Source organism: Grampus griseus, assembly GCF_964374135.1.
Source record: "Grampus griseus genome assembly, chromosome: 1".
In the NCBI taxonomy this organism is placed as follows: domain Eukaryota; kingdom Metazoa; phylum Chordata; class Mammalia; order Artiodactyla; family Delphinidae; genus Grampus; species Grampus griseus.
Window position 1 is genome coordinate 70,136,071 of NC_139017.1, and position 67,459 is coordinate 70,203,529.

A 67,459-nucleotide genomic window follows, 5' to 3' on the forward strand; every position below is an offset into this window, starting at 1 on the left:
CTTTGATCACTGGGCAGGAAACTTTGATTAGTAGTTAAGGATGGGTACTTCCACTTCCTTTTTTCTAATTTACTAATGCATCCTGCTCTTTGAAAAAGCTGTTTCTCAGATGTCTTCCTTGGCGCTACTGTGACAGTGTACAACTAACTGTAAGATCAAGGCCAAACCTGGTATTCCTGAGAAAACCTCTCTTTTGGTCTCAGCCCTGGGCAGGCCAAGTCTTCATGCTGCTGTGGGTATCACTGCTGGTCCTGGGTAAGTAGAACAGCTCAACGTGGGCCCTGGGTGGGGTTGGGACAGCACCTCTCTACCATGGACCTGGCCTTTTCTTGGGGCTCAGCCCCTGCTCAGAGATTCTTTTCTGCCTGGGGAGATTATATTCTCTGGCTTCACTGTATAGCTCAGCGATTTCTCCCTTGAGGCTGAAAGAGTGGTCAGAGCTTCAACTTTACAAAGAAGGAAACCACAGTGACCACAACACTTAAGGGTTTATTCATTTTTTTCTACAACAAATATTACTTGATAAAGTCCAGAAAATGTATTATGTTTGCTTGTTCATATTGTCTCATTCAGAGAAGACCCTAGTTTTCTCTCTGCAGAGGAAGAGTGTTTATCCCTTGTATGACAATGCCAGAACATGGTGCTGGACATGGGAAGGAAAGTTTTCTAATACAAAAGATGTCTCCTTCTTTTGCACACAAATGCAAACCACAGCTGTGATTGTCAGATAAAGAACACAGGGAGGGGGAGACAAAGACCGAGACTCACAGGGAGAAGTGGGCAAGGCAAGGGAAAAACCTAAGATTCATGACATTCTTTCTTTTTCCCTCCAGGTTTATTGAAGTATAGTTGACAAATAAAAATTGTATATATTTAAGATGTACGAGATGTTTTGATATACATATATTACACAGTAATAACAACAATCAGCTAGTTAACATTTCTCTCACTTCACATAATTACCGTGTGTGTGTGTGTGTGTGTGTGTGTGTGTGTGTGTGTGGTAAGAACACTCAGAATGAACTCTCAGCAAATTTCAACAAAACATTATTAGTCACCATACTCTACATTAGATATCCAGTACTCCTTCGTCTTACAACTGAAAGTTCATTTCCTCTGACCAACATCTCCCCAGTTCCCCTACATCCTACTCACTGCCTGGCAAACACCATTTTATTCTCTGCTTTTGTGAGTTCAACTTTTTCAGATTCTACATGTAAGTGAGATCATGCAGTATTAGTCTTTCTCTGGCTTATTTCATTTAGCATAATGTCCTGTAGGTTTATCTATGTTTTCACAATGGCAGGATTTTTTTCTTTTTCTTAAAGCTGAATAATATTCCGTTGCATATATATATATATATATATATATATATATATATATATATATATATATATATATATATATATATATATATATATATATATATGCAACGGAATATTATTATACACCACATTTTCTTAATCCATTAATCAGTTGACAGTCACTTAGATTGTTTCAATATTTTAGCTACTGTGAATAATGCTGCAATGAATATGGGAATGCAGGAATCTCATCAAGATACTGATTTTATTGCCTTCAGATACATACCCAGAAGTGGGATTGCTAGATCATATGATAGTTTTACTTTTATTTTTTTTAGGAACTTCCATACTGTTTCTGTATAATGACTGTGTGAATTTATATTCTTACCAACAGTGTACAAGGTTTCTTCGTCAACACTTGTTATCTTTTTGTCTATTTGGTCTATCTTTTGTCTATTTTGCCATTCTAACTGGTGTGAGGTGTTATCTCCTGGTTTTGATTTGCACTTCTCTGATGATTATTAATGTTGAGCATCTTTTTATATACTTTTGGACACTTTTATGTCTTCTATTAAGAATATCTATTTATGTCCTTAACTGTATTTTAATCAGGTTATTTGTATTTTGCTGTTGATTTGTTAGAGTTCCTTAGACATTTTATATATTAACCCCTTATTGGATATATGGTTTGCATATATTTTCTCCCATTTCATAGGTTACTCTTTATATTGTTGTTTCCTTTGTTGTGCAAAAGCTTTTACTTTTGATGCAATCCCATTTGTTTTAGTTATTACTTTTGTTGCCTATGCTTTTGGGGTTATATCCAAAACTCATGTCCCAGATCAATACCAAGAAGCTTTCTCCCTATGTTCTCTTTTAGTAGTTTTACAGTTTCAGGTCATATATTTAAGTCATTAATCTACTTTGAATTGATTTTTGTACATGGTGATATATAAGGATCCAATTTTTTTTTTCATGTGGATATTCAGTGTTTGTAGAATGATTTACAGGAAGAACCATTCTTTCCCCCTTGTGTGTTTTTGGCACCCCTTTTGAAGATCAGTTGGCTATAAAAGTGTGGACTTATTTCTGGGCTCTCTGTTCTTGATCCATTGATCTATGTATTTATTTTTATGTTAGCTTTGATTACCATAGCTTTGTAATAAAATTTGAAGTCAGGGAGTATAATGTCTCCAGTTTTGTTCTTCTGGTTCAAGATAGTTTTAGCTTTTGGGGGTCTTTGTGTACCTATTTCAGTTTTTTTCTTTGTGATTACTATGGGACCTTATAAAATATAACAGACAATTTAAGTTAAGAAATGTATTTCAATCACATATTAAAACTCTACACTTTTAGTTCTCCCCCCCATTTTGTTATGGATATCACAATTTACATATTTTATATTGTATATACATTAACAAATTGTTTTAGCTATAGTTATTTTTAATACTTTTGTCTTTTTAAACTCTTTTCACTGGAATTAAATGTGATTTATATACCATTATATAGGATGCTATGGTCTGAATGTTTGTTTCCCCTCAAACTTCATATGTTAAAATTTTGACACCGAAGGTGATAGTATTAGGAGATGGTGGGACGTTTGGGAGATAATTATGTCATGAGGGCAGAACCATCATGAAAGAGATTAGTGCCCTTGTAAAAGAGGCCAAAAAGAACCCTCTTATGCTTTCTTCCATATGCGATTATAGTGAAAATATAGCTGTCTATGATGAAGTGCACTGTACTGGAGATGAGTCTGCCAGTGCTTTGATATCGGACTTTCCAGGCTCCAGAGCTTTGAGAAATAAATTACTGCTGTTTATAAGCTACCCAGTATGGCATTTTTTTCATAGCAGACTGAATAGAATAAGACCCAGTATTCAGAGTAGTCTGAATATAACTATACTGATCTTCCTCAATTCATGATGAGGTTATGTCTTGATAGACTCACTATAAGTAGAAAATACCATAAGTCTAAAATGCATTTAATACACCCAGCCTACTGAATATCATAGCCTAACCTAAACTGCTTTAAGCATGCTCAGAACACTTACATTAGCCTACAGTTGGGCAAAATCATCTAACACAAATCCTATTTTATAGTAAAGTATTGAATAGTTCATGTAATTTATTGAATATTGTACTGAAAGTGAAAAACAGAATGACTGTATAGATACAGAATTGTTGTAAGTTTACCCTTTTGACTGTGTGGCTGACTGGGAGCTCTGGCACACTACTGCTGCCCAGCATCACAAGAGAGTATCATACCACATATTGCTGGCCCAGGAAAAGATCAAAATTCAAAGTTCAAAGTATGGTTTCTACCAAATGTGTATTGCTTTTGCACCATCACAAAGCTGAAAAATCATAAGTCAAACCATATATATACTCACCTTTAACAGTGAATTTTATAATTTCATGTGTTTTCATGTTGCTAGTTAGTGTTCTTTAATTTCAACTTGACGAACTTCCTTTAGCTTTTCTTTACAACAGATTTTATGGTAGTTAACTTTCCCAGCTTTTGTTTATCTTGGAAAGTCTTTATCTCGCCTTCATTTTCAAAGGACAGATTTGCCATGTATCGTACTTTGGGTTGGCAGGGATTTTTTCTTTCAGTATTTTAATTATCCCACTCTCTCATGATCTGCAATTTTTCTACTGATAAATCCACTGTACGTTTATTAGGGTTCCCTTGTGTGTGATGAGTTGCTGTTCTTCTGCTGATTTCAAAACTTTCTCTTTGTCTTTGACTTTTGAGAGTTTGATTATAATATGTCTTGGACTTTTGATGTCTAGCTTATTTGGGATCCTTTGGGAATCATGGATCTAGATGTTCAATTCCCTCCCTAGATTTGGGAAGTTTTTAATTATTTCTTTAAACAGTCTTTCACTCTTATTCTCTGCTCCTTCTGGGACTTCAATAATGCATATATTGATTGGTTTAATGTTATCCCATAAACCACCTAGGTCATCTTCACTCTTTTTTGGTCTTCTTTCTTTTTGTTCCTCTAACTGGGTAATATGAAATGGCTTGTCTTTGAATTTACTGATTCTTTCTCCTGCATGATCACTTCTGCTATTGAAGGTGTCTATTGAATTTTTCAGCTTAGTCATTGTATTCTTTAGCTCCAAGATTTTTGTTTTGGTTCTTTTTTATGTTTTCTATTTCTTTGTTAAACTTCTCATTTTGTTTATCTATTGTTTGTGGATTAATTTACTTGTCTGCTTTTTCTTATAGTTCATCGAGCTTCTGTAAGACTATTATTTTGAAATGTTAGTCAAGCAGTTCATGGATCGTTAGGGGAGTTACTGGAGCTTTATTAGTTTCCTTTGATGTTGTCATATTTGCCTGAAAAATATGATCTGTGTAGCTCTGCATTGGTGTCTGTGAATTTAGAAAAGCAGACATTCTTTCTGGTATTTACTTGTTTGAACTGTTAAATACTCTTGCTTCTTCCATGAACTTATAGGATTGCCTCCAGGATCATGGTTGAGCTTGGTTGGAGCTGGATCTCATGGTTATTGCTGGGTCTGCATTTGGGTCTGAAGTTGGCAAGCCTATTACCAAGGGCATGGATGGGTGTGATTTCTGCTAGATCCCTGAGCATTCTCTCATTGGGTTGTTTGGCTGGTCCCTGGGAAGTCAGGACTTCCCTGAACTTCAGTAGAGTGGTACTGGAGTTTGGTCACAGGATGGCTTTAAGACCACAGTCAAGTTCAAGACATGAAGTTCTGTTGTCAGGGATGCCTACAGGTGTGGCTTTCACTGGGTCCCTGGGTAGAACCCTGGACAGGCAAAACTGCTTTGGACTACAGTAGAGTGTGACTGGATCTCAGTCACAGAACTGCTTCAGAAATAGAACTCAGGTCTGAGGCTGGTGGGCTTGCAACCAAGGGCATGGATGAGCATGAATTCCTCGGCAGAAAAGGCTGGTGGCAAGACAATGGACAAGTGGAGCTAGAGTTGAGTTTACAGGAGAATAAGGCAGCTTTCATTCTGTAGCTGGGATCATAGTCAGTGAGTCTTCTACCAGCGCATGTGCTTGTCTTCTCAAAGTGGCCCTCCTTGGTCTTGGGCTCCAATGGGGGTTCACAATCTCTAGATCTCAAAGCTCTCAGTTTTTGTTTGTAGATGGCTGCCAAAACTTTGTTTCTGTAGAGGGTGGAGACAAAGACTAGAGACCTCCTCTTCTACCATCTTGTTCATGTCACTCCCAACATGTGACATTCTCTTTGTGCCTGTGGGTGTGTATAAGTCTATCAATTCACACATATCAACTGGTTCTTTTTTTACCAAAGTTGAAAATATTAGAATAAAACATATTTGTTCAACAAATTATTTAGTAACATTAATACACAGCACTATGCTAGGTGCTGAGAATGATGGGAAGACACGGGAGGCAGCATTTCTGTGCTTAGGAAGCTCATGATATAGAAGGACCTTCAACAAGGCCAATGTACAAGAAATATCTATGTAACAAGATCTCAGTTAAACAATTGTCCAAGCAAAGTTACCAATGATCGTAAAAGTGGTTAAAAACTATATGCCAAGTAGCTGGTAATGACTTCATGAAACAGATAGACGGTAGGAGATGGAAGGGGCAGGGAAGAGGTGCAGCACAATGTGAGAAAAAAAGACCCCATAGTTGGAAGCTGCATGGAATACTCCAGAAATAGGAAGCACATCCTTGTGTGGCACCAAAACAAAGGAGCAGGATAGGGTAATGGCCAGGAACATGTGTTTTGGGGTCAAACAGGATGGGTTCAAATAAATGGATTAAAAACTCAATTCTGCCGTTAACAGCTACTTAAACAGTTTCTGGTCTGTAAAATGGGGATAATCATAGAACTTTCCTCATAGGGATAGTTAAGAAGATTACATGAAATAATGTATGTGAGTATCTACCACAGAGAATACACTCAGAAAAATATTAGCTACTTACAAAACAATACAAATCCATGGTGCCAAGATATTTAGAAAATGGCAAATAATCCATTGCTCTGATTATAACACTTAGGTTTGGATTATTTCTCATCATCCCCATGTGGACAGAGATAATATCCCTTTTGCTCACTGCTGGATTTCCATTGTCTTGTCCAGTTCCTAGATACAGTTGGCATTCCACAAATTTCTGTTGAATGAATGAATCAAATCTGTCCCTCATCTGGAATGTGTAATCAGTTTACAAACTAGTCAATTTTGCCTCCTCTGCCTCTCCAATACCCCTTTCTCAAACCCGTATTCTCCCAAGTAGAGATACTTACTAACTTAGTACTTTAATTAATTCATTACTCAATAAGTGTTTATGAAATGTCTCTTATAAGCCAGGCACTGTTATAAATTCTGCGTGATATTTGGTGAACATGAGAAGTCCCTGCTTTCACATAGCTTCTATTCTAGAGAAGGGAAAGTAAACAAAGTAAACAAGCAAATAAGATAATTTCAGATAAACATTCTGAAGAAAATTAAATATCATCATCTCTTGCTCTGCCTTCCCTCCAGTCCTTCTGCTTTACATCTGCCAGAGTGCTCCAATAAGTTACAACTTTTAATCTTGTCACTTTCCTACTTGAAACGTTTCCATGGCTCTCTGTTACTTTTATGATGAAACCATAGCTACATACCATCCATAACTTAGGCCCTGCCTATCTGTCTAATTTGATTTCCCCTAAACTCTCTACCTTCCAGGACCACTCCTGCATTCAACTTCTAAACACCAGTGATATTTCTTCACATCTGTGCCCTTTCTGTCTTAATTATACCCCCCATCAGCTCTTGCCACACACAAACACCTTTGCCCGGCTGACTCCTATATTCTCATTCAGTCTTCTCAAGCATCACTTCCTTCAGGTATCTTTCATGGTCCACCCACCCTCTTTGCCACACACTGACTCACATACACAGACCCTGCATACTGGGATGGGTGACCCTTCTGCCTTCAAGATGCCCATGTGTATTTCTGTTACTGCACTTATACCCTGTATTATAATTATATTATTTTGCTTAGGGTTTCTGTTTATCCCACCAATCAACTTCTTTTATCAGATACCATTTTTTTATTCATCTTTTTTATTCACGCTTTAGTCCAAGCACAATGACCAGTATAAATAGACATTTGACAAATGACTATTACATTAAAAAATAAATTTTAATGAAAGAAATAATAAATGAATGAAAAAAAAAACAAGCTTTCCCTTTGAAAAGCCAAAGATTCCTTGCTCTGTGCTCATCTCTGGCTCTTTATATTTTTACAGCTCCTGTCAGTGGACAATTTGGTGAGTTCTCCTTTCTTATGTACTTCAGTGTCCCTGGATAAGAGTGTCTCCCTAATAAATATGAAATATTTGTGATGATTGCCTGAGGATCTCTAATATCTCCAGTTTCTCTTGCTGAGGTCGGCAAAGATGTGAAAGTGTCACCTGGTCTATTGGCATTGCCTAAGAGCCAGGATAGCCATGTGGTCATCCTCTGACCCTCCCTGGAAGAAGCAGCAAATGTACAAGCAACTCCTGGCCTTCACTAGGTCCTGCACTTACTCCTATTGCAAATGGACCCCAGATAACAAGGCAGGACATCTTAACTCCATATCAAATGCACAGGACTTGGGATAAGACGTTTTCCAATCAACAAGCCTGCAAAACTTCTCTGAAAACATCACACTGTGCAGATACCAGTGGGAATGTTGCCTTCTCTGAAGTTTTAGGAGTAAAATCCTCCAGGAAATGTGTGGGGAGCATAAGAACATCCAACAAATGGTCCCTTAAAAGAAAGAAATACACAAAAAGAGGAGATTGAGGGAGGAGACAAATTGTCTGTATCCCACATTTTTTTTAAGTTCTAACACTTAATTGCCAATCTTTTGGGTCAGAGTATTTTGGGTATTTGAGGACTCATAAATAGCAAGAACTCACTACCACCTCTCTCCTGTCCAAAATCAGCTGCCCAGTGTTTCATCCTTAATTAGATCACCTCTGGATTCTAGCTAACAACTTGTCCATTCTTTGCTCTACCACAATTAGCTATGATGGGATTTTTCTGGGCATTTCCTGGACATGATCTATAAGATGAAGGTGTTAGACAAGTTAATCTCTCAAGCTTTTTCCAGTGCCAAAATCTTAATATGATTTATCCTTTTTTGGAAAGTGCAAAATTGTGATTTTAACAACTCCCTGGGAAGTTCTTATGAGTTTATGAACATGATGAAGTGGCAGGGGCAGGGGATGACATTTCCCAGGATCCAATTCCATAACAGACTAACCTACCATTTTTTTCCCATTGACATTTGGCAGTGAACCTTTCCTGGTATCACCCTCTTGAAATCATTTTGCTCATTGTCATCCCCTCAGCAATCACTTTCTGCTGGGTGAGTGCTTTGGTTGAAACACAGACTTGAGCAATCAGTGACCTTCCCAGGGGGGTTTCTTAGGGATTCTCCAAAGCCAGGACCTCCAGTCTGGGCCTCACAAACCACTGTGATGGGGACTGCAGGCCACTCCACCTCAGATTCTTTCTCTTTCATCCACAGCAACTGAACCAAAATCTGTAGTTTTCCTCCATTCTCCATGGACCACTGTCTTCCAAGGAGAGAATGTGACACTGACTTGCAAAGCATTTCACTTGGATGCATCAGAGAAAATAAAATGGTACCGTTGGTATCTTCTGGAAAAAACACAAAGTGAAACCTCAGGAAACACCCATGAGGTCCATGAATCTGGAGATTACAGATGCCAGGCCCAGGACTCACCCCTGAGTAATCGTGTGAGCTTGCTCTTTTCTCCAGGTGAGAAAGAAATGAAAGAAAAAAGTTTAGTAATAATAAAGTTACCCAGAACTCAGCTAGATTTACTAATTCAAAAGCTATAGAAATAGGGCCCAGGAATTTATATATTTTACAAGCTGCTCGGGAAAAAGGAAATTTGAGAAGCAATTTATCTGAATGGTTTCTGAAACTATGTATAGTTTGAGGCTTATAAAATTTATTAGGAATAATAATTTACATGAGGATTTGTTAATATTTGACAGATAGATAGTTATATAGATAGACAGAAATTTCCATTTCTGTCCTAAAGCCACCTGTTTTGAGTTGAAGCAGTATCTTTCTAGTTATAATGCTCTTTAATTTAGTGAACAAGGAAGCAGTATAGTAGCAAAGAGCTAAGAGCTTCTTTGACCTGACAATTCCCCTCTTAAGAATTTACCTACTGATATAATCATAGATATATACAACCAAAATTGAAGAACATTAAATGGTCAAGAAAAGAAAACTCATTAAATGAATTACCTTACTGCCATTGTAGGAAAACTTTGTGGTCATTGAAAACCAGATTAGGGAATGATATTGATGACATAGGAAAGTGTTCATAGCAAAGTAAGTGAAAAGCAAGTTATCAAGTAGATAAATATTTTAATTTCATAAAAAGAAAAGAAATACAGACTCTCATATACATGTACATAGAAAAAAGAACTTGAAAAAATCTGGGTGGTGTGATGATAAGATTAATTTATATTTCCGTTTACAAAATTTTCTCAAACATATGTGTTCCTTTTAAAACCAGAAAAAAAGAGGGATTTCCCAGGTGGTCCAGTGGTTTGGACTCTGCACTTACATTTCAGGGGCACGGGTTTGATCTCTGGCTGGGGAACTAAGATCCTGCAAGCCGCGCATCATGGCCAAAAAATAAAATATAAAATAGATAGATAGATCGATAAGACCAGAAAAAAAGAAATGATAATTATTTTAAGAATCCTTTTTCCTAGTCCCTCTCTTATAAAATCTATTGGAATAATAATGAAAAGAAGGGAGAAACAATCAGATGAAACAGACAACTCTCCATGTGTTTCCTACAGCCAACCTGATCCTGCAGGCTCCACTTGATGTGTTTGAAGAAGAATCTGTAATTCTGAGATGCCGAGCAAAGGCAAACACAGTACTGAAAACTATAAAGCTGTACAAGAATGAAAAAGTCCTGGAAGATCACACTGTGGAGATACCAGTGGGAATGTTGACTGACTTCCATATTCATCAGGCAAGTCTGAAGGACAACGGCAAATATCACTGTACTGGAGTTAAGGAAGATGATCAGTTGGTTTCTTCAAACTCGGTCAAAATCGAAGTCCAAGGTAAAGCCTTCATTATTTTGTGAAATAGGTTAGTCTAAAGGAGGACCCCTGAGATTGTAGAGGATAAAGAGGGTGGACTGTAATACCATTGAACCTCAGGGCACAGTCCTACAAGGAACAGAGAAAGTATTACTGTGCTTTGGGCTGAAGGATATTAGTAATCAAAGGTGGCATCTCTTCTGCCTGCTTTTGTATGCTCTGCTTGCTCGTGCTGAGGATGAATTGTGTTTTTCTCCAGAGCAGTTACAAGCCTCACTGCTCCAGGGACTGTTTTGATTCTTCTCTCTAGAGCTGTTTCCACGTCCTGTGCTGAGAGCCAGCTCCACCCAGCCCACTGAAGGAGGAGCAGTGACTCTGACCTGTGAGACCCAGCTCTCTCCACAGAGGCCAGATGTCCAGCTCCAGTTTCACTTCTTCAGAGACAGAAGGTCCCTGGGGTCAGGCTGGGGAAGCTCTCCAGAATTCTGGATCCACACCATATGGAGAGAAAACTCAGGGTCTTACTGGTGCCAGGCACAGAGCATGAATCCCTCTGTCCAGAAACAGAGCCAGAGATTACAGATACAGGTGAAAAGTAAGTGTTAGTGAGGTGAGACTTGCTAAGACTGGGGCTGGGAAGAGCCGGGCAGAGTGGCACAACAGTTGTTTATTTTTTTCTTTCAATCCCATGAGATACAACTCTTTCTTTTTCTTCCGAAGTTTCTCTTCCTTGACACCATTTTTTTTTCCTGGTAGGCCTATAGGCATAAGCCATGGGCTGTGGCAGAGCCCTCCGACTGGGCTGGATGGACTCTGCTCAGCCAGATGGACAGATTCCTAGAATGCTAGATCCCTGGAGCAGAGCACTTAAGAATAAAAAAACAAAGGACAGGAGATTGGGGAGTAAATAGTTTCAACTTGCTGTCTTTAAGGATGGTGTTTTATCCACGATTACTTTTCCCTACATCTCTGAAACTGTGTAGGTCCTCATGCATGAGTGCTAACCAATTGTCAAATGCCTCTTCTGATTAAATTTGACCCATCTCATAGGAGACGTGTTTGAGCATTAGGAAAGATGCAGATCTGGGGTGCATGCTTTCCTGAATGAGGAAGGGGTGAAAGTGGTAGCATTCTCCATAAATTCACTCCCATTCCTAAGCAAAAAAGAAGGTTCTATGTTTCTTCTACACTATCCAGAATTTATTAATCTTTGTTCTCCAGTCACAGTCAACAGGTTTTCCTTAGGTCCCTGGTTTGGACTGGAAAATTGAAAGGAAGTGGAGAGGGTGTTACCCAACAGTTGCAAAATAGTAATTTCTAGCATAGGATCTCCCCTAGCATAATTGATGGAACCCCAGTCTCAAACCCTACTCCCTCTCTGTTCCCAGGTATCTTCCCTTGTTCTTCAAGCCCCCAGGATGACTCAGAAAGGCACTGCCCTAAGCCAACATCCTAGTGTAAAACCACAACCACCTGGAGTATAGAACACTTTCATCACAGATTTTCCCAGTTTTAGGAGGACTGTTATGTGTCCACATCCTCTGATCATCTAACTGACTGGCAGAGGTGTTAAGAAGTGCTTATTCCAGGGCAAGCTTTCTGTATATGCCAATGATTGATTTCCAGCTAACCATTGCAGTTGTCACAGCTTCAGAACAAGCACCTCTGATGGCAGGTCTTCTTGTCCCCTTCACCATCCACCACTTCCCCCACAAGCAACACCACTGTTGGGCACCGGGTGTAATTTCTAGAATGATTAGTCCATATTCTAACAGGTAGGGCATGAGGGGAGGGTGGGCAGGGTTGCCTCTTTTTCTTGTGCCAGATGCTCCACCATTTCATTAGGGAGTTGAAGTTCTCCCAAACCATGGATGGACCACAGTCGCTCCACCACTTTCTCCCTCGTCCCAAGGAACAAGCCCAATTCTACTCCAGGCCAACTTCCCATCGGGTCAGCAGACTTAGCCCTTCCCATTCTGAGACTCTTCTTCTATGACTCATTCTGTGACACCCCAATACCAAGAATCCCACATGTCATTTTTATTCATTTAGAAGTTGTTCCTGACATCCGTATATACCCTCGCCCAGAGTTGGTGTTTGAAGGGCAGGAGCTGGTGCTCATCTGCTCAGTAAATGGAGTTCCAGGCCCCATCACAGTTTCTTTGTACAAAAAATTCAAGCTGAGGACAGAAAGAAAGTTTCACACTTCCTCAAAAACAGAATTCAAGATCCCTGTGGTGCAAAACAGCCATGATGGAGAGTATTATTGTGTTGCCAGCAATAGTCATTCCTCCTTCCGCAGTGACCCAGTGACCATCAATGTGAAAGGTATGTCTGCCAGATATTATCTGAGGGATGGCTTTTCAAACTTCGTGAAAACCACAAGGTGGTTGGGTGGGAGTGAATGTTGATAGTTGCCAATAATTTACTACTCTGAATAATCTACCAGAAGTTAGAGACTAACAGGAGTGGGATTTAGGGATAGAAGGAGTTATGGGAGCTTTTGGAAACTCCTAGAAATGGAGGTCAGAGAAAGTACTCAGTGATTGGCATATGTCTGGACTCTTCATATTTACAAATTACTTTTTAGCTTAAATGCAGTGGCTCCTGGGATAAAGCCAGAACAAACAGAATTTTAGAACTGGAACAATCTGGGACCATGTGTCTTCATAAGCCTCATTGATTTAAGGATGTGCAGGGATTCCCTCCCTCCCACTACCTCGTTGTCTCTTTTAGTTCCAAATGACACATCCTTTCACCACCCTCAGGGCTCCTAGGGCACAGGATATTGGGAAGAATGAGATAGAGTTCCAGATCTTCCCTGTGAAACCAAGGGAGCCTCTCTTTCAATTCTGTATCAGTTTTATCATGAGGCTGAAATCCTGAGGACCCCAGATCCCTATAGTAGAGGAACATCCCTAAATCTCTCTGCCCACAGAACATTCTGGGAATGACTCCTGTACTCAGACAATGACCTGGGGACCCAGGCAGTGAGGAGAGGCCACTCCCCATCAGAAGTGAGTTAAGTCTGACCACCAGAAGTCACAGGATCAGGTTGTTTGTTACCCCACAATCTAAAGACTGCAGCTTCAGAAATTCACAGGCTTTTGGTTCACATGGCACCACGGCAGGTTCATTGCCTCTGCTTGGCAGATCTGAGCTCCTTCCTGTGACCACACTCTCAGGAATTCCTTACAGTGAATCATCAACAGTAAAATACACAGTCTGACCAAAACTCTCCTAACACAGCTGTGAAAATTTTTCAGGGTCCAGATGCTGTCAGAGTTCACCATTATTTGGTTTAGATGATATGCAGTCTTTGATTTTTCTGTCAATCAAAAAAAAAAAAATAGTCCAGCGATTCCTGGGTCTAATCTTCCTGTTACTGAATCCCAACAAATCTCTACTCCCTTACCTACTTCCTGCTTCTTCCCCAATTCATCTATATTAGTTTGCTCAGGCTGCCATAACAATACCACAGACTGGGTGGTTTAACAACAGAAATTTATTTTCTCACAGTTCTGGAGGTTAAAAGTCCAAGATCAGGTGCCAGTAAGATTGGTATTTAATCAGGGCTCTCTTTCTGGCTTGTGGTAGGCCACCTTATCTCTGTGTCCTCACATGACCTTTCCTCTGTGCCCTGGGAGAGAGAGAGGCCTCTCTCTTCCTCTTCTATGAGGACACCAGTCCCATCTGATTAGGGCCCCACCCTTATGACCTCATTTGACATTTATTTCCTTAAAGGCCCTATCTCCAAATACAGTCATATTGGAGATTAGGGCTTCAACATATGTATTTGGAAGGGACACAGTTCAGTCCATAACACCATTCTAATATCCCCATTGGTTCCCAGGCCTTTGAACAACTGTCTCTATCTTGTGGGCCTCATCTTTCAACAAGTTCAGATACCATCACACCCCTTAATATCTCTGCAGCATCTGTCTCTCTCCTCCTCCTTGGTCCCTGGCATCTACAGAATTCACTGTTTTTCTCTTTTCTTTCTTTATCCTTCAAATCCCCAGATGCTTGAGTTTCCAATCAATCTTAGTAGTTCTCAAATCATTTCTCTATCCCAGAGTTGTGGAGATATCTGTTGTTCCAATCAACAATTAATTATTGGCAATAATCAATGTGCAAATCCATGTAGGATACAGACAGGTAGCAACATCACAGTTACTCCAACCATGTAACTATGGTTACTGCACCACCCCAAACTACACCACCTACTTTACCAGTATCTGATGCCATCTTACACTGAAAGCTATTAAGGTAGTTGTGGTAGTGAGAGGAAAATAGCTTCTGTAGAGCCCTATGCTGTTTCCTTCATTGGTGGCAAACTCCAGTTCCACTTTCAAGGAGATGATATGATTCAGCATTAGACCATGAGTAAGGAGACAGACTCAGGTCCTATCTGGCCCTGAAAACAGCCCACTGAGGGACTACAGGTGGATCTCCTAACCTTTTTCCTGACTCAGTTTTCTCACCTGTAAATAGAGAGGGTCAGGCTGGATGCAGGGAGAGTGTAGGAACAGAGGAGAGCATCCTGGAAGAGTATGTGAATCTGGAACAGAAATGGGCCAAGGGCAGAAGCCTGAGGCCAATCCCAGCAAAGGGAGAAGTGTAGAGCAGGGACTGATAAGAAGACTCAGAGAGGCTTGGCAGGTGAGGGAACAGAGCTTCCATGGTCATATGGCAAAGGGAAGGGACAAGGTAAATCTGTCAGTCTGGTGGAAGCAAAATAAGGGACTTCTTCCCAGAGAACATCATTTCCTCTGGAAAACAAGAATGAGGGTCACCTAACAAAGGGAGACAGGAGAAGAGAAGGGCCAGGTCTGATGGGAAAGGAGAAGACCAGCATGGAAAACAGGAGAGAGCTGGGGAGAAAAGCCTGGGAGGCACTGGGCTGCCCTTAGGGCCAGTGGACTTCAGACTGGACATCTCACTAGCCACTAATTGAAAGCTCCAAGAAGTGTCAGATGCACCTGTTTGACTAAGTGTTTCTTTCCCTCAGTCCCCGTGTCTCAACCTGTCCTCACCCTCAGCCCTCCTGGGACCTGGACTTTTGTGGGAGATGAGGTGAGCTTTGACTGTGAAGCTCAGAGAGGTTCTCTGCCCATCTGGTATCAGTTTTTTCATGAAGGTGTGCTGCTCATGAAGATAGAAGCTACTTTATGGAGAACAATGTCCTATAGATTCTTTCTGACTGAAGAGCATTCTGGGAACTACTACTGCACAGCTGACAATGGCCTTGGCCTCCAGAGCAGTGAGACCCTGAGACTCTCTGTCACCAGTAAGCTCTGGATTCCTGTCAGTGACCCATCCCTGACCCTCTCACACCAACCTTTTCAGAGGTCTGCATGGATCTTCCAGTTTCCTACCTCAGTCAACCTCATGCCTGTCTTGGTTCCCTTCTTATAGAACCAGCTATCTGTGGGCCTTAATCTCACCCATCCCTGGCTCAGCCAGACCCCTATGATAGCTCAGCACCTTCCCCAGCTTTTACCAAATGAATTTGTTTTCTCAAATTATCTTCTCAGGCCCTGTATATTCAGTCTCCAAGCCAATTTCTCTTAACTCCATGCACAGAAGCATCTCATATTTCCCCAATAACACTTACATATTAATTTAGTTACAAGCACAGTCATATGGGCATATAGTGGGCAAGACCTTACTTTCTCCAAAGTGTTCTCAAGCAATTCAAGCTCTTCCAGTAGGTTTAAAGAGGGCTGAAGGTGAAGGGAAGGGAGGAAATTGCTTCCTGGAAACCAGCTCATTTGTTTTCTGGGGTTTCCGTGATCCTTTGACTTAACCCAGTAAAATAAGTGTCATTTCATTGTATTATGTTTTTAAATTTTTTGTTGCAGTATGACATACATTTATAAAGGTATACGAACCATAGTTGTACAGATCATGGTTTCCCATGGAACCGTGAAAAAGTGTCATTTTAGGGGCAAATTTGTTTCTGTTTACACTTGGAATCTTTGTTTAGTAGAGAGTGAAAGTTCAGTTTTCTTTTCAGAGAAGAGAAATATAAATAGAAAAATCTTGAATCTGGTATATCAGATCATTTTAGGTCAGAAGAAAAAAACCCTGATGTCTCCAGTGGGTAAGGGTTTGTTAAGGATATCCAGGGATTAAAAAACAACAACAACAACAACAAAACAAAAAACAGGAAAGACATTATATTCAGATTCATGGAATAAGAACTGGGAGATCTCTCAGAATTCAACTTATTTCTCAAAAACAGATTATACTGATGTCTGAGGATCTAGAAGCTTTCATTATTCTCTACTCCTAAGCCCATCAGCTATTTCCTTTCTATGTCCTTCTGACCCATTGTTCTTACTGCTCCTAAGTGCTTTCCACCCTCATTCTTATGACTCTATCTTATAACTTATTTTTACTCAAAACTCCTGTTAATTTCAGCATTGACTGCCTTGGACTTCTAGGTATGACATCCTGCTCTGTATTTCAGCGTCTGCCCCAACTGCCAAAGCGGTGCTTCCAACTAGTCTAACTAGTCAAGCAGCCTAGCTCTAAGACACCTCATAGGCCACTGGCAAGTCTATACATAGAATGTTCTTAAACCAACTGCTCACCTCTAATTCAACAAATGATGGCCAAGAGAGCAGGGTCACTTGGGACAACGTGACATGTAATGAACTACGTTTAAGAAAATACTTTTTCTAGGAACGATATGCACAGCAGGACCTCTGAGGTTTCCTAGAAAGAGCCAGTGTACATGAAAAAGACCTTGCTCGGGTTGTCTGATGTCAGCGTGGGTCAGAAAATCTGAATTCTAGCCCTGGATATGAAAATAGCTAGCTCATAATTTGGGCAAAACTTTTAAATTTTCTTTGTCTTGCTGTTTTCACCTTCTATTGAAAGTTAGATAAGACAGTAATTAGCGTCCCTTAGAGCCCCAGAATTCTGTGATTCAAGTTGGAATAGGAACCCAGAGGCCATGAATTCATGAAGCTCTGGAAGAAACAGAGTGAGGGAGAGGCTGAGCGACACTCGTCAAAGCCCCAGACAAGACAACCAGGGAAATCTGTGGGTGCCCCAGAGCTGAGCTTGTTTACCTGGCAAAGCAAGGGAGAGCATCAGTTTCACAGAGTCTCATCAACTCTCACAGCAGGGAGTTAGGTGAGGCACTTTTAGGGCTTTGGGAGCAGGAATTGGTCAGAGTGTGATTGTAACTGCAAGTGTGGTCTGGTCAGAATTTGTAAATTAGGCAAGTTTCTCTTACAGTCTGTGGTCTTAGGAACCCATGAGTCCACTTGGAGTTCTTATTACTATGGTCCTATCTTGGAACATATGGATCTGAAGGACCTCTTGCTCCTCGATAGCTGTTTCAGATCATAGAAATAAAACATGGCCAAAGGAAGACATTACCCCAATATAAATTGTTGAGTAAAGAGATTATTTTAAAAATGTAAATGATCTGGGGCCCAGACTCCAAAGCCTGAAGTCAATCTACCTAGGAAAGCCCCAAGCCCTAAGACATCCTCTTTCTCATTATGATGTTGTATTTTCTTCTCAAATTTAGCAATATCTGAAACCCCTTTATTTCCCATTTAGTGTCTGTCTTCCTCAATACCAGAGTATAAGCTTCATGAGAATGGAACCTTATCAGTTTTGGTCTGCACCTCATCCCTGTGCCTACTTGGTGTCTGGCATAGAGTAGGTCCTCAGTCAGCATTTGTAACTCCATGAACAAAAAGTCTTTGAGAAGAGATGAGGAAAAAAAGAGCAGGGAGAAAACATTGATCTTTGCAACTGTTTATAGAAGTAAATGAGCCCTAAATTAGCAAACAAGTTGAGAAGCTTCACTGTGAGCCATGCAGACTTTCTGGCAGAATAATCTGGGTTGTTTTTTTTTCCCCAAGGGAATATACCCCAAAGAGAAGACACAGAAATTTCTTGGGAATGTGAGCTAATAAGATATACCCATTTTGAATCTATCAACAGCCCTGGGTCACTAAAACACTACCCGCCCCCCCCCCCCACACACACAGCTTTCTCAAGCAAATACAAAACTCAGAATATAATTTTATTCATTGAAGTAAAAGCCATAAAGAAAACAAGTCCAATATGAGAATCTTATATGTATAGCTGATTCACTTTGTTATAAAGCAGATACTAACACACCATTGTAAAGCAATTATACTCCAATAAAGATGTTAAGAAAAAAAGAGAGATGATAACAGAAAATAAAATATATATATATATATATATATATATATATATATATATATATAAAACAGAGCTCAGGAGAAAAACCAAACCTATGTTAAAAATAAAATCCAAATTTGAAGCACTAGGAAGAGAATGCATACTTCCAAAATCTGTTACTGGAATGGAGAATTGGTTTGAGAAAATAATACAGAATACAAAGTAGAAAGACACAGAAAAAGGCAAAAAGAAAGTAAAATATGGAGATCAGACAACGAAGCCCACAAGTGTGGATAATTAAGTGTCTAAAGAGAGAAACAAAACTCAAAGACATAATAAAAAAGTTTCCTGAAGTGAAGAAAACTTGAATATGTAGATCAAAAGACATATCCTGATGAGGTTATTGACTTTCAAGGCTAAAAATATACGTGTGTGTGTATGTGCATGCGCCCACGTGTGTGTGATCACAGTAAAAAAAAAAAGAAAAAATAGCAGTCATCTCAAAAAGAAAAAATATGCAGTTGGTCTTAGTCTTTACACAGAAGTCAATGCTAAAAGAGAGAGGAATTGTATTCAGACTTGAACTTTCAGAGGAGAAATGAGAACTGAGAATTTTATATCAAATCAAAAAAACATTTTCAAACGTGCAAGAATTCAGGGAACTTAGTACCCATTAAAGCTTCTTGAAAAATTACTTGATGACAAACTCTAGCCAGTCAAGGTATGAATCAATATAAAAGACTCCAAATGAGGAAACTATGATATGAAAAGTGAATACTGAATCTATTCAGATCAGTAGTTCTCAGCCTTGGCTGCATATTAGAATCACCTAGGAATTTTGAAAAAAGACTTTTTACTAAGCTCTCTCCAGACTAATCAAATTCAGAATCTCTCAGATGGGGTCTCAGAATCCATATTTTTTAACACATCCTCAGTTGAAAATATTGTACAGATATGGTTGAAAACCACTGATTCAGACAGAAAAACAAAGGCTAAGCAACATGAGAGTTATGGTTACAGAAGAGAAAGCAACTATTATAAATGCTGAAAACGTAGAAAATATATGTAACAAAGGAAAATCAGCCAGAGGGAGAAGAGGAAATTTAAAAAACCAATTTTCTCATGATTATTATTATTTCATAATGGAGAACAAAAATTGACTTGATAATTTATAAAAATTAATGACAGATTTCAAAGTTTTCATTTTGTAAATAATTTCTGGTTACTTTATAGAGAACAACTCATCATTAATGGATTATAGTTCACTAGCAGTCCATAAAAAATCAAATAATAAATTGTAAGGTCCCATAGGATAGAATAAGTCAATTCTTCAGATGGAACAACTGTAGAGTTTAAAACTAGGAAAAGAGAAATGATAAGAAAAATAAGCCTGTGCATTTATATGCCTATAATTGATCAGAGGGTGGGGAAAGGAAACTCTTACATACTATTAGTGCAAGTGTAAATTCATTGAAACTTTTTGAAGAAAAATTTAGCATTATATATCATTATTTGAAATGCCCATATCCCAATCCCAGAAATCCCACTTCGAAGAATTTATCCTAAGAAATGCATTGACAAAATACAATGATATATATACAGAATTGTGTAATGCAGCCTTATTCAAACTTAGAAAACAATAACAACCTAAAGTTCCATAATGAGGAATTGCTTCAGTGTATTACAGTAAATTCATACCATGGAATGCTTTGCTGTTGTTAAAAATAATCAAGCAATATTTACCCTAAATTATCAAATTTTAAATTTAGAGGAGTTGCATTTTATGCATGTAAATTATACCTCAATAAAGCTGATTTTTTAAGTGACTGAGATAGATCTTTAGGTAATAACACAGAATGATGCTCATGATATTTTGCTAAGGGGAAAAATCAGGTCATAGACCAGTATGTATACTGTGATCCCAGGCATGTATGTGGGTATTTTATGTATTTGTTTATGTGTTGATAAGAATAAGAGTTCTTACACATAGAAAAGATCTAGAAAATGTCACCAAATAATCGTCAGAGGTAACTTCTGAAAAATAAAAATAGAGTCAATGGGAAAAGATCCCGGTATCAACTAACTCATTTTTGCTCTCAGTTCCAGTATCTCGCCCCATCCTCACCCTCAGGACTCCCGGGGCCCAGGCTGTGGTGGGGGACATGGTAGAGCTTCACTGTAAGGCATGGAGAGGCTCTCCCCCAATCCTGTACCAGTTTTATCATGAGGATGACAGCCTGGAGAGCAGCTCAAGCACCTCTGGAAGGGGAGCTTCCTTCAACCTCCTTCTGACGGCAGAGCATTCTGGGAACTATTTCTGTGAGGCCAACAATGGCCAGGGATTCCAGCGCAGTAACACAGTGTCACTCAGTGTCAGAGGTAAGTGGACCCAACTACAGCACAGCCAGGGACAGACCATCTCCCCCACCTTCACCTGTAGCCGAGATTGGAGGTACCACAGGGCCATTTGCTGTGTGACATCACTGCTACACAGCCTCCAACTGAGAGTTCTGTATTCTACATTTTCAGGAACTCGCACCTTCCCTTTGCTTGCTTTGCCTCTCTTGGTAGCAGCAGTGCAAGGCATTGTGACTAAAAGTTTCCTAACGTAGGAATAAAGGCTTTTAAAACACAAATTGCATCCTGGCCAACAATGATCAGTAAGAAAGGAAATTATAAAGTTCAACATGTCTCACCTCAGAAGAGATTTAGTTGGGGTTTCCTTTGTCAGTCAATCAATAAAAAGGCCAACTCATCCTTTCACTGGCTCATGAATTTCTCTCTAGCTTCTCCTGCCCCTGTCCCAGAGCATCTCAGACCTTCAGCCAGAACTCCTGCTAAAAGACCTTTCAACATCATTCTCCTGACATCTTACCTCTCATTCAGCTATAGCACTCTCTCTCCTACCTGGCCTCCCATGGGTTGACCTCCTAGTCATGCCCACTTTCAGTGCAGGCTTGGCACCTCACTCATAGTCTTCCTCTCTACCCTACACTCTGTCATCATTCCATAACTCGTCCACATGGATGACCCACTCAATAAAATGGCTTGTCATTCTTTCCACCACCCACTGCCCCGTACATACACTACTCCAATCACCTGATCACAACCTCCTATCCCTCTACTTGTTTCTTCAAATCCTCCAATCACTAGGGGCAGGACAGGAGTAAAGACGCAGATGTAGAGAGTGGACTTGAGGACACGGGGATTGGGAAGGGTAAGCTGGGATGAAGTGAGAGAGTGGCATGGACATATATATACACTACCAAATGTAAAATAGATAGCTAGTGGGAAGAAGCCACATAGCACAGGGAGATCAGCTCGGTACTTTGTGACCACCTAGAGGGGTGGGATAGGGAGGGAGAGTGGGAGACGCAAGAGGGAGGAGATACGCAGATATATGTATATGCACAGCTGATTCACTTTGTTATAAAGCAGAAACTAACACACCATTGTAAAGCAATTATACTCCAATAAAGATGTTTTAAAAAAATAAAAGAATACAGGAATTAAAATAAATAAAATCCTCCAATCATTATTTTTCTCAGACCTCAACAGAATCCCCAGTTCATTAACACCTTTACTTCCTCCCAGACAATCACACCCTCGACTCCCACCACCATTTGAGTGTTTGTCTCGGTATCCATCCAGTAACTCATCCCTCCTCTTCCTAAGGTATAGAAGACTGCTTCCTATGAAAGGTGAACATCTCTGTCTCACCTCTAGAGTCCATCCTTCCTTGCATTTTCAGACTTTGAACAACTTTCTCTCCTGCTTTATAGGATCCTTCCCATTGACATTTAACGTGCTATGTCTCTCCCATGTCTAAGAAAAAAACCCTAACTTGGTCCCACTTATGTCTCCAGCCACTGCTCTATTATGGCTTCACTTCCAAAAAAGAGTCAGTTGCACAGATTGTCTCCATTTCCTCCTTACCTTCTTGGATTTAACACTTGGTTTCTTCTGACCTTTATATAAAAAATGACTCTCACAAAGGTCACAAATGACCCCCATGGCTTTAAATGCAATGGCCATTTTCCAATCCTCACCTTACTTGGTCTCTCAGAAATAGTATTTCTTTCTTCTTGAAACCCTCCCTTCCTTGGCTTCAATGACTTCACCTTCTCCTGGATCTCCTTTCTCTGCCACTCCTTCTCAGTTCCCTTTACTAGCTCCTCCTTTTATGGACAAACTTTAAAAGCATTGGTGTGTCCCAGAGCTTTGTCTTGCATGTACCCTCTTCTCTTATATATGTTCTTTCTCTGGATAATCCTGGGGGTGTCATCTATAAATGATTCTTAAGCTTTTATCTCCAAAAGAGACCTCTTACCTGAGCACCTGCCTATGCCATATCTCTTAAAGGCTCATGAACTTGAACATCTCTAAAACTGAACTCATGGAACTCCCCCCATATCTGGTCCTCCTCCAAGTGTCCCTAGCTCTGTGAAAGACACTCCCATTCACCCATATATACAAGGCAAAATCCCAGGAGTCTTCCTTGCCATTTCTCTCCCTTGGTCTCCATAGCCAGTTAATCATTGACTCCTATTGATTTTATTTCCAAAATATTCCTTGGATCTTTTCTTTCTATCTTTACTGCCACTATCATAGTCAAGTCTACCACCATTTCAATTACTGCAACGCCACCACTCCACCCCTAATAACCTCTCCATTCCATTTCTGTCCCATTACAATCCATTTCGCACACTGAGATCAAAATTGTCTTTAGAAAAGACAGGTTTGATCATCTCATGCCCCTGTATAGAGACACTTACAGGTTTCCCATTGCTCTGTGAAGAAGGATCAAAATCCGTACCATGGCTTGTGAAGCTCTGCCTAGCTCTCCAGCCTCCTATTTCATGGCACTCTTCAAACCCTTCTCTTACTGCTGCTGTCACCTCGTTTCAACAGCTCAAAAGCTCCAACCTTCTTCCCAGCTCAGGGCCTTTGCGCACACTGTTTGCCGGCCTGGGCAGTCTTCACTCCCTTCCTCACCTGGTTAATTCAGATGTCACTTTGTGAGGAAGCATTACCTGACTAACCCATACTAGATCAGGCCCCATTATTAAACATTTCATAGCATCCTATTCTTCACTTTGTATCAATTATAAATGTTTTAATTATGTATTTGTTTTTCTATTTAATTGCTCTCTATCATCTCATCTAGATTGCAGGCTTCATGAGGGCAGGAACTGTGTCTTTCTCACTACTGAATCCCCAGCATATTGTGTAGTTCCTGAGACTTTTAAACTGCTCAATTAATTTTTGATGAATGAATAAATATAAAAATGAGCCAATAACTTGATCAATATTTATTCTCTTCTGGGTCTTATTTTTGATGCGGCCAAGGCTCGGTTACACCTCTGGCTATGTAAGCAGCAGTCTCCCCTGTTTCTCATTTTCTATTGAACTGATTTCTCCTTTTCTCCAATTGTCTTCTGACTTCTCAGATACTTGGGTTTCAATTTAATCTCTGTTTTCAGATTCCCCAAACACTTTTGCGATTGTATATTGAAGTATTCCAGACTATATATAACACTACATAAATGATTTGTTTCTTCAGATATGAAGCAATTATAGCTGAGTTCTGAGTGATGTCACAAGGTCATTAAAAACATTTTCCTGTTTGAAATGTCTTTTCTATAGAAGAACGTATTTAAACAGCATGAACTGATGGTTAACTATCTTTTTTCCTTCAGTTCCAGTGTCTCAGCCTGTCCTCACCCTCAGGGCTTCCAGGGCCCAGACTGTGGTGGGGGACATGATAGAGCTTCACTGTGAGGCCCAGAGAGGCTCTCCCCCGATCCTGTACCAGTTTTATCACAAGGATGTCGCCGTGGGAGACAGCTCAGCTCCCTTGGGAGGGGGAGCATCCTTCAGCCTCTCTCTGACCACGAACCATTCTGGAAACTACTCCTGTAAGGCCGACAATGGCCTGGGGGTCCAGCAGAGTGAGGTGATGCTACTCAGTGTCATAGGTGAGTTGGTCCTGCCCACAGACAGCACAACCAGGGACTGACTGCTTTCTCTCCCCGGCAGCAGAAATGGAGCTCCAGCACTCCTGTTTGCTGGTGTGACCACCCAGCATATTTCCTGCACATAGAATTTCCAGTTGAAAGTCTGGGATCCTTCCTGTGTCTGCGCTTTCAGGAACCTGGACCTTCCCAGCAGCACAGTTCAAGAAGTCTTCTTGAATGTGATCAAAACTCCTCACTAAAAATGCAAAGAAGGTTTTTAGAACCAAGACTATATTTTGATCTGCAATTACGATACAAAAGGGAAAATAACGAATTTTAGGTATAGGTTTCGTTGCCCCCAGAAAGGTCAGGTCATTCTTTATCCTGGTTTTTCTCTCTTTGACTTCCAACAAACTTCTACTCTTGAGCTTCTTTCACTACCAGGGATATAAACATGCCTCATATTTCCATATTAAAAATTCTATATTAATATTAGCTAGGTACATAGCTTTTAAGGGTATACAATCACAACCAATCCAAGTTAGTTTACAAAGTGATTCTTAAAGCAGTGGGGACACAGAGGTGAAAGCAGGATGACATGGAGTGAAAATGGTCACCCATTAATCAAATTCTTTCATTCTCTAAGCAGTCTGACATCTTGCCTTTAGGTATAAAAGCCAAAGGAAAACTGCTTCTTGTCATCTCTGAATCTGCTTTGTGATGATCCCCTACAGGCCAATCTTATGGTAGAGTAAAAGTATGCTAAGGGCTGTTGAGATGAATGTTCTAGTGTTGGTTCTGAAGATACTAGCTCTATGAACTTGGCCAAGCATATTTCCCTATATTGACCTCAATTTCCTCATTCACAAAGTGAGAAAATTGAACTAGATGAATATCAGGGTCATCCTCAACCCTAGAATCCTATTATTTTGGTGCACAGGGAATATGGTGTATGTCAGACTCAAAGGTTCCTGGAAGGAGACATGCTAAAGGAGAAGCTGGGAGTCACTGCTCCTGGGATACAAACCCAGAGAAACACGAGACCATGAAATAACATGCAAATGCTTTCTGAAGTACATAAAGCAAAATACAGGCTGATACTCTTAGTCTCCCTTGGCTGGGTCCCTGAGTATCATAAGAAATACAGACAAAATCACATGAGCAGGTTGATTTAGGCATACCAGCCCAGGAGCCAGCATCCCATCAAGGTGGCTGGGGCAGCCATCTCTTTGGCATCTAGCAGGCTACCTGATTGCAGATTTGATTTTTTTCCATTCAACTAGTCCATTCTTCTCCCCCCAGTGGTAGGCAGCACCTGCCTCAGCCAATTTTCCTCTAAGGTTCACAGGAACTCTTACTGCATGGTTTACACACTCACCTTTTAGATCCACCACACAGGCATGTACTTCTGACCAAGTGCCACTCCCTCCCTCTTCACAACACAGTGGACCAGCACATCATACCCCTTACACTCTGTATTCGTGATTTTATACACATCCTCATTCCTTTATTTCTATGATCCCTGGTGCAAATGCCTATTATTTATGCTGGTGCTATCACACCTAAAGGACTTCTTGCTAAATGATTGTGTCTGAGTCCTAGAACTAGGACACATCATGGAGAACTACAAGAAAAAGGAATACTTATTACATTGTCACTACCATCATCATCATCACCATCATAAATACTTACTGAGCCCTTGTATGTGCCAGGCCCTGTGCTTAGTACTTGACATGCAATATCTCATTTAATCTTTAAAATAAACCACTGAGGTTAAAAATGAGATCATTTTTATCCTCAGTTTGCAGGAGAGGAAACTGAAGCTTAGAGAGGTGAAGTAACCAGCTTAGAGACACAGCTAGCAAAGGTAAAGCCAGGTTGAAAAATGAGCCTATCCAACTCAATGTAAATCTACATTATAATATCTCTCATCCTTTGTGGCCAGGTTTAACACAACTTTTTAATAATTTATTATTCTGGAAGAATACATAAACTTTCACGATAAAAAGTCAAATGGAACAAAAGGGTACTTTCAGATATATTTTTCTAAAAATATTAAAATATATTATAAACATAAAGGCATAGAATTTTTTAAGAGTACAATCATATTACACATATAGTTATGCAACTTGCATTTTTTACTTGATATATCTTGGATATCTTTCGTGTTTTATTAGCAAGTCAACTAGGTTGTCTCCAGTTTTTAGCTATTATAAAAATTCTACAATAGAAATCTTTGCGCAAATATATTTGCAAATACTTTTTTAAATAGAAGTATAGTTACAATGTGTACAGCAAAGTGATTCAGTTTCATATACGTACATATATATATATATATATATTTGTTATCAGATTCTTTCCATTGTAGGTTATTACAAGATATTGAGTATAGTTCCCTGTGCTATACAGTAAGCCCTTGCTGGTTATCTATTTTATATATAGTAGGGTATACATGTTAATCCCAAACTCCAAATTTATCTCATCCCTGCCTGCTAGCCCCCTTGGTAACCATAATTTTGTTTTCTATGTCTGTGAGTCTATTTCTGTTTTATAAATAAGTTCATTTGCATCATTTTTTTAGTGATAAGTGGTATCATATGATATTTGTCTTTCTCTGTCTGACTTCACTCAGTATGGCAATCTCTAAGTCCATCCATGTTCCTGCAATGGCATTATTTCATTCTTTTTTATGGCTGAGTAATAGTCCATCGTATGTATATATACCACATCTTCTTTATTCATTCATCTAATGATGATATTTAGGTTGCTGCCATGTCTTGGCTATTGTAAATATTGCTGCTATAAACATTGGGCTGCATATATCTTTTTGAACTAGCACTTGCCCAAGAGTGGAATTACAGGATCATATAGTAACTCTATTTTTACTTTTTTGAGGAATTTCCATACTATTCTCCATAGTGGCTGCACCAATTTACATTCCCACCAACAGTGTAGGAGGGCTCCCTTTTCTCCACAGCCTCTCCAGCAATGTTTCTTGACTTTTTTTTTTTAACGTCTTTAGCGGACTGTAATTGCTTTACAATGGTGTTAGTTTCTGCTTTATAACAAAGTGACTCAGCTATACATATACATATATCTCCCTATCTCCTTCCTCTTGCGTCTCCCTCCAACCATCCCTATCCCACCCCTCTAGGTGGTCACAAAGCACCGAGGTGATCTCCTTGTGCTATGCAGCTGCTTTCCACTAGCTATCTATTTTACATTTGGTAGTGTATATATGTCCATGCCACTCTCTCACTTCGTCCCAGCTTACCCTTCCCCACCCCCGTGTCCCCAAGTGCATTCTCTACATCTGCATCTTTATTCCTGTCCTGCTCCTAGGTTCTTCATAGCCTTTTTATTATTTTTTAGGTTCCATATATATGTGTTAGCATACGGTATTTGTTTTTTTCTTTCTGACTTACTTCACTCCGTATGACAGACTCTAGGTCCATCCACCTCACTACAAATAACTCAATTTTGTTTCTTTTTATGGCTGAGAAATATTCCATTGTATATATATGCCACATCTTCTTTATCTCTTCATCTGTCGGTGGACACTTAGGTTGCTTCCATGTCCTGGCTATTATAAATAAAGCTGCAATGAACATTGTGGTACATCACTCTTTTTGAATTAAGGTTTTCTCAGGGTATACGCCCAGTAGTGGGATTGCTGGGTCGTATGGTAGTTCTATTTTTAGTTTTTTAAGGAACCTCCGTACTGTTCTCCATAGTGGCTGTACCAATTTACATTCCCACCAACAGTGGAAGAGGGTTACCATTCCTCCACACCCTCTCCAGTATTTATTGTTTGTAGATGTTTTGATGATGGCCATTCTGACTGGTGTGAGGTGATACCTCATTGTAGTTTTGATTTGTTTTGCTCTAATGATTAGAGCATCCTTTCATGTCTTTGTTGGCAATCTGTATATCTTCTTTGGAGAAATGCCTATTTAGGTCTTCTGCCCATTTTTGGATTGGGCTTTGTTTGTTGTTTTTGATATTGAGTTGCATGAGCTGTTTGTAAATTTGGGGGATTAATCCTTTGTCAGTTGCTTCATTTGCAAATATTTTCTCCCATTCTGAGGGTAGGCTTTTCATCTTGTTTATGGTTTCCTTTGCTGTGCAAAAGCTTTTAAGTTTCATTAGGTCCCATTTGTTTATTTTTGTTTTTATTTCCATTACTCTAAGAGGTGGACCAAAAAAGATCTTGCTGTGATTTATGTCAAAGAGTGTTCTTCCTATGTTTTCCTCTAAGAGTTTTATAGTGTCCAGTCTTACATTAGGTCTCGAATCCATTTTGACTTTATTTTTGTGTATGGTGTTAGGGAGTGTTCTAATTTCATTCTTTTACATGTAGCTGTCCAGTTTCCTCAGCACCACTTATTGAAGAGACTGTCTTTTCTCCATTGTATATCCTTGCCTCCTTTGGCATAGATTAGTGGACCATAGGTGCGTGGGTTTGCCTCTGGGCTTTCTATGTTGTTCCATTGATCTATGTTTCTGTTTTTGTGCCAGTACCATATTTTCTTGATTACTGTAGCTTTGTAGTATAGTCTGAAGTTATGGAGTCTGATTCTGCCAGCTCCTTTTTTTTTCCTCAAGACTGCTTTGGCTATTCAGGGTCTTTTGTGTCTCCATACAAATTTTAAGATTTTTTGTTCTAGTTCCATAAAAAATGTCATTGGTAATTTGATAGGGATTGCATTAAATCTGTAGATCGCTTTGGGTAGTAGAGTCATTTTCACAATATTGATTCGACCAATCCAAGAACATGGTATATCTCTCCATCTTTTGGTATCATCTTTAATTTCTTTCATCAGTGTCTTATAGTTTTCTGCATACAGGCCTTTTGTCTCCCTATGTAGGTTTATTCCTAGGTATTTTATTCTTTTTGTTGTAATGGTAAATGGGAGTGTTTTCTTAATTTCTCTTTCAGATGTTTCATCATTAGTGTATAGGAATACAAGAGATTTCTGTGCATTAATTTTGTATCCTGTAACTTTACCAAATTCATTGATTAGCTCTAGTAGCTTTCTGGTGGCATGTTTAGCATTCTCTATGTATAGTATCATGTCATCTGCAAACAGTGACAGTTTTATTTCTTCTTTTCCAATTTGAATTTCTTTTTCTTCTCTGATTGCTGTGGCTAGGACTTCCAAAACTATGTTGAATAATAGTGGTAAGAGTGGACATCCTTGTCTTGTTCCTGATCTTAGAGGAAATGCTTTCAGTTTATCACCATTAAGAATGATGTCTTCTGTGGGTTTGTCATATATGGTCTTTATTATGTTGAGGTATGTTCCCTCTGTGCCCACTTTCTGGAGAGTTTTTATCATAAATTGGTGTTGAATTTTGTCAAAAGCTTTTTCTGCATCTATTGAGATGGTCATATGGTTTTAATTCTTCAAGTTGTTAATATGGTGTATCACATTGATTGATTTACGTATATTGAAGACTCCTTGCATCCCTGGGATAAATCCCACTTGATCATGGTGTATGATCCTTTTAATGTGTTGTTTCATTCTGTTTGTTAATATTTTGTTAAGGATTTTTGCATCTATATGCATCAGTGGTATTGCTCTGTATTTTTCTTTTTTTGTACTATCTTCGTCTGGTTTTGGTGTCAGGGTGATGGTGGCCTCATAGAATGAGTTTGGGAGTGTTCCTTCCTCTGTAATATTTTGGAAGCGTTTGAGAAGGATGGGTGTTAGCTCTTCTCTAAATGTTTGATAGAATTCACCTGTGAAGCCATCTGATCCTTGACTTTTGTTTGTTGGAAGATTTTTAATCACAGTTTCAATTTCATTACTTGTGACTAGCTTGTTCATATTTTCTATTTCCTCCTGGTTCAGTCTTGGAAGTTTATACCTTTCTAAGAATCTGTCCATTTCTTCCAGGTTGTTCATTTTATTGGCATAGAGTTGCTTGTAGTAATCTCTTAGGATGCTTTGTATTTCTGCGGTGTCTGTTGTAACCTCTGCTTTTTCATTTCTAATTTTATTGATTTGAGTCCTCTCCCTCTTTTTCTTGGTGAGTCTGTCTAATGGTTTATCAATTTTGTTTACCTTCTCAAAGAACCAGCTTTTAGTTTTATTGATCTTTGCAATTGTTTCCTTTGTTTCTATTTCATTTATTTCTGCTCTGATCTTTATGATTTCTTTCCTTCTGCTAACTTTGGGTTTTGTTTGTTCTTCTTTCTCCAGTTCCTTTAGGTATAAGGTTAGATTGTTTATTTGAGATTTTTCTTGTTTCTTGAGGTAGCCTTGTATAACTATAAACTTCCCTCTTAGAACTGCTTTTGCTGCATCCCATAGGTTTTGGATCATCGTGTATTCATTTCCATTTGTCTCTAGGTATTTTTTTATTTCCTCTTGGATTTCTTCAGTGATCTCTTCATTATTTAGTAATGTATTGTTTAGCCTCCATGTGTTTGTGGGGTTTTTTTGGTTTTTTTTTTTTTGTGTGTGTGTGTGTGTTTGTGTTTTTTAATGTTTTTTTCCCTGTAATTCATTTCTAATCTCATAGCATTGTGGTCAGAAAAGATGCCTGATATGAGTTCAATTCTCTTAAATTTATTGAGGCTTGATTTGTGACCCAAGATGTGATCTATCCTGGAGAATGTTGCATGCACACTTGAGAATAAAGTGTAATCGGCTCTTTGGGGATGGAATGTCCTATAAATATCAATTAACTCTATCTATTCTATTGTGTCATTTAATGCTTCTGTTTCCTTATTTATTTTCATTTTGGATGATCTGTCCATTGGTGTAAGTGGGGTCTTAAAGTCCCCCACTATTATTGTGTTACTGTCAATTTCCTATTTTAGAACTGTTAGCCATTGCCTTATGTATTGAGGTGCTCCTATGTTGGATGCATATATATTTATAATTGTTATATCTTCCTCTTCAATTGATCCCTTGCTCATTATGTAGTGTCTTTCCTTGTCTCTTGTAACATTCTTTATTTAAAGTGTATTTTATCCAATATGACTATTGCTACTGCAGCTTTCTTTTGATTTCCAATTGCATGGAATATATTTTTCCATCCCCTCACTTCCAGTCTGTATGTGTGCCTAGGTCTGAAGTGGGCCTCTTGTAGACAGCATATATATGGGTCTTGTTTTTGTATCCACTCAGTGAGCCTGTGTCTTTTGGTTGGAGCATTTACTCCATTCACGTTTAAGGTAATTATTGATATGTATGTTCCTATGACCATTTTCTTAATTGTTTTGGGTTTGTTTTTGTAGGTCCTTTTCTTCTCTTGTGTTTCCCACTTAGAGAAGTTCGTTTAGCATTTGTTGTAGAGCTGGTTTGGTGGTGTTGAATTCTCTTAGCTTTTGCTTGTCTGTAAAGCTTTTGATTTCTCCATCAAATCTGAATGAGATCCTTGCTGGGTAGAGTAATCTTGGTGGCAGGTTCTTCCCTTTCATCACTTTAAGTATATCATGCCACTCCCTTCTGGCTTGTAGAGTTTCTGCCGAGAAATCAGCTGTTAACCTTATGGGAGTTCCCTTGTATGTTATTTGTCATTTTTCCCTTGCTGCTTTCTTTGTCTTTAATTTTTGCCAATTTGATTACTGTGTGTCTTGGCGTGTTTCTCCTTGGGTTTATCCTGTATGGGACTCGTCGCGCTTCCTGGACTTGGATGGCTATTTCCTTTCCCATGTTAAGGAAGTCTTCAAGTATAATCTCCTCAAATATTTTCTCTGGTCCTTCCTCTCTCTCTTCTCCTTCTGGGACCGCTATAATGCAAATGTTGTTGCATTTAATGTTGTCCCAGAGGTCTCTTAAGCTGTCTTCATTTCTTTTCATTCTTTTTTCTTTATTCTGTTCCGCAGCAGTGAATTCCTCCATTGTGTCTTTCAGATCACTTATCCGTTTTTCTGCCTCAGTTATTCTGCTCTTGATTCCTCCTAGTGTATTTTTCATTTCAGTTATTGTACTGTTCATCTCTGTTTGTTTGTTCTTTAATTCTTCTAGGTCTTTTTAAAACATGTCTTGCATCTTCTCCATCTTTGCCTTCATTGTTTTTCCGAGGCCCTGAATCATCTTCACTATCATTATTCTAAATTCTTTTTCTGGAAGGTTGCCTATCTCCACTTCATTTAGTTGTTTTTCTGGGGCTTTAGCTTGTTCCTTCATCTGGTACATAGCCCTCTGCCTTTTCATCTTGTCTATCTTTCTGTGAATGTGTTTTTTGTTCCACAGGCTGCAGGATTGTAGTTCTTCTTGCTTCTGCTGTCTGCCCTTTCAAGAATGCAAGAGTTTTCTGTGCATTAATTTTGTATCCTGCTACTTTACCAAATTCATTGATTAGCTCTAGTAGTTTTTGGGTAACATCTTTAGGATTCTCTGTGTATAGTATCATGTCATCTGCAAACAGTGACAGCTTTACTTCTTCTTTTCCGGTATGGATTCCTTTTATTTCTTTTTCTCCTCTGATTGCTGTGGCTAAAACGTCCAAAACTATGTTGAATAATAATGGTGAGAGAGGACCACCTTCTCTTATTCCTGATCTTAGTGGAAATGGTTTCATTTTTTCACCATTGAGAATGACGTTGGCTGTGGGTTTGTCATATATGGCCTTTATTATGTTGAGGTAAGTTCCCTCTATGCCTACGTTCTGCAGGGTTTTATCATAAATGGGTGTTGAGTTTGTCAAAAGCTCTTTCTGCATCTATTGAGATGACCATATGGTTTTTCTCCTTCACTTTGTTAATATGGTGTATCACATTGATTGATTTGTATATACTGAGGAATCCTTGCATTCCTGGGGTAAAACCCACGTGAGCATATTGTATGATCCTTTTAATGTGCTGTTGGATTCTGTTTGCTAGTATTTTGTTGAGGATTTTTGCATCTATGTTCATCAGTGATAGTGGCCTGTACTTTTCTTTCTTTGTGACATCTTTGTCTGGTTTTGGTATCAGGGTGATGGTGGCCTCGTAGAATGAGTTTGGGAGTGTTCCTCCCTCTGTTATATTTTGGAAGAGTTTGAGAAGGATAGGTATTAGCTCTTCTCTAAATGTTTGATAGAATTTGCCTGTGAAACCATCTGGCCCTGGGCTTTTGTTTTTAGGAAGATTTTTAATCACAGTCTCAATTTCAGTTCTCATGATTGGTCTGTTTATATTTTCTATTTCTTCCTGGTTCAGTCTTGGAAGGTTGTGTTTCTCTAAGAATTTGTCCATTTCTTTCAGGTTGTCCATTTTTTTGGCATATAGTTGCTTGTAGTAATCTCTCATGGTTCTTTGTATTTCTGATGTGTCAGTTGTTACTTTTCCTTTTTCATTTCTAATTCTATTGATTTGAGTCTTCTCCCTTTTTTACTTGATGAGTCTGGCTAATGGTTTATCAATTTTGTTTATCTTCTCAAAGAACCACCTTTTAGTTTTATTGATATTTGCTATTGTTTCCTTCATTTCTTTTTCATTTATTTCTGATCTGATATTTATGATTTCTTTCTCTCTGCTAACTTTGTGAGGGTTTTTTGTTGTTGTTCTTCTTCTATCTCTAATTGCTTTAGGTGTAAGGTTAGGTTGTTTATTTGAGATGTTTCTTGTTTCTTGAGGTAGGATTGTACTGCTGTAAACTTCCGTCTTAGAACTGCTTTTGCTGCATCGCATAGATTTTGGGTCATCATGTTTTCATTGTCATTTGTTTCTAGGTATTTTTTAATTTCCTCTTGGATTTCTTCAGTGACCTCTTGGTTATTTAGTAGTGTATTGTTTATCCTCCGTGTGTTTGTGTTTTTTACAGATTTTTACCTGTAATTAATATCTAAACTCTTAGCATTGTGGTCCGAAAAGTTACTTGATGCAATTTCAATTACCTTAAATTTACCAAAGCTTGATTTGTGACCCAAGATATGATCTATCATGGAGAGTGTTCCATGAGCACTTGAGAAGAAAGTGTATTCTGTTGTTTTTGGGTGGAATGTCCTATAAATATCAATTAAGTCCATCTTGTTTAATGTATCATTTAAAGCTTGTGTTTCCTTATTTATTTTCATTTTGGATGATCTGTCCATTGGTGAAAGTGGGGTGTTAAAGTCCCCTACTACGATTGTGTTACTGTCATTTTCTCCTTTTATGGCTGTTAGCATTTGCCTAATGTATTGAGGTGCTCCTCTGTTGGGTGCATAAATATTTACAGTTGTTATATCTTCTCCTTGGATTGATCCATTGATCATTATGAGTATCCTTCTTTGTCTCTTGTAATAGTCTTTATTTGAAAGTCTATTTTGTCTGATATGAGAATTGCTAACCAGCTTTTTTTTGACTTCCATTTGCATGGAATATCTTTTTCCATCTCCTCACTTTCGGTCTGTATGTGTCCCTAGGTCTGAAGTGGGTCTCTTGTAGACAGCATATATGTGAGTCTTGTTTTTGTATCCATTCAGCCGGTCTATGTATTTTGGTGGGAGTATTTAATCCATTTACATTTAAGGTAGTTATCAATATGTGTGTTCTTATTACCACTTTCTTAATTATTTTGGGTTCGTTTTGTAGGTCTTTTCCTTGTCTTCTGTTTCCTGTCTAGAGAAGTTCCTTTAGCATTTGTTGTAAAACTGGTTTCGTGATGCTGAATTCTCTTAGCTTTTGCTTGTCTGTAAAGGTTTTAATTTCTCTGTCAAATCTGAATGAGATCCTTGCTGGGTAGAGTAATCTTGGTTGTAGGTTTTTCTCTTTCAACACTTTATATATGTCCTGCCCCTCCCTTCTGGCTTGCAGAGTTTCTGCTGAAAGATCAGCTGGTAACCTTATGGGGATGCCCTTGTATGTTATTTGTTGCTTTTCCCTTGCTGCCTTTAATATTTTTTCTCTGTATTTAATTTTTGATAGTTTGATTAATATGTGTCTTGGCCTGTTTCTCCTTGGATTTATCCTGTATGGGACTCTATGCCCTTCCTGGACTGGATTGACTATTTCCTTTCCCATATTAGGGAAGTTTTCAACTATAATCTCTTCAAATATTTTCTCAGTTCCTTTTTTTGTCTCTTCTTCTCTGGGACCCCTATAATTTGAATGTTGGTGTGTTTAATGTTTGCCCAGTGGTCTCTGACACTGTCCTCAATTCTTTTCATTCTTTTTTCTTTATTCTGCTCTGTGGTAGTTATTTCTACCCTTTTATATTCCAGGTTATTTATCCATTCTTCTGCCTCAGTTATTCTGCTATTGATTCCTTCAAGAGAATTTTTAATTTCATTTATTTTGTTGGTCATCATTGTTTGTTTGCTCTTTAGTTCTTCTAGGTCCTTCTTAAATGTTTCTCCTATTTTCTCCATTCTATTTCCAAGATTTTGGATCATCTTTACACTCATTACTCTGAATTCTTTTTCAGGTAGACTGCCTATTTCTTCTTCATTTATTTGGTCTGGTCATTTTTACCTTGCTCCTTCATCTGCTTTTTGTTTCTCTGTCTTCTCATTTTGCTTCACTTACTGTGTTTGGGGTCTCCTTTTCACAGGCTGCAGGTTCGTAGTTCCCGTTGCTTTTGGTGTCTGTCCTCAGTGGCTAAGGTTGGTTCAGTGGGTTGTGTAGGCTTCCTGGTGGAGGGAACTGGTGCCTGTGTCTTGGTCAGTGAGGCTGAATATTGTCTTTCTGATGGGCAAGACCGTGTCTGGTGGTTTTTTTCGTGTGTCTGTGACCTTATTTTGATTTTAGGCAGCCTCTCTGCTAATGGGTGGGGTTGTGTTCCTGTCTTGCGAGTTGTTTGGCATACGGTGTCCAGCACTGTAGCTTGCTGGTCATTGAGTGGAGCTGGGTCTTAACATTGAGATGGTGCTCTCTGGGAGAGCATTTGCCATTTGTTATTACGTGGAGCTGGGAAGTCTCTTGTGGACCAATGTTGTGAACTCCATTCTCCCACCTCAGAGGCATAGGACCTGACACCCGGATGGAGCACCAAAACCCTGTGAGCCACAATTTTGGGAAGTCTGAGGTCTTCTGCCAGCTTTCAGTAGGTGTTCTCTAGGAGTTGTTCCACATGTAGTTGTTTTTCTGATGTATTTGTGGGGAAGAAGGTGATCTCCATGTCTTACTCCTCCGCCATCTTGAAGGTCTCAGTCCTGTTGACTTTTTTTTTATTCAAAATATAAAATTTATTCAAAAGCAATAAAATAACAGTTTCTATGAAGTATGAACTGTATATAATAAGTAAACACATCACAATACCAAACCTGTTGACTTTTTAATGATGGCCATTCTGACTGGTGTGAGGTGATACCTCACTGTAGTTTTGATTTGCATTTCTCTAATAATTAGCCATATTGAGCATCTTTTCACGTGTCTATTGGCCATTTTTTACATAACTTATGTTAGTAGCCCTAAAGAAAATAGTCTTAGAAGTAGATTTGCTGGGTCAAAGTTTATGTGCATTTTAAATTAGATATATATTTCCAAATCACCATTCAAGGAAGTGTCTCAAATTTGCATTCCCACTGAGAGAATATCAGGGTGCCTCTTAATCCACAACCCCATTAGTATTATCTGCCTTTTTAAGCTTTGCCAGTCTGATGGGTGTTTTTATTTGTATATACTTAACTAGTAACAAAGATAATATCTTTATATATTTATTGGCTATTTGAAGTTTTTAGTGATTCATACCCTTTTCACACTTTTCTGTTGGATATTTTTGTGCATTGAAAGCTATTTGTGGATTCAGGTCATTAACTTTGCCTGTCATATGTGTTTAAACATATTTTCCTTGATTGAGATATGACTTTTATTATTTGTTTATATTATTTTTTGTTCCTTTCTGAATATGTTAGAAGTAGGAACTTCTATTGACTTTTTGTTTTTTCCTCAGTTCCAGTGTCTCGCCCTATCCTCACCCTCAGGGCCCCCAGGGCCCAGGCTGTGGTGGGGGATGTGGTGGAGCTTCACTGTGAGACCCAGAGAGGCTCTCCCCCAATCCTATACCAGTTTTATCACAAGAATGTCACCCTAGAGAGCAGCATGTCCCACTCTGGACAAGGAGTGTCCCTCAACCTCTCACTGACTGCAAATCATTCTGGAACCTACTCCTGTGAGGCCGACAATGGCCTGGGTCCCCAGTGCAGTGAGGCAGTGACACTTTCCATCACAGGTAAGTTTCCTATTCTCAGGCCACAGATGTGGCCAAAAGATTTCCTCCTAGGATACTCTGATAATCCTTGTGATGCCTGACCAGGACAGTGTTTCTCAGGGACATGTACACAAAGCTAGATGTTCTCCAAACTGTTATTTTCATTAAGTTTTTCTGAAGGCTTGTCATTTGGGTGGGAAAGGAGGCTAAAGAAGACCACCGAATTTAATACTCTTCAGCTAGCATCATCCATCCTGACCCTCAACCCTTGCATCAGCCACAGACATGAGCTTCCCCACCAAGAGAAGTTCCATCCCCTGTGCCACACTTGCACCTCATTAGCCTCAGGAGTCCTGGTCCCCTCAGTTCATCCTCTCTCCCAGGCATCAGCTCCAGGGATCAGGGCAGTTCAAGACCACAAGCCTCTCCATCTGGCTCATGCCTGGGGTCTCCCCCTCAGGGCTGACAGGGAGCAGAAGTGGCCCTGTTGCCACCGGTGTCACCGGGGGGCTGCTCAGCATGATGGGTCTTGCTGCCATAGCACTGTTGTTCTACTGCTGGCTCCCGAGAAAAGCAGGTGAGTAACTCCCTAGTTAACCTTTGCTTGAGTCCCTGTCCTTCCCATCTCCATTCCCTCAGGCCCATGCTGCCTTTGGAACCAACCGCAAGCTCTCAAAACCTCCTTTCTGCACAATTCCACAACTCCTACCTTCCTCTCTAGTTCCTCCAGAATTTGTCTTAATCAAATGCAAAGTTTCCAGAACAGCCCTATTGGGTGTAAGATGTCTTCACAAGATGTAGTTTATCTGACATGACAAATTACAGTGTCTTTCCCTCTCTACCCTTACAAGACCCCCAAGGAACGGAAGAGGAGAAGAAAAACTCTGAGAAATAGGAGTGAGAACAGAAACCAAATATAATTTGATAACTTACTGATTTTGTAAATGTATGGTACTTTCATAGCCGATCAAGTCTATTTTCCCACATTCAGCTATTGACCATTGTTCTTCACAAACTCCACGTTAAAAGATTATGGATTGTGGGCTACCCTTTTGTATTATAACTATACCCATCTGGAATCCAGGATCAGTAGTTTTTGCCCAATCTGCCACCTCCCTTGGACATAACAAAGGAGGGTTCACATCTTAGAGACAGTGACTCCTGGAAGGTTCTAGGTGAGCCTCCTATGAGCTGTGCTCCTTGTGAAGTCTTCCTTCTCCTGGACTCAATGTCTCTCTGCTTTCCTTTGCAGGAAGAAAGCCTACATTTGACTCCTCCAGGTAAGACCTGCCTATACTGCCGTATGGTTAATGAAATGGCCACCAAGTGTGAAAATGGAATTAAATCTGGTTACTGCTGAGAGCACGGTCACTGCTTCATGTCACTGAGATGGGTTGTGCCAATTTCATGTTGCCACCTCCCTTGGGATATCTCAATTCCCAGGACCTTCTCACCCATCAGCTTAGCTAAATAGGCCTTTTTCTTGCAGCAAGTGTTAATTGCTTTTTATTTATTAACTTACATCCTTGGTCCAATGTGGCCTTGGTTGTTTGAGTGTTTGAGTGACACTATGACCACTGAATCCATCCGTTTCCTAAGATGGTCTTAGCTTAATCAGCCTGGAAAGCTCTGGTCATGGCCAACCCAACCTAACCAACATCTGTTGTGATGACAGCCAAGAAGATGGAGTCATGCAACTTGGCCACCCCGAGAGACCTCTCTGCTAACAGGAGGTGGTGCCTGTGAAGAAGGGGCTGCCATCTTGGATTCCAAAGGCTGACTTTAGGAGTCACACCACAGCTCACAAACTATCCCTGGGCAAGCTTATGGTAGCAGCATCCAAACCATCCTGAGTTCCTCTGAGCCTTTTTGTTTGTTTGTTTTTTTGGCCATGCTGCACAGTTGCAGGATCTTAGTTCCCCTACCAGGGATTGAACCTGAGCCCTTCTTAGTGAAAGCACCAAGTCCTAACCTCTGAACCACCAGAGAATTCCCATTTGAGCTTTTCTAATTATGGATTTCACTCAGATACTGATCTCTCTGGGAGTGTAGACCTTGGAGCCAGGTTTGAATCTTGGCTCTTCCCCTTTCTAGTTACATAGTCTTGAGCAAGTCATTTTACTTCTCAGAACCTCCATTTTTTCCATCTAAAAAATAGAGATAATAATAGAATCAACTTAATATTGTTATAGGCACTAGCACAGTGACATACAGGTGATCATAAAATCTGGATTAATATTATGATTTATAATATAATAGTCCATAACAATAGACCATCTGTTATATGCTCATCTACGTTTCCAGGCTTGGCAACTATCCTGTGGTAAAGACTCACTAACAGGGAATGATCCTTATAGTTACTTCATCAGGATTTCTGGGAAACATCAATGCTTCTATCTTACAGGAATCAGTCAGCTTCAGACCCACAAGAGCCCACCTACCACAATGTACCAAGCTGGATAGAACTACAACCAGTGTACAGCAATGGTGAGGACAGAGGACCCTCCATTTGGGCAGGGACCCCAGGGTTGGTCCAAGAAGTGGTGGGAGAAGAAATGAGGAAGGGACAGTACAGAGGCCCAGAGGGCTCTGCCCCCTCCAGAGAACAAACTCTATCTGGGGGAGGAGGAAGTAGCAAGACAAGGGGCAAGAACCTTAGAGTCCTCTCAAACTTCAACTTCTCTCCAAGTAAATCCTAACAGAGGAGACGTGGTGTACTCGGAAGTCCGGACCGTGAAGGTGGAGAACAAACAGGCAGGTAAGACCCAAGGACCCTTGATTTTGGCGGTCTATTGCTATGTGTGGCTCAGTCTCCACCCCTTCAGTGGGTCTGGGCCAACCAGACACAGAACTGCCCCTCAGGCTGGGTCACTGGGCTTCTTACTTTGTGCCCACCTACTCTGTTGCGATTAACCCAAGCTCACCATGCAGAGCTGCTTTCTCCATTCTCCATGGATGGCCTCAGCATCACTTGAGTAACAAAGTCATCACCCTGGGCAGTCAGCTCCTCAGAGCTTCAGTGTCCCATCTGTGAAATGAGACAGGACTGTCTATCATTCCTTACCTACTTGTACCTGTTTTCTACTGCTGCTGTGGCAAATGACCATGAGGGTTTAAACAATACAAGTTTATTATCTTACTGTGCTGTAGGTCAGAAGTCTAACACAGGTCGCACTGGGCTAAAATCAGTGTCGGCAGAGGTCCTTTCTGGAAGCTCCAGGGGAGAATGCATTCCCTTGCCTTTTCCAGCTTCTGAAGGACACTCTTTTCCTTTCTGGGGCTCATGGCCCCATCCCATCCCCTTCAAAGCCAGCAAGTGGCACCTCTCTAACCATTTCTTCCATAATCAGTGCTCCCTTTGACCACAACTAGAAAAAGTTCTCAGATTTTAAAATTCTCCTTAAAATTCCACCTGGATAATCTAAAATAATCTCACCATTTGAAGGTCCTTAATCTTAATCACATCTGCAAAATCCCTTTCTCCATCTTAGGTCACATATTCACAGGTTGCAGGTATCAGGACATGGACATCTTTGTGGGAGACATTATTCTGCTTATCACAGTCTCTCATAGGGTTATTGTGAGAATCAAACGAGGAAGTAGATGTGGAGATGCTATTACAGCAGCAGAGTTTAAGCAGCTTTTATAATGAGTATATGCAGGTTGTCTGTCTGTGTCATTAGTCCTCACTCATGGTAGATGGTCAGCCGTGAAGAATCCCAGCCTGGTTTCGTCCTGCTCAGAGCAGGAAAGGGAAAGCCTTTGGGGCTATTCTAACTTTGTTCTGTAAAAAGTGCCATGTGATTTTTAGCCATTCTGCTTCCTTCTCTGGTTTTTTGATTCTTCTTGTATAAAATTAAAAGAACTCTATTTTGTTCCATTCTTGGTTCAGTGGCCCACCTCTAAAACGTATGAACTCATTCACACTTACAATCCCCTTTGAAGTGTGTTGTTGTTACCCCATTTCACAGATGAGAAAACAGAGGCAGAGAGACCTTAAACGACCAGCCTGAATTCACAGAGCTAACAAATGACAGAAGAGTCTGTCTCTAGAGTCCAAGCCTTAGGCCAAGCTCTGCTTCTCAGGGCAGTTCCAGGGACCCTTGAGGCTCATTCCAAGCCAAAAAGAAAGCCTTGCTTGATGAATGCCATATTTCATTACAGCTTTAAGACAATATAATAATAATAACAACTTCTATTATCATATCAACATGTATTGAGCAGTTCCTATGTGACTGGTACAGTTCTGAGTACTGTAAATAAATACATTTTAAAATATATATATATATATATGCCATAAATATGTACACACACACATATATTTAAAGTTTGTTTGTTTATAGCCCTCAGAAGTGTACCTGCACATTGGAACTGCTCAGCACATAACAGATGTTAGAAATCAAACACACACACACATAACCCTATAGGTAGGTATTATTATTCCCAACATACAGATGAGACACCCGAGGCAGGAGATACTGAGTGACTTGCCCAAGGCCACAGAGGTGGCACGGCTGACCTGGGGCTCAGTCTGGGGTGGTCTGGATCAGAAGTCTGCTCTGAACCACTGCACTGCCTCTGCTCCAGGCCAGGCTGCTTCTCCATAATATACACTATGAATCTATGATCAAAGCATGAACAAGATAAAAAGTAGATTTCTTTCTTTTGAGAGTCCCTGGGGAGCTCAGCATGAGGAACAAAGAGTGGAGTGATACTGAGAGAGTTGGTCGAAGCTGTGAGGTTGAGGTTCTTAGGAAAGGTTCAGTGTAGCCACATGGAGATGGCTGTGGCTGGGCTGATGGCACAGATGCAAAGAGAGAGTTCTGAGTTCACAGATGAATGCTTCCTTTCTTTCCACAGCAGCCTCTGACCCAGAGCTTCTCAAGAACACGGTGAGTCCCGTGACCTGTGTACTCTCCCACCTAGGGCCTGCTGGCCTCTGGCCCTCACCTATGTGCTCCTTCCCCCAGGATTCCTGCGTCATCTACTCCCAGGTGAAGGGGGCTTACACCGCAGCCCCTAAGCCCCAGCTCTTGGCTGCATCCCCTCCTCAAAGATGAGTCCACGCAGCTCCCGACTGCTGTCTCAGCCTCTGCACCCAAAACCACCCTTGGGGGAGAAGGGACATCAAAGCAGGAAGATTTAAACCTTGGGTCCTAGACCCAAGGCCACACCCAGCAACCTGTGCATCAAGTGCCCACACCCTAGTGTGAACAGAACACAGGGCCCCGCAGGACTCCCGCCTATTTCCAAAGTGACAGCCCTGGCCCAGTGGTCTTTTTCTTAATGACATGTGCTCCCAACCCAGGGCCCATGATGTTGCCTGGCTTCCTTAATGAACTTCAGCTTTGGTCACTATTCCGAGTCCTACTCCCATACACATCCCCACCATTCCTCCATGAGGACTGTCCCTAAAATCTGCCACGGATAACCTGCTTTCAGTGGGTGCTTTTCTCAGCTGCAGTCAGTCTGGTAAGGCTACAGTGGGCTCTGCCCAATGGGACAGCACACACCGCTGGAGACATGGACACTGCGCTCGTCATGGACCTCCCCATGATGGGACTGCATTCCACACTCCCCCTGTCTGTCTGAAACTCTAAGCTCAGAATCTGACACCAGGATAACTCCTCTCCTGCCCATGTGCCAATATCTACCTGCCCAAGTAAGTGGACTTCACACCTTAGGTCCTAGATCCTTCCCTTCCTGCCAGAAGTAACCCAGGACAGTCAAGGCCAGGAGGACCAGAGATGCAGATAGAATACATATTGAAATATAGGAGGTGCTCTATCACTATTTGATTGATTGAATGAATGAATAAATGAAGAAGATATTATGGGTCATTATGGTGTATTCCTACCCTCAAACTGGCATCTGATCCAGTGTGCTCCCTAGTAAATCCAAGAAGTACTCTTTTCTCTTCCCTGAGTAGGAAATAAACTAAGAGAAGGAGTTTGAGTGAGGAAAGCTGTGTTCAGAAAGCAGGAAGCCTTCTCAAACTTTAAAGTGCTTATGTAAGGAGGGTGGGAGGGAGACGCAAGAGGGAGGGGATATGGGGATATAGGTATACATATAGCTGATTCACTTTGTTATACAGCAGAAACTAACACAATATTGTAAAGCAATTATACTCCAATGAAGATGTTAAAAAAATAATAAAATAAAATAAAGTGCTTATGGGTCACCTGGAGATCTTGTTAAAATGCAGATTCTTATTCATTGAGTCTGGGTGGAGGCTGAGATCCTGCATCTATAATAAGCTCCCACGTGATGCTAATGCTACTGATCCTAGGAGCATACTGAGTACCCAGGCCCATGAAGAAGTACCGTGGGCTCTGGCTGCCCACTGCCCAACTCCATGGGGGCCACTCACGTAGATCGCATGCTCCCTGCACCATCTTTCCGCTAGAACACCATCAGATCCTGCTGCTAAGAGAACTTCTCAGCAACATGCTGGGTTTTGTCAGCCTCCCTAGGTCAGTAAAAAGCAGCTGCTGTCATCTTCGTTTCCCCACCTCAGGCCTCACACTTTCCCACAGAGGAAATGAATACACTGTGAATAAATATACCTCTTAGCCTTCTCCATTCAAAGTTGATCTATCTCGCCTCTGAGCCATGGGATGTTTTGATCCATTTTTATGATGTCCATCACACCTCATCTTGATCTCCACCCTCCGGTGGATTGTACAGGGGGAATCGTTTCCAAGCCACATTGCCTGGATTAATAAAATCCTTGACGGGGCATTCATGGCCCTTCTCCACATAGTACCACCTACTTCCCTCTCCAGCTTTTTCCGTGGTCATTGTCCTCCACACCCTACACTCAATCACCAGGTGATCTTCCCCATTTTCTAACATAGCCACTCTGCACTTCCTCCTCTTAGCCTTTTCCGTCATTTGCATATGCTAGAATCCTGCTTATTCACTGGGCCCCAAGTCAAATGTCAGCCCCTACTGGAAATGATCTGTCTTTGGACTCCCATAGCACTTGTATGCCGTGAGACATGGAATCACTAATGGCTGATGTTTGGAGGGAACTTAGAGTTTATCTAAGCCACTTCTTTAATTTTTTGGTTGTAAATTGAGAACGAAAGAGGAAGAGCAACTAGCTGAAAATTAAATGACGAGTTAGTGGCAAAGCACATACTAAATTAAACCCAGGACTCCTGGTACCCAGGACAGTGCTCTTTCCTTTACACGGCTCCTCTGCTACAGAGACGTGTGCATTTTTGTGTTTCTCCAACAAGACTGAGAGTTCCTTAAAAGCAAAGCCCAAGCAGCCAGCCTGGTACCTGGCATTCAATTGGTGCTCAATGAATTGTTGTCGAATTGGATGTCCATTAAATCCCCCTGATGAACAAACATCACCTCTACAAATTTGTCTATATCATTACCTGCTCTCTCTTAACCCAAAGAAGTGCAACACATGTCCTTCAATCTCAGAGTTTTTAATAATCCCAATAAAATCATTGCTACAAGGTCCACCTGTCAGTTTGAGATGAATGCTGTGTATTGTTCAAAACAAGAACAAGATACTTGCATGAACTGCAGGTATCTAAAACACCACATAAAACCCAATCAGTTGTCCCCACAAAACTTGCTCTCCTTACTGTGTTCTCTTTCTTCCTTCCTTCCTTCTCCCCCCTCCCCCTTCTTCTCCTTCTTCCTCTTTTCTCTCGCTCTCTCTCCCTCTCTCCCTCTCTTTTCCTTCTTCTTCTTCTTTTTCTACTTGAAGATAGCACTCTACCCACTCACCCAAGACAGAAGATGCATAGCCGTCTGTGAGTCTCTACATTGAATTGGTCACCCAAGCCAATCCAGTCAACTTTCTTTCCTTTCTTTCTTTCTTTCTTTCTTTCAGCTGCACCACACAGCATGTGGGATCCTAGTTCCCCAACCACCAGGGATCAAACATGGGCCTCCTGCAGTGGAAGCTTGTAGTCCTAACCACTGGACCACCAGGGAATTCCCCGTCAGCTTTATTTTTGAGATATCTCTCAAATCACATCCTCCTTTTAGTTCCTACTGCCACTTCCTTAGTACAGGCCTTCATCACCTACCACCAGCATTACATAATAGCCTCGAAACTGGTTTCCCAACTTCCAGATTCTCTCTTTGCATAACCATCCCCAACAGATTTGCCAGTTCGACCTCCCAACAGAGTTGCTAATATGACCTTTCTAAAAACCAGCTCTATTTATTCCTCTGCTTGAAATCTTTCAATTATCCAGATTTCAGGCTCTATCAGTGGACACAAGGGTCTTCAGGATTTAGTTCCAACTTACATTTTCAGCTCCACCTCCCAATATTCCCTTTAACAGGCAAGAGCACACACCATGTGCTCCTGTCACACGAACTTCTTTTCATTTCTTATACACACCACCTTCTTTCAAGCAGCCATGGCTTTTTTCCTAGTAACTTTCCCCTTTTTGTTCGGTTAAACTCACTCATCCTTCAACATTTAGTTCAAATGTCAATACTCAGTGAGGCCTCATTTCTCTCGACAGGTTTCTATAACCTTTGGCATTTATGTTTCTTGTAGTCCTTACAAAAGTGTGTGTGTGTGTGTGTGTGTGTGTGTGTGCACGTGTGTGTGTGAGTGCATGCACCCACGTGCTTCTCTCCCTGGACTACTTAAAGCCTCTCTAGGGTTGAGTGTTATAGCTAGTTCTATTTTATAACCCTCCTCTCATCCTCGCATCATGCCCAACACACAACACAGGGCCTGGTGAATCACAGATGCTCAATTCATAGTGAATAAATGAATGTGCAACAGTGTTGAATGGACTTTTCCTGTTTCCCTCAGAAAAACGCTTAAGCCCCAAAGCTGAGCTCAACAGTCGATAGTAACTCACATGTTCTGAAGAGGAGCTTCTGGACACATCCCACAGGATTGACTCAGAAGTGGCCACATGACCCTTGGGTACTTCCCTGGTTCCTCACACCTCCTCTATCAGCTGAGCTCAGAGTTCATTGAAAGGAGTGATGGAGGAGATGGGTGGTCTGGTGAGGGGCACTGGGTGTTTTACTTTCCCTCCCAACTCCAGCCAGGGGAAGGCAGGACTCCTAGATAATGGCTTAAAGAAGGGAAGACAGCCCATCATCTCACCACTCAAGGGGAACTGTTGAGCCTCAGGTAGAGAGCAGAGCCCAGTGAGAGAGCTTTTAAGAAATCTTAACACAAGTGCCCTGGGGTTTGGGGATGTTAGAGAGCACACTATTCCCCACTCCTCTCACGGGAAGGGAGTTCCATTAACACCACACTCCTGGCTTCTAGTGGTCCAGCCCCTCTGTCTTCTTTTCTCATAGCCAAGAGCAGCCCACAGGACCATGTGTTCCCCTCTGTCCTAAGTTTTAAAAGACCTGCCTCTACAGAGGGATACTTACAGTTTCACAACCCCAACCTCAAGGTTTAGCATAGGAGGCTTCAAACCCTGAGAAACAAAAATAGAGAATTCAGGGGAGTAAAATGCATAGCAAGAGATGGAGGCTTCTGCTCGAAGCAGGGCAGACGGCTCTATGCTTTGGTGGTGCTTACCAGGCAGAGATCATATGGGGTTTTTACCGTGTTTTTTTATGACAGTGTATTGGAGTTGACTTTTGGCTGCTGAACTTGAGACAGGAGCTTTAAGTCTTAGGCTGTGGTGTTTTGTGGCAGGGCACTAGAACTTAGACGAGGTTTTGACCAAAGGCTGTAGGGCTGGGGATACACACACTGACCATTAAGCAGTGGGGAGCAAGTGCACTGGACTCTTCTGGGTGCAGTGGCCCTGGACACGACCTACACTATTCCCATGGTTGTGTATTCAGGCAGTTGCTTCTGCCAGTCAAGGGTTCCAGTTCCTTATGGCACTTGGGGGCATGACTTGACAACACCTCCCTCACACACATTCCATGAACCTTCCACCTCCACTCCGGGGCTCCCCTATTGGGATGAAGTGCAAATGTGCAGGGAAGTTAACTTTGGGATATTGAAGGCAATGGATAAATGTTGCTCCTTTTGTCCTCTCCACAGCCCCCTCCCTAAATGCACCATTCAGAGATGTAAAAGCTTTATTTATATGACCTCTTATATGACCTCAAGGACTCCTTGAGTGACCAAGCAATCAACCTATTGCAAAACTCTGACCAAGTTGGGTCTACACATTCTTTTTTTTTTTTTTTTTTTTTTTTTTTTGCAGTATGCGGGCCTCTCACTGTTGTGGCCTCTCCCATTGCGGAGCACAGTCTTCGGACGTGCAGGCTCAGCGGCCATGGCTCACGGGCCCAGCTGCTCCGTGGCATGTGGGATCCTCCCGGACCGGGGCACGAACCCGTGTCCCCTGCATCGGCAGGCGGACTGTCAACCACTGCACCACCAGGGAAGCCCTACACATTCTTAAATGTGTTCTCCTTTCCCAGCCTCCCTCCTATTCCCTCTCCCTTCTACTTCCCTGGGATTATACTCACCCACAGTGTGTTAGCACATGAGCTTCTCCTTCAGGCTATCTTCTAGGTGAGAGTCAAGGGCCCCAGCAAAGCCAGCAACCTTGAAAAAGGGACCACTGTCCTTCAACAGATTGGCTTTCTTGAACAGCTGTGGCTGTGACCAAGCTTCAGCCATAAAACAGAACCTTTTCATTCAAGGCCTTTGATATATTGGGAGCCAGGGCAATATTTTCTGCTTTCAATGCAAGGCAGCTGACTTCCCTGTGTGTCACAGAGCTTTTCAAGCTGTTAGGAGTTAGGGCCTTGCCAAGGTAGGAAGGGCTGGGTCTGCTGACCCAACCTCAGCTGAACCTTTTAACAAGGACACCAGAGATATGAGCCTGAGCTGTAGCCCCATGCTGCCTTATAGAGCAAGAGGAGAGACATTTGTCTCCACTACAGAACTGCAACTAACATAAAGACAGACAAGGGGAACGCATTCCCTAGGAGGGGGATTTTTAGGCCTAACTGCAAATTGACAGATGACAACAACGAGAGCAGCTCAGGACTAAAGGAAAAGATCTGCTCACCATCTGTGATGGAGGCCACATTACCCAACAAAGCTCATACCCAATGCCGCTCTGAGAAGGTGATGGTAGCACCTGGCTCAAAAAAAAAGGAAATTTTAAAATTCTTCAGTGGAAAAGAAAGGTACCACTTAGGTGAATTCTACCCCTTTCCCAGTATGGTGAATTCATAGTAGCAAAACAAAACTTAAGATTTCTTCCACTTTAGTTAAAATTACAGACTCTAGACTTTATCACAATTTCATTATGGTGAAAAGATCTTTTCCATTTACCCTCTGTGATTCAGACACCAGTTTCTTTGGCAATGCTAAATGCTGGTCTCCGGGGACATAATTTTGTTAGGATAAATGTTTTAGGACCCTGAGATTGACTTCTTTTCTAAAGTCAGTAAGTCTAGGGCCCGTGCTATGATACTCTGACATGTCCTATTAACTCTCTGGATTCTTTTAAATAGTATCTTAGTCTGCTCAGGCTGCTATAACAAAAATACCATAGACAGAGTGGCTTAAAAACAACAGAAATTTACTTCTTACAGTTCTGGAAGCTGGGACGTCCACAGTCAAGGTGCCAGCAGATTTAGTGTCAGGTGAGGGCCTGCTTCCTGGTTCTTAAACATGTCCCCACATGGCAGAAGAGGCAAAGGAGTTCCCTGGGGTCTCTTTTATAAGAGCAAAACTCCCTATGAGGGATTGTGTGTTGGATTTGACATAGATGAAGACACACTGGAAATATTTAATAGGAATGTAGAAGAGTTTGAGTTAACAAATGTTGACATGGCTCAGTGTGATGTGTGCTCATTATCTAACAGAATGTCTAAGTCATTTCATACAGTAATTATGAATCCTCCCTTTGGGACCAAAAATAATAAAGGCATAGATATGGCCTTTCTGAAGACTGCTTTGGAAATGGCAAGAACAGCAGTATATTCTTTACACAAATCCTCAACTAGAGAACATATTCAAAAGAAAGCTGCAGAGTGGAAAATCAAGATAGATATTATTGCAGAGCTACAATATGGCCTGAGAGCATCATACAAGTTTCATAAAAGAAAATCAGTGGACATTGAAGTGGACCTAATTCAGTTTTCTTTCTAAAAGCCTCCAAAGACAAAAGCAGCTTAAAATCTAATTAAAATGAATAAAAAATATATTTACTAAAAACAAAACAAAACAAAAAAGCTGCGGCCTCAGCCGTCTTCTGCCCTCATGACCTAATCACCTCTCAAAGACCCTCACCTCCTAATACCATCACATTGGGGATTAGGTTTCAACATATGAATTTGGAGGGGACACAAACATTCAGTATATAGCAAATAGTAAGGTACATCATCTATGAGTTTGCCTTGGGATAATTTGAGCATGAAAAATAATATTACTAGTAATAAACAATAACACATTAAAAGAATTTATGAGATAATTATTCTCAAAGGAAAAAAAATAGCAGTCAAAATCTCTTATTTACAGAAGACAACAAATAATAAATGTAGAAGGAATGTTGACATTAGGAAATCACCACTTTGCAATCCCATGGTAACAATTGATTCAGGCAAGGATCGCTCATGGATGTTAAAATTACTGGGTAAGAGGTTGCTAGGCAACAAGAGATCCACAGGGTCTCAGTGCATCATCACCCACAGTACAAAAGGGGAAATGTACCTTTACAACGGAGAGATCTGGCAGCGCCAGTCTTCAGTAAGTGACCAAATGTGGCATCACTAGTAGTGGGGGACACTGACCCTCCGTGATCTTTAATGTGGTGCAGTGGGAAGTCCAGTCTCACCTTCAGAGTGCTCTTATCAAAGAAGCTAATCCAGAACCTATGTGAGGAGACAAATTCAGAATGTGGGCCATTGTGAGAGAGATTCCCCAAAACTGTCAATGTCACAAAAGATGAAAATAAAAGGGCAGTGTGACAAAGGGAGACTGAAAAGACACACTTAATAGGAACTTTGATTCGATTCTTGATCAAAAAAAGCCACAGGAGAAATTAGGGAAAATTTAATATGGACTATATATTATTGACAATATTGAATCAATAACCTGATATTACTATATAAATATTTTTGAAAATATTCAAAATACTTTCAGATGATTCAGTAAATATTTTTTAAATTCTCTGTGTGTGTGTGTGTGAGAGAGAGAGAGAGAGAGAGAGGGAGGGAGAGAGAGAGAGAGAGAGAGAGAGAGAACAAATTTGGCAAAAATTGGTGAATGCAAGGAAGGGCATGGCAGTGTTCATTGTACTATTCTCTCTTCCAACTTTTCTGAGATTTGAAAACTTTTAAAATAAAGCATCAGGTAGGGGAGAAGCACCTCAGACACTTGGCATTGAATTGATAGGTGCCCTGAGATGCTGATAGAACTTCACCCAGCCCTGTGAGCCACCCTCTCCACTACATGTGTCGCGAGAATCCTGCTTGGCTCAGGCACTGAGACACCCTGGCCAAGGATAGAGCCACACAGGACATTGAGGATGATGACTGGGGTTTTTAACTTAAAATATTTTACTTTAATTTCCTTGGGAATTTAATTTTTGAGCTGTCATTCTTCCCTGGGGATTTCCTAATGGAATGGAATTTGTTCTCAACATCAGAGTATCTTTGTGTTGGCGTGTTATGATTGGAGAAGTAAATGATGTCATCAGACCTCAACGCAGAACCTCTAATAGACGGTTATTAATAGACAGTTAGGAAATACGGATGAAATAACTAGGGGCGGGTAATAGAACAGAGAGGAAACTCTCAGCTTCAAGTACACTGTGAGCTGGAGTGGACTCTAGTTAGTCCACTGTTCTGACCCATTTCAGAGCTCTCTACAAAACCTGAGTGGCTCAGCTCTGCTCCCAGAAGACTGCACAGAGGAGGAATATTTGGTTTGGGGATGCAGCCTCACACAGATGGGATCAGTAGATATTCTTTCTGCTGCCCACACCCGTGATCGACCCCAGGCTTAGTGGATAAGCACAGTGAGCTGCACAAAAATCTAGGGATCATTAGAATTTTCCCTAAACACCTCTTATTCTTCCCCAGTTAGTGGACAATGGCTGTTTGCTCACATCTTCACTGGTGAATCTATTCTATCCAAGTTAGAGACACGGGGATTTGTTCCCTTTCTCCTTCCTCTTTACTCAGGACCAGTATAAGCCTGCGATCTAGATAAGTGTGTCTTCTCTGAAGACTGAAACTTTCCCTCAGGTGGGTTGTCTCAAGTTCCAGCCTGGAGAGGGGTAGTTAGCCAGCCCATTCGGTTCTCACACCTCAGCTTTATTAATAATTACATTAGGATTCTCCAGATAAACAGAACCAAGAGATGACCTATCTATCTATCTATCTATCTATCTATCTATCTATCTATAAGAAAGATTGATTTATTATAAGGAATTGGCTCATGTGATTATGGAGGTTGACAAGTCCCCAGATTTGCATTTGGAAAACTGGGGACCCAGAAGAGCTGATGGTGTAATTCTAGTCCAAATGCCAGCAGGTTAGAGACCTAGGAAGAGCCAAGATTTCAATTTGAGTCCAAGAAAGGAAGAAAACCGATGTCCTTGCTTGAAGCTAGTCAAGCAGGAGAAATTGTCTCTCACTTGGAAGAGGGTCAGCCTTTTGTTTTTTGATCAGGCCTTCAACTGATTAGATGAGGCCCACCTACATTAAAGGAAGGCAATCTGCTTTACTCAGTCTATCAATGCAAATGTTAATCTCATCCAAAAACACCCCCACAGATATACCCAGACTAATGTTTGTACAAATGTCTGGGCACCCTATGGCCCAATCAAGTTGACGTATAAAATTTATTATCACAATCATAAAGGTGGTCAACTGGCTCAATATATCTTTTGGTTTGTTTCTCAGTTGGTTCAGAACTCTGACAGGGAAGAGTGGTGTTATTTGGGGGGTGTCCTCAAAGAGGAGAGGTACCTGTCTGGCCTCCCTCACTTTGGTAGTTAAAAGAACGTCAAACCTTTCAAGGGCACACCTGTTTTCTCTTTCTGTTTTGTCCTTTGTTCCTCCTCAAGGTCCATCTTTCTCTTTGACATCTGGCTGGCCCATACAAAATCTCCAGATTTAACTCTTTCGACGTCAACTAGCCAACCTTGCTATCTTTCCCCTCTTCCAATCTCCTCTGATCAGTACAGCCCCCTCATCAGAGACTAACTCATAAGAAAAGCTACTATTTATTGAAGAATTAATAAATATAAGGCAGCATGCCAGGCATTATTCTAGATATGGAAGCAACCTAGATGTCCATCAACAGATGAATGGAGAAAGAAGATGTGGTACATATACACAATGGAATACTAGTCAGCCATAAAAAAGAATGAAATAATGCCATTTTACAGCAACATGGATGGACCTAGAGATTATCATACTAAGTGAAGAAAGTCAGACAAAGACAAATATCATGTGATATCACTTATATGTGGAATCTAAAAAAGTGATACAAATGAACTTATTTACAAAATAGAAACAGATGCACAGACATAGAAAAGAAACTTATGGTTACCAAAGGGGAAAGGGGGAGAGGGAAAAATTAGGAGTTTGGGATTAACATATACATGTAACTATATATAACATAGATAACCAACAAGGACTTATTGTATATCACAGGAAACTATACTCAATACTTTGTAATAAACTATAAGGGAAAACAATCTGAAAAAGAATATATATGTATAACTGAATATATATTATATAATGTACATATAACTGAATCACTTTGCTGTACACCTGAAACTAACACAACTTTGTAAATCAAATACACTTCAATTTAAATTTTTTAAAATAAATTGATAAATAAATTTTAGCCATAACAAGTAAAGAGCACACATTAGTAAGTTGGAGCTAGCGTCAAAGTCCATGCTCTTAGCCTCTTCACCCAATGTCCTTGCAGGGTTTCATGGGTCACTAGTCCTGTTTGGAGAGAGACATTTGTGAAGAAGCAGAGAGCAGATGAGAGCTGAAGCCAGAGGCCTGGCTCCTGTATGGCCCTACCGCCCACTATCCAGCCTCTCCAAGCTCTGCTCACCTCACCTGTAAAACAGGAAAATAATATCAGTTGCTTGCCTGGAGTACTTATTGAAAGAGATAATGTTTGTATAAACCCTGTGCAGGTGTTCTCAGAGCAGGTGGCGAGGTACTTGCATTCACTGCAAAGTTTGCATTGCTGTCTGCCTTTATTGGTCCCTACTCCATCATTACAGTGAAGCAGCTGCTGAACTGCCAAAAAGATACTCCAGAAGAAAATAGTGGAAAATAACTTGTTAACCTTTTTAATGTGAAAGGAATGGGATAGTTAGGTGGGAGGTGGGAGAATACATATATTAGCATTTCAGGGAATGACCTATGTAATTTGGGTTCTATCTGGTCATTTAGCAGAGAAATAAAAGCAAAGGGTGATTTTGCTAGACATACTCTCCCAGGTCTCTTGTTGACAAAAGATCATGTCATTTGCTCACAAGAGGGCTTTGAATAAATTCTAATTCCTTGGGCCAGAGCTCAGCACATCCTGTAGCTCTAGGTTTTCTGGTACCAGGCTGCTGAAGAGATCAAGGGCTGGGGCGGGGGGTGGGGATGAAAGAGAGAAAATGAGAGCGCTTAGGCTGATGGGTACTTCAGGGCTGTTTCTCCATGCTCCGGCCCTCAGCCTCCCTTCCTGCCTGACCATCGCCATTCTCATCCAGATCTCTCCTGTGATTGTTCCACACCTCTGAACTCACATGTCCACCTACGTCTCCAAGTGGAGAACCACAGTGCAAACCTGATGGATAAGTCTGGTCCAGAGCTGGCCATGTGGCCATGTCAGTGAGAAGGGGCGGAAATTAGAAGAAGAGATGAAAGAGTAAGGTTGAGAGGAAGGTGTCCCTCACTTACCCTCCTTCCATCTGTCCAGGCTGCTCTCTCTCAGTCAAGGACACTACATTGCCTTGGCAAAAATAGTATACATTCTGTAGGGGAGGGGAAAGAGGTTCTGTGACCATAACTATGGAGTAATAGGGGTATAGGGAGGGTCAGGGAATGGCTCAGAGGGACCCAGCAGGACCAGGGATTCTAGGGCTGTGACTCAGGCTTTGAGGGATGGGAGAGGTCAGGGGGAGGTCAGTCATCTAATTATCAAATTTTATTATTAGAGGAGAACTTGAAGGTCATCCACTATTAATGCTTTTCTCATGCTTGGGTCCCTTTGCATTATCCTTCCTGAGCCATCATCCAGCCTATGCTGGAATACCTCCAGGGAATTCAGCACCTCATATGGTCTGAAATTACAGAAGGTTGGAGCTGGAAAGAAGCCTTGAGACCAGCAGGTCCTGTGAATGCTGGGGTGGGAAATCCTCATGCTGCCTGATAGCCTTGCACTCTGGAAGTCACCGCCCTGTAAATCTTAACTTTAAGGAGATCCTTCTCCCTGGACTTATTAACCATATTGCCTCCTCCTGGTGTCACCTTCAAATAGCTGGGCCAGCGTAGTATGCCAGTGTGGGAGAACCCCAACTCTCCTCATTGCCATTCATTCGTTCATTCATTCACCAAATTTTACTTTGTGCCTGCAACTGAGTCAGGCACTACACTAGGCACTTGGAATACATCAACGAATACAACAGATAAAGACTCTGCTTTCAAGAAGCTGACAATCTAGCAGAGGAAAAGATACTAAACAATAAGCATGAAAAATAAGTAACGTGCGTAGTAATTTAGAGGGTGGTATGTGCCATGGAGGAAGAAGAAGAAGTAGAGCAAAGTAAGGAGAATCAGGAGTGGCCAGGGCAGGCTGCAGTTTTAAGTAGGGTGACCATGGAAGTCCTCATTGGGAAGGTGACGTCTGAGCAAAGGCATGATAGGTTCATCGGACGGACAATGGATCTCTGAAGGAGGAGAGTCCTGGGAAGAGGGCATAGGCTGCAAGGCAGGATCATACCTGACAAGTCTAAGGATAGATGGCAGGGAACAATGGTGGAGGCGGAGAGACCAGTTAGGAGGCTGTGCACGGTCCAGGTGAGAGATGTTGATGGCTCCCACAAGCATGGAGACGGTGGTGGTGTTCAGAAGGGGTAGGATACTGGGGACGTTTTGGACATAGAGTACACAGGATTTCCTGATGGCTTAGATGTGGAATACAAGAAAAAGAAAAGAAATCAATGTGACTCTGAAATGGTTGACCTGAGCAACTAGAAGGATGGCAACTCCATCCTGAGCTGGAGAATGGTGGGAGTGCAACAAGTCTGGGAGAGAAGATGAGGAGTTTAGTTTTGAACAAGTTGCATTTGAGATGTGTATTGGACATGCAAGCGGGGATGTCAAGTAGACAGTCAGGGATGGAAGTCTGGGCTTAGAAGAGAGGTCTGGAGACATGCACATGGGAGTCCCTGCCATAAAAGACAGCACAACATCATCAAGAGAGTGCCCAGTGGCAGAGGGTCCTTCAGGTCCTTCATGACCACTTCAGAAGCATGCTTTGGCTGCCATGTTTCAGGATGGTCGAATGGTCAATGAGCACACTAATATACTCCTCTCCCTTTCCAAATCCACCAAATATTAATTTTTATCATTTATTGGTGACTGACCTAACAGTTCCACATGTATTATCTTAGCCCATCCAAAAATAACCAGTGAGGGAGCTGTATTATGCCCATTTTATAGAGGAGGACACCAAGACCCTGCACACACAGTTGTTCAAGACCACAGAATGATAAACGATGAAGCCAGGTTTCAAACTCAGGAGGCCAACTCTTAACTGCTATGTTATATGGGAGTATGTGCTCTAGCGAATCTGTACATTAGCAATAACAATAAATCCAAAAGAGAAAATGACCCACATCCAAGAAAACGTGGGACTCAGGTGTGCAGTGAAAAACTCCTAAGCTGACAACAGCATAGCAGCCCTAGAAAGTAACTGGTCCAAAGACAGAGGGCTCTGTGAAGGTTGTGTTCAGAAAGCAAGCCACTTCTACTATGCAAATTATATGAATAAGAACTCAAAATAAATAACCTAAGAAGGTCGTAGTTAATTCTAAACAATAAGATGAAGATATGTGATTCTCCAATAACAACAAGTAAAATGACAGTTAGAAACCTTGGGAAAAACCCAGTCTAAGCAAGTCATGGTTCCAATTTGGTGCAAACTAAACTGTGGGATAATTGTGAGTAAACAACAGAGTGGAAGGATATAGGACTTCATTCATAGAACATTCTCCTTTGAGTGGCCAAGGTTTAATTACATGTTACTTTCTTTCCTTTTCTGTGGGCCTAATCACAACACTTGCTTCTGCAGTGCGTAGTGTTTACCTAATCATAATGCCGTAAATACTATTTAAGGGGTTTCAGTTTTCAGAATCAACCCAAAGCATAGAACACTTAATTATGGTTACTTTAGCCTTTAACTGCTATAAACATGCTCAATATAAAAATGATAGTGTGGCTGACAGAAATCCGGAGGAGGAGAGCAGAGGGACATCTACATGCACTGATTTCCTTGTTTTGCATAGTGGAAAATCAGTAGATTTTGTCTAAAGATGGTACATCAAGAAATAGAGATTTAAGTACACTCTTAAATCGTATATCTAACCGCTGGAAAACCTAGTAACATTACGGATCGAAACCAGGAAGTAGAGGGGGCAGGAAGAAAGGAAGCCCATATAATGCCCTAAATTCTTCACCTTTCCTGCAAGGTAGTTAATAGATACTACCTAAAGTTGGTAAATCAAGAATTTACATATATTGCCATGTTATTTACATTTGTGTGCTATTAACCAGATGACTCAGAAATTGTTCATTGCAGTAGTAAATGTGGAACAATAAGGAAGAGAAACTTTAGTTTTTTTAATTGAATGCCTTTATCTACTGTTTGAGTTTTAAACACGAGCATGTATTCTTTACACATGAATATGTCTATTTAGTATGGAGGTTACTACGGCACACTGAAAATTCAAAGTAAAGCCGTAGTTCTAACCAGTGACCACTAGTTATCACTGGTTTCCTGGCTGGTGCCAGGTCTGGGAGCAGAGTCCCCCGTAACAACCTGGGGGAGCTGCCTCCTGTCTCCTCGGGGCCTGGATAGGGAAGGAGGACAGAGGGAGGCAGCAGCTGGAGGTCAGTGGCTCTGCCAGCAGTAGGAGCTGGCATTCTGTGCACAGCCAGTGGTGCCTCAGACATGGGCAGCCTCAGGTTGGAGAGTGGGGAGCACACAACTCCCCTGTGTGATGAGGGTCCTTTCTGGGCCAACGAATTCAGCGCTGCTGATAGGGGAACAGGGATGCAGAGGGACAAGTAGATCTCCTGATTTTTCGCTCTCAACTCCCGCCTAAATACAACCCATGGTCTTTCTGTCCATCCTTAGCCTCTATGCACATTCCGCTCACGCACCCAGACACCCCCTAACACACACACACGCACACACACACACACACACACACACACACCTATCAGTGGCAAATAAGAGCTTCAGCATCAAAAGGTTGGCACAGACTGCTCTTCAGGTAGCTTAGGTCGTAGACTGCTGGTGCCCGTGAAGGAAGATAGACCGCGGGACTTCAATACTCAGACTCGCCACCAGGGGGAGCTTTACTAACATTTAGATGAGTTTGTGCGGAAATGTTTTTAGATAAGTTATTTAAGTCACAAAAAATAATTAGGGTAAAAACAAAAGGTGATTTGGAAATGTTCACAGGTTGATACAAACAATTCAGCAGTAAAGTTATCAAACTTTTAAAGTGCATGGTATTCAACGACTTATTTTTAATGCTGAAAAGATAATTGTGGTGTCAAGGGAACAATTTCACTGTTCTTTTCCAACAGCGACAAAAAAATTTTTAAGTAATTTCTGAATTTTTAAAAATTAAAACCTAAGCCCAATGTAGTGATTTTGTAATTTGGTAATCACTTTGTAGTGATCTTGTAATTACTGTCTTCCACCTTGCAAACAAACTCTGTCCCATCTCCAGCTCCCACTAAGGGTGAAAAAATACACCTGAGACTTTTGGCCATGACCCCACCCGGTCTCCCCTTTCTTATGTTGGCAGCTACCCCAGGGCTTGCAGCCCATGAGGTTTTCACAAAAACTCTCAGCAGCTATTAAGCCTCAGGTTACACCTGTAGGGGTTATTGAACTTTATACCTTGCCTACTTTCGTGTCCCTAGCCTATATCCCCTGAATAAAGACCAGTAAAATCCCGAAAACAAAGAGGCCCAGGGACAGGAAGACACAAGGGAGCTGGGTCCAAAGTCAGGGTCAAGGGAAGAGAAAAGCTCATTTAAAGTGGCTGGTGAACACTTCAAAGGGAAAGAAAAAAAAGTTAGGCCCTGGGCCCTGTGGGAGGGAAGGGATTGGGTCCAGAGTGGTCTGGGATTCCTACAGGAGGGCCAGTGGGACCACCAGACACTCCGTAGACTCTCAATCCACAGAGGGACTGGGAGCCACATTCATGAGGTCACTGGCCTCAAAACGGAAGGAATCTTCAGTTTCCGTCCTTCCTCTAAGGCCCTTGAAAGCCACTAAGCCTGTGTGGTGCATACAAATTGCACAGGCCACCACACAGGGGCGTGGAAATGTAACAGGCACAGGGCTCAGGTGACCAAAAGTAAGGCCTGTGGCAGCTGTGTGGCCAGTGGGTGAGGCAGGCGGTCAGGTCTCTAGAGGCAGCTTCATCGTCCACAGTGTTTTCTAGAAGAGCCAGTGATGATAAGCAGGTGGTCGAGCATCAGAGCGAGATGTTCCACAACAGGAAGTACTAAATGAAAAATACGTAGCTTGAGAAAAATTCACATCAAGAAAATACATAAAAAATCCAAAGGATCATTTCAAAACTGGGCTCTGGGATCCTGAACCCCTGACAGATGCGGACAGCACCCTTCTCAGAGGTTCCCACCATTCTAGGCCATCTCACACAGCCCCCACCTCCGCCCCTTCTGGTAAGAGGCTATTTGTAAAAGAAAAACCAGAAAACGAAACCAAAAAATTAAACCATGGTAATAAAATATTGTCATGTGGACTTGAAGAAACTGTCAGATATCGCTGCCCTTGGCACAGCTGTGTAAGAACGCACAACACAAATTCTCACACGTCCCTTTTGGGGTCAGCTTGCCACTGTCTTGTGGAGATAATAACCATTTTCCCAAGGGGAATGACAACTTTTTGATCATCAATGACCTAATGTCTGAAACCTCAAAAACTCCCCACTTGGATGCAGGAGGCTTTCACAGAAGATTTTCTACATTTTATTCTTTGTGAAAAGCTATTTTCCTAAGACTGACAATCCAAGTAATAAACTAAGTTCTTTCAAACAAACAGAAAGACAAACAAACAAAAAACCCTCAAGACAAATGATGGGAAGCAGCCTCAGTCTCACAAATGAACTCAGGAAAGCCTCGTTTCCTCTGGGCGGGCGTCCACAGAGCCATTCTTGATGGAGAATTTATACTCTCCCTCCCTCACAACCAGACCATCACTCCAGTCTGGCCATCTACATATAATTGCAAAAAGGCCCTTGGTAATATTGTGGAAAGATGGAAAGATGCTTGACTAGGACATAAATACCAGTGTTCAATGTCTGTAAGAACACCAGCTTGCTCCAGCATATATGGAAGAATTTATCACCCAGTACAGCAAAAGCTATACTCTATGGGTCTATTACCCCATGAACAGTCAGCAAAGGAGCATGCCTGTATTAAAATAAAAGGAGGGTTGTAAAAAGACTGAGCAAAGCCAGAAGCATCCAGAAAGAAAGCTGCTGGCTAGGACTGTAGCAGGAAGGGGAGGCAAGGTGGCTCAGAGTTTCTCACCTGGACTTCTTCCTGGTCTTTGGACTGACATCCACAAACATACCGGAAAATTTGCCCTGGTGCCCCACTTGAAGGAGTGGAGAAACATTCATCCTGATGGAAGAAAGTGCACCTGCCTCCAGCACCCTCCAGAGGGGACAAGTGTGTGTGTGTGTGTGTGTGTGTGTGTGTGTGTGTGTTTCTCTTGCCAAGGGCAAGAGGTGAGAAGAGTAGAGGAGACAACTTCCTTTTATTAATTCACTTGCTTTGTTAGCCGTGACGATGGAAAGGCTCCAAAAGGGTTAGGGTTTCCTTAAAGCAGAGGCATGTCTCTTTCTCTCCCTTCATTCAACCCTTGTCATTTTAGTCATACCATCGGCACACAGGCTTACGATCTCATTATAGAAAGGTACCAGAGCATCAATACCACACATCGGCGCACATGGGTCCCCACAGTGCTGTCACACCCTGGCGTCACTGGACATTGTTACCACTTGGCAGACCTCAAGCCCCTTCATGAAAGGGCCGGCTTCTGATAGTGGCTGGGAGGTTGGGCCTGCGTGGTAGGCACCCTCAGAGTCTGAGCAGACAAATCCTCACTTCCCCCCAGGGCATAAGAACCATCCAGGACACCGTGGGTCCTTGCAAGCTGTCTGGACACCTGTGGACAACCCCAGGCTCACATGTAAGGAGCCACTGGGGCAGGTTCCCTCCTATCCCCAAAATCGGTTGTCATTGAGACAGATGTTTCCTGTGAGTATCTTCATGCTGTGAGTCAGTGACCTTTTTGTCTTCTGACAACATGTTTCTCTCACTGGAAAGCCATTTTCACACACACACACACACACACACACACACGTGCGCACACACACACACACTCATTTTTAATCACATCTCAAGCATCTTCTATGCTTGAGAAGACTGGTAGAGAACCATTAACGTTGGTTGGGATTGCCAGGCAGTCTGCTAGGCTCACTCCCCAGCTAAGCAACTTACAACACATACCAACCTCACCAGACATAAGATTCAAAGTGTTGTATTTGTAAATTTGTAAATTGCTGCATGCTCTAGACCTTCTGAAGACCACTGATGTTAAATTCCAGCTTTCCAGAGGTCATAATAGTCTTTACAGTGTTCCCTCCTCAGCAGCCCATGCCTGATCCCACACTCCCACGGCCACACAAGCTTTCCCCCGCAAGTCACAGACCACCCTGAAAAAGTTGTCTGTACCATCACGGAGGCACCAAACACTTCTGGACTTTCCACAACTTTTTGCAACCTTGGGCGCAGGAGAGAGAGGGAGGTGGTTGATTCTTCTCTATTAGCTCCATAAACTTTATAAATCCAAACCGTCTTTATAATCCAAACCTTTTAACAATATTTAACAGCATAAGCCTCCTCCCAGTCCAACCAGATGGACCACTTTGGCCCTTGCCTGTGACTGTAGCTACACTGCAGTAACTGTAGCTCACCTCTGCTGAGGTCCCCCATGTGTCTGGCACTGAGCTGGGCACCTCACTGCACTTATTACAGCCAACCCTATGGGGCAGGTGCAACTAATATATTCATATTTTCATTTTAGAGAAAAAGGAAGCAGAGGCTCAGTGAAGTTCACTACCCTGCCTAAGCTCACCCAGTTAGAAAGTGACAGAGCTGGGCCTGTGTCTGCAGAGCCTACATGGTCACCTGCTTTCAGAGAGCATCTTCAGGTGGTCCAGCGCATGTGGGCCCCGCAAAACCTTGCCCCATCCCCAGGCCACACAAACCCCCTCCAATCCTTGTGCAACATCAGACCCACCCACGTCTCCATAGGGACCATTTCTGCCCCTAAAGGGAAACCCTGAGATTGCACTCAAGGATGCTACCATGCTGCCAGGGGCTCCCAAGTGAGCCCAACGGTCAGACTCCCTGAAGAAGTCTGATGTGTTACCGAACCAAACTTGGGTCCGCTTGTCCACGTGCAGTAAAGCAACCTACGAACACTGGGTTGTGGTGAAGGAAAGTGCAGCCTTTATTGTAAGGCGCCAGACAAGGAGTTTGGGGCAGCTAATGCTCCCAAAGCCTGAACTCCCAGACGGGCTCCAGGGAGGCATTTTTAAAGACCAGCTGAGGGAGGGGAGTCACAGGGTGTGTGATCAGCTTGTGCACAGTTCTCTGAATGGTTGATGGTGAGGGAATAGGGTGGTACCACAGGGTTAACATTATCAGTCCTCAGGCTCCACTAGGTCTGGGGGCTACGTGCTCATGGTCATCAAGTAGTTAACTTCTTCCACTGGTGGGGGTTTTAGCATCTGTAAAACAGCTCCGAAAATGTGCATGAGATACTGTTATCTAGGTACTTCAGAGAAGAACTAAAGCAGAGGACATAGGGTCCTGCTCGGTTATACATGCTCCCTGGGCTCAAGGTCTCAGTGTCACTTGATCCTGAGGACATTATTGTCAGGTTCAGTCAGGTCACACACATTCTACAGTTGATTGTTTGCAGGCAGGAAACTAATCATGGAGAGGATGGTCGGGTCACCCAGTGTAACAGTTGGATCTCAGAGCTTAGATCAGGTAGATTTTCCAGGGTGGGCAGCATCTCTCTCAAATAGCACAGATCCAGGACCTGCAACACAGGGGCTCTGCGGCCAGGTATCCAGTTCCAAGGAAAGTGCTCGGGGCATCGCTGAGAAGGGCTTTGTAGAAACTCTTTGCATCTGATCTCTCCCCAATTCTGAAGAACCTGAAAACAGCGAGGCCTTCACGCTCCTCTTTTTTTTTCTTTTTTTTTTTTTTAACATCTTTATTGGAGTATAATTGCTTTACAATGGTGTGTTAGTTTCTGCTTTATAACAAAGTGAATCAGTTATACATATATATATGTTCCCATATCTCTTCCCTCTTGCATCTCCCTCCCTCCCACCCTCCCTATCCCACCCCTCTAGGTGGTCACAAAGCACTGAGCTGATCTCCCTGTGCTATGCAGCTGCTTCCCACTAGCTAGCTATTTTATGTTTGCTAGTGTATATAAGTCCATGCCACTCTCTCACTTTGTCACAGCTTACCCTTCCCCCTCCCCATATCCTCAAGTCCATTCTCTAGTAAGTCTGTGTCTTTATTCCTGTCTTACCCCTAGGTTCTTCATGACATTTGTTTTTCTTAAATTCCATATATATGTGTTAGCATACGGTATTTGTCTTTCTCTTTCTGACTTACTTCACTCTGTATGACAGACTCTAGGTCTATCCACCTCATTACAAATAGCTCAATTTCATTTCTTTTTATGGCTGAGTAATATTCCATTGTATATATGTGCCACATCTTCTTTATTCATTCACCCGATGATGGGCACTTAGGTTGTTTCCATCTCTGGGCTATTGTAAATAGAGCTGCAATAAACATTTTGGTACATGACTCTTTGAATTATGGTTTTCTCAGGGTATATGCCCAGTAGTGGGATTGCTGGGTCGTATGGTAGTTCTATTTGTAGTTTTTTAAGGAACCTCCATACTGTTCTCCATAGTGGCTGTACCAATTCACATTCCCACCAGCAATGCAAGAGTGTTCCTTTTCTCCACACCCTCTCCAGCATTTATTGTTTCTCGATTTTTTGATGACGGCCATTCTGACTGGTGTGAGATGATATCTCATTGTAGTTTTGATTTGCATTTCTCTAATGATTAATGATGTTGAGCATTCTTTCATGTGTTTGTTGGCAGTCTGTATATGTTCTTTGGTGAAATGTCTATTTAGGTCTTCTGCTCATTTTTGGATTGCGTTGTTTTTTTATTATTGAGCTGCATGAGCTGCTTGTAAATTTTGGAGATTAATCCTTTGTCGGTTGCTTCATTTGCAAATATTTTCTCCCATTCTGAGGGTTGTCTTTTGGTCTTGTTTATGGTTTCCTTTGCTATGCAAAAGCTTTGAAGTTTCATTAGGTCCCATTTGTTTATTTTTGTTTTTATTTCCATTTCTCTAGGAGGTGGGTCAAAAAGGATCTTGCTGTGATTTATGTCATAGAGTGTTCTGCCTATATTTTCCTCTAAGAGTTTGATAGTTTCTGGCCTTACATTTAGGTCTTTAATCCATTTTGAGCTTATTTTTGTGTATGTTGTTAGGGAGTGATCTAATCTCATACTTTTACATGTACCTGTCCAGTTTTCCCAGCACCACTTATTGAAGAGGCTGTCCTTTCTCCACTGTACATTCCTGCCTCCTTTATCAAAGATAAGGTGACCATATATGCGTGGGTTTATCTCTGGGCTTTCTATCCTGTTCCATTGATCTATCTTTCTGTTTTTGTGCCAGTACCATACTGTCTTGATTATTGTAGCTTTGTAGAACAGTCTGAAGTCAGAGAGCCTGATTCCTCCAGCTCCATTTTTCGTTCTCAAGATTGCTTTGGCTATTCGGGGTCTTTTGTGTTTCCATACAAATTGTGAAATTTTTTGTTCTAGTTCTGTGAAAAATGCCAGTGGTAGTTTGATAGGGATTGCATTGAATCTGGAGATTGCTTTGGGTAGTAGAGTCATTTTCACAATGTTGATTCTTCCAATCCAAGAACATGGTATATTTCTCCATCTATTTGTATCATCTTTAATTTCTTTCATCAGTGTCTTATAATTTTCTGCATACAGGTCTTTTGTCTCCTTAGGTATGTTTATTCCTAGATATTTTATTCTTTTTGTTGCAATGGTAAATGGGAGTGTTTTCTTGAGTTCACTTTCACATTTTTCATCATTAGCGTATAGGAATGCCAGAGATTTCTGTGCATTAATTTTGTATCCTGCAACTTTACCAAATTCATTGATTAGCTCTAGTAGTTTTCTGGTAGCATCTTTAGGATTCTCTATGTATAGTATCATGTCATCTGCAAACAGTGACAGCTTTACTTCTTCTTTTCCGATTTGGATTCTTTTTATTTCCTTTTCTTCTCTGATTGCTGTGGCTAAAACTTCCAAAACTATGTTGAGCGCCTACCGTCCTTATTGGGATCACTCTATAAATCTACAGCTCTGACCCCTGCGTCTCCACTGCACACATTGTCACACATTAAGCCCATGGCCACCTTTGATCCTTTCATAGTGACAAAGGCATAATTCTCTCCCTGGTCTGTTCACAATTTAGAGCACATCAGCTCTTTTCAAAAAGAGCTTTAAGAACCTTCTTAAGGCAAAGTGACTTCTAGGACACCCAGATGTCTTAGAGAGGGCAGTGGCAACATTTTACTCAATTGACCCTAATAAGAACTCAAGTGATGTGGAGATGGTGAAGGTGGAGACTTGAATGGACACTTTTCAGAAGGTCATGGAACAGAGTGGGCTTGGGCCCACGACCTGGATCAATGGGTCCTGCGCACCTGCTGTGAGGCAGCCCCTTCTTTCTCAACCTACTTGCATAGAGTCACTGAAATCAGATTCAATTCTGAGCCTAAAGAACCTCAGGGCTGCAATGGGGCCAAGAGGCCTTCTAATCTCTCTTCCCACCAAGTTCAGGAGACCCTTCAGTAGAGTCCCTCCCTGATCAAATGGTCATTAGCTGCTTGTTAAACACTTCTGGTGGTGGGGAGCTTATTACCCAGAGGGCATAAGGTCAAGGAATGTTAGAGTCACCACACACAAAAAAAAACAAAAACAAAGAGAAGAGAATTTCTAGCCAAATTATGTACATTGTTGGACCACTGTAATTGTTAGAAATGCCTTCCTGAAGACTTCCTCACTCTAAAAGTCACCATTTGTTTCCACGTTCTGTTCCCAGCACATTAAATATAATTCTCTCCTCCATATAGTTGCTCCAAATAGCTGAAGAGCCACAGGGAGAGACCAGGGACTGGTGGTCACCTCATTTCAAGACTCATTTCAAGACCAGAGGAACACTGAAGTTTATCCAAGAGGAGGCTGTTTAAACCATCAATGAAGTTGCAGTTCTGCCTCCCGCCACTAGGTGTCACTGGCATCAAGTGTGACAGACGTTACTTGTGCTCAGGCTGAGAATCAGAGATCCCTTTTAAAAGTAAAAACTCACCACGCATATATTGAAATCCAATTTTCGCTAACTTATTTTATTATTACATTACTCAAAGGTATATAAATACGAAATGTATGCACTGTATTCTTATCTAATAACAATAAAAATTTTAAGTATACAATTAGAAAGGGCAATAAAATTCAAGTTAAGGTTAATTTAATGTGGTGGGTAGTGTTATTGTGCTGGAACTAAGTTGGTGATTTTGAATTTAATCGGACTCGTGTGCATTCACATTTTTTTGGTCCACTGGTTATGGACTTGAGTCTATTTACTACAAACATGATGGATCATTATTAGAGTCATTTAAAAATTCCTATTTAAAAATTTACTCATTTTAAACTATCAACCAATTCTTTGATGAACCAATAATTTGAAAAATGCAATCTCATTAATTCAATTCACTCATACCCCATCTTACACAATCCCTTGCAGTTTTGATTCATTATAATGCTAATTGCCTTTGAAATATTCTCCTAAAAGAGTTATATATAAATACAAACCATTGCAGTTACTGGTTACTATCAACATTTTCCTTGTGCTCCTCAGCCAATGACAGCTAGTCAGACCCTGGGCAGCAAAAACTACCAGATCCTCTCCATCCTTCCTGACACCCCCACGAGGTGCTGCCTGAGCTGAGATGTGCAGTTGCGTCACCCCTCCTCTGGAGGTCCTAGCAGCCTCAAGACCCCACCATAGCTGCCTCCACCAGTTTTTGCTTCAAAGACAACTGACTCCAGAGCTATGAGCCTCTGCAGCTGGTCTCATCTGTGAGGCCGAGCATCTGGGTTCCCCTCCTTGGCTCAGCTCCGCAGCCTCAGCTCTGAAACTTAGGATGCAGGGTCCAAAAGGGGCTTTGGCAGAAAAGCATCAAATGCTGGGAAAACAACTGGAAAGCTTGGAATCCATGCCAGGACTCTACTCACTCTCAGCCTCTAAAAATTAAAGGATAAGGAGAGGAGTCCCATCAGCTCACCTGAGCTATCAATTCTTTCCCGTGGCACTACTGTACACAAGGAAACACATGAGGAGGTGGCCAAGCATCTGTTGAAAAAAATTCCCCAATATTCCACTGTAACTTCAACCTTCTTGCCAATCTTTTGC

General features: G+C 41.3%; 1 protein-coding gene across 1 annotated transcript; it reads left to right on the top strand.

Moving 5' to 3' along the window:
- Window positions 1–224: 224 nt before the first annotated feature.
- On the top strand, window positions 225–42,666 carry FCRL5 (Fc receptor like 5; the record flags this gene model as incomplete). The annotated part of the gene is made up of 16 exons (XM_082660392.1): window positions 225–255; window positions 7,560–7,580; window positions 8,831–9,085; window positions 10,153–10,425; window positions 10,715–10,999; window positions 12,457–12,732; window positions 15,416–15,694; window positions 20,680–20,958; window positions 24,279–24,557; window positions 37,349–37,627; window positions 38,067–38,183; window positions 38,859–38,886; window positions 40,011–40,093; window positions 40,296–40,364; window positions 42,467–42,498; window positions 42,577–42,666. The coding sequence occupies 16 exons, from the start codon at window positions 225–227 to the stop codon at window positions 42,664–42,666; spliced, it is 2,676 nt and encodes an 891-aa protein (XP_082516518.1).
- Between the last annotated feature and the right edge of the window lie 24,793 nt (window positions 42,667–67,459).